Genomic DNA, 72,089 nt, shown 5'->3' on the forward strand with positions numbered 1-72,089 from the left:
TAGGTACTGTAATTGTGATGGGGGGGGTGCTGTGGTTACTGATTAGTGATTACTGATGAGTGCTAGATGAGGACTGCAGGGATGGACTACGAAGTGTTGAAAAGCGGATAGATGGCCAAGCCTAGCAGAGCAATCGTTGCTTGGGGCGAGGTTCCTGAGTTAGGTAAGGTTAGATTAGTAGTATTAGGCTGTATGATGGCCCCTGCTTAGTCTACTTGTGTGTGTGCTTTGTCAGTACCTGTGTCTATCCATGTTGTCTTTTGAGGTGCCAGAGAGCTGATTGCAGTATCCAACCAGTTCTGGAGCACCTGGGCCCAGTGCTCTACAGGAAATAAAAGTCCCAGCTTCCAGCATGGCTCGCTCTCTTCCCTGTCAGTGCCTGCACCCTATTGCTTTGCTTGGGATTTTGTTTTACTCCACAACACCTTATCCTACACTATCCACATGAACACTACTGATTTCACTGACTAACACACCGCATATCTAAAGTTACAGTTCAGTTTATTTTCGTTATTACAATAAATAACTTGTATTTATTGGCATTCTGTGTCTTTTCCCCTTTTTGTCGTGCCCTATGGGCCGGGTTATGACATACGCTTGAGGAAAGTTACGCCTAGGCCAGTGTGATGTGTACTCCACGGTAAATCATCACTTGTTTCACAAAACATTAAGATTTTGCCAAATTATGACGCTGGGTTATTATCCATAGGTTCTATGATTTTAAATACTGTTACACATCTTTTCATTTATTTCAAGTGTACTTAAGTCATACAAAACAACTTGTAAATTTGCATCCTTTAATATTGATGTTGTCATTCATGCAAGATATAATTTTATAATTAGTTAAACTGTTGCGTGTGTACATTTATGTTATATAAAATGGATCCGATCAAAATATACTTCACAGTAAAAGCACATTCTTAAAAGCTGTCATTCATCAGTTTCCTATGTTAATTGGAAATATAGTGGTGATCTAAACTTTTAACAAAATAATAGGTAATAATTATAAATAAAAATATTAAGATGGTATTTATAGGTTAACATTTTGCGTAGCTCTTAGCAGAAAGTAAAAACACAAAAAGGTGGGCAATATAAAAAACTGTAAATGTAAAAGTAAACACATTTATTCAAATGAAATCAACTGACTGGGCCTGTGCAAGAGGTAACAGCTATGCCCAGAGAGCTGCAGAGTCCATGGGGTGGTAGGAGGAAAAGGGGATAAAGGGTCGGATTGTAGGGATGAGGAAGAGCAGAGGTGGTGACAGTGTTATGGCTACAGATGTTATTTTTTAACAACCATAAAGAACATAAACAATAAACTCAACATTAGCCATGACGGTCAGGGCTACGTTTAGGTGTAACAAAATGGGTCCTAAAGGCCAAATTCAAAAGCAGTGACACTGCCAACTGTAAGCAGTTCACTGTGTTTGGAGGTGGTCTTTAAGGCAATTAGCTACTGTACTTAAAAACATATCTTTTCCTCGAGGTGTGAAATGAACTCCATCGTTCAAAAATAGCCCAGGACTGTCATATCTAATGTGAGGGTGCTCAATCCTAACACCATTTAAGCTACGAACAAATGTAGCTGTAACACTGTTGACAGATTTCCTGGCCTTGTCGAGCTTCATCGGATTGGCACCAGCCTTCCACCGGCACCTTTTGGGTCACAGAAGAAAACATGATCTTCATGCCAGGGTGCTGGAGGTGAAGCTGGTGCAGGTCCTCCATCATGTTGACCAGCTTGACGCTGTTGACCTCCCCATGTCATTCCATCTGGTTCTGCTCTTCCTTGCAGGACTGGGAAAAGAAGGGGAGAAGGCCTTTCCTCCGCAGTCCACCCCAGCCAAACCAAGAGACACGGACGCTCAACATGCTGAGGTTGCTTCCCAAGGTCTCTGCAGCTCTCACCAATGTTCCACACTGTGATTATGGGAGGAAAATAAACGAGTGTAAGAAATGTTTTAGATAATGAAAATATGAAGTTAACTATAAAGGTTGGCTCAGTTTCTCATGTTTACAATACTGTTTTGTCACATCTGTAGGAGAAAATGGAGTAAGGGAGCAACACTTAAAAAAACATGAGAGTCTTTAACATTTTTTGAAGACAGACCATGTAAAATCAGCTGTCTAAAGTCAAGTAGCCAAGACTGGTACTTACAGTTTATGTTGTGTGTAGCAGACATGGTAGAGGCATCACAGGTGGCCATGACCTCAACAAGGACTGAAAGAAAAAAACATCTTGTAACTAATAGTCATATCTCACACAGTGTTGTTGGTAGCAGTACACAAATCGTGTGGGGAATTACAATATGCCTGTAAGCCGTTATGCAGCAACGCAGCAACACTGAGAATCAAACTGCAGATTTTTGAATTTCTTGTTTGGTATAATTGCTTAATAGGCTAAAAAAAGTGGCAATAATAATTATGATTATGCAATCACATGTAGGTAACTTAATGTTAGCTTATTAACGTTAACTTAACTTATTAAAAGTAACGTTATAATCTAGTGACGTTCAAATATAACACTTGCAACTAAAGTTATGTGAAAATCTAAATTCAGGTTAATTGATTTGCTTCAAATTGTTCATTAGACATGTATTAAGTAAACATTACGCTAATTCACGGTAACAAGTCGATAAGTCTTGACAAAATCTAGTGTTGCAAATTACCGTAATTATATATTTAAAAAACATTGAGGCTTATTAAATCTTGTGTAGCATAATATCAAAAACAGAACAATCATTATTTCAAGTTTTGTTGTATAGTTTCAGGTTAACTTACCTCAACAGTAAGCTGGGATGATGACTGGGTACCATCCATAGACTGCTAACCGCATACCACAGGGTTAGCAGGCTAGCAATGCAGAGTAGCATATAGCCTAGCTTCTCAGCCTAGGTTCTTCAGCTAGATTGGTAACTTCGAGCTAGGTGGGTGTGTCTCAGCAACCAGGCACGTCAGCTCCACCCACACTCCACCTTTTTGCCCGTTTTTAGTTATCTGGGAGTTGGGCCGAGTGACACGCTGCCAAGATGGCGACTTTGAGCTTCAAAACAGCTTTTCAGAAACCTATGGGTGACATCACGGAAACTATGTCCATGTTTTATATCTATGGGGGAAACTCTACAGATGTCATTTACACCTGGCTGAGATCTGATCACAATATGAGCCTGACCACCTGCAGATGTGGTCTGGCTGATCCAATCACATTTTGATTGCAATGCATTCTGTGTGCATTTACACCTAAATTAACATGCTTTTACAGCCATTAGATTGGCTGTATTATGTTAGAGGGAACTAAACTCTACCGTAACACAATTTTGATCAAGAATCTGATTTATATTTGTTGATTTTATTATGTTTGATTTTTTTCATTGTAACATTAAATGGAGATCAATGCGATCTCACTTTGGCTAAAAAACATTTAAGGTATGGTCTCTTCTTGCCATAACCAAGGAGTGGTCCTGCACCATTCATGATAAGACATGACTTCAACTCCACTACTGACTTCAAGGTTTGAAGTCTTTACCTATCAGCCCTTATCATCCATACAGATGAATAAAGCCCTGATCAGCCTGAGATTTTTATTGAGGAGGTGTGGTCAGATGAGCAATCTGGAATCTGTCAACACCTCGGCTCCCTCGGCCGGGAATTCCTTCTGTAGCCTGGCCACTCTGGAGCCACTCCACATGGAAAGTACTGTGCAGTGGAAACTGGCAGCCAAAAAAAAAAAACTCAGACTTTGCAGTCCGCATCTCGTCCAGATTAGCATTCCTTCCCCCTGACACATAGGCTGAGGAGCGCATCATCATCTGACCAAAAGGGGACGCACATCAGGCCAGGGTGTTGGGGGTCGGAAATGAGGTTACACTGAAGAAGAGGGCAATTAAGGGAAGATGTGGAGTTAGGCAGCATTGCGTGGCCAGTGTGCACTTTACACACCATTGTGTTCAAACTGTATAACACCAAAAACCTAACCTGTAAATGGACAAGAAGTGCTGAGACATTTCATGACCAAACCTCATCAAAGCTGAGATTCTTAATGAAAAACAAGAAAAGATGTTTTCATATCTTTCAAAGAAAGCTTGTTTTGCTCACCTGATTTCACAGAAGAAGGAGTAGACCATGAGGAGGCATTCTTCATTAGCTCCATCCATTCCCATCATTAAATCAACGCCTGGACGGCTATACAGCCCAGGGTCCACACAACCAGTGAGGGGAATGGACAGGAGTGAGGGAAGGGAGAGGAGTGAAGTGAGGGTTGAAGGATGAAGAGGAGGTTGCCAGTTCATCAGAGGGGGTGTCGGGTGGGAGGGTTACTGCTGGCTGCTCAACAGTAGCATACTTTCACACATAGCTGGAAGTAATCAGCAACTAAGGCTAGAACGAAACTCTAAGCTCCTTCTGTTTGCTTTGGCTGCACCTTCCTTCTCTTCCCCCTGCCTCCACCTCATGCAAAGGCCCCGTTTGAGCCCACCCCCTTATCCAGCCTCTGTATAACCCCCCCATCCATCCGTCCACACCAATCCACTCCAAATGATCTCAACACTGTTGCCTAATCAGAGTGCAACTGATCCTCACGTTTCCATCCTCCCTACAGGAGAGGACAGCCAGACAGAGAGAACAAAAGAAGGTGAGAAGAAAGAAGAGAATGTACGGTAGAGTTTATGGGGTAGAAGACAGAGCAAAAAGACTTTGCAGATGATTTGTCAGGTGATTATCTTTTCTCGGATGACTGCATCCACCATTTGAAAGAAGAAAGACATTTCTCCCCCGCATTGGAACACACCATATTTCTCAGAACCTGTTGAGCACAGACAGAACTCATCAGTTCGGAGTCAGGCACACACTGCAGGGATAAAACAGATGCTGTAGGTTAATGCCTCCTTGCTGATGTTCAGAACAGGATGTTGCATAAGTCTCAAATCCCAATTGAATTCAAATGGCCTCATTGGCACTATAAAAGCAGCTGCAGAGCTGCCAGAGCTTTTTGGACCTTCAGTTTATATGTTGGAATGAGGACAGCTGTGGATGTAGTAATAACTGTTTCATTGCAGCAAGATACATTGTTTGTCCTTGTGCACTGCCTCAGCCATGTTAACTTTTTCTTGACGCTTTGTATGAGTCCTACTCAGATCTCATGGCAACTCCTTTTTGCAGTCAAACTGAATTTTCACATTTGTTATTAATATTTCAATATTACTGAAAGGAAGAACAAAGGTTCTTTGAAGATGCATCAGAAATGCTTTCCTGAGTGGCTGGGGGTGTACATATTTGATTGACAGCTGGCACAGCATTGGCACAGAGAAACAATGTAAACAAACATGTATAAACTAACTGTAGCTTACAAGCTAAGGACAGACAGTGTTCTGTTAGCAGTAGTATTAAAGCATAATGGTACATTCACAATACACGATACAAAGTAGCAGCAGTCTCTTGTCTCTTGAGTCTAAAGCTTGTTTGCACTGAGCATGCAAATTATATACTCTACATGCTGCGATTGCTGCTGTAGTGGTGCACAACAAAGTAGTTCATGTAGTGTGTTAGGGGTGTAATGGTAGACAGAGGTCACGGTTTGGTTCATACCTCAGTCACGGCTTGGTGTGAGTTCGGTATAGCGGAAAAACCCATCAAATTTACAAGGATACATTTCTTTTCAGTTATTCTGAACAGACAGTAGTGCAAGTGTCAAAGACAGACAAAATCCTCTTGCTGGGGACTGAGGTAGCATTTTTGCCCATTGGCAACTTTAGTATACTACTTTCAATATAAAAAGGAGGAACATTTCAAACATTTCTGTATTACACTGTACAAACACTTTCCGAAAAGGCAATAGGAAACTGGAAAGCATCTCTTATCTATGAAATTGAAAATACAAAATAGATAGAAAAATATAACTTGGTCAATAAGAGGAGTGTTTCAGTTAATTTCATCTTGGGTACATTTAAACCTTCAAAGCACCCAAACAATTATGTATTGCACTGTACTAAGCAGTAAAATGTACTCAGAACAGGCAGGTTGTTGCTCCCGTATTAAGTTGATCCTTTGTAGTGCCTTTGGAGTCATGAGTCTCAAGGTTCCTTTCACAATGAATGGCATCCTGTCCTGTCTCCAGTGTTTGACTCTGCATGTGTGAACAGGACATATTGGACCACGCCATTTAGCATCTAAACTGACTGACTTTAGTAGGAATGTTTTTGGCTTTAAGTTTAGTGTGCTACAACAGACTAGCTAATCTGCTCTGTGGCCTACAAACTGACATAGTTAATTTCCCCCCCAGTGGGTGTTTGTTTGGTGGCTGATTCAATAAGCCAAAGTGCAACAAAAGACATGTGTCCATGTTTGCAGATGATGTAAAATGAGATTTAGTTTTGTGAAGATTTATTTTGGAGATTACCTTGATGTATCACATTTGGTTGTTAGTGTTCAGTTGTCCTACTGTTGAGGCAGACATTAAAGTGGACCAAGTTGCACAGATGAAACTGTCCCCGTTCTCCAGCTTTACCCACGCCCTGAAAGTAGTTTTAATTTAGTAACTATCAAGTTTATAGTTAATATTAAGAGTAACCAGCATTACAATGAGAATGGGTGGGTTGCACTTCAAAGCCTGAGGCTCTGTTTGTGCTGTGATGTGGCTGCTGCCTGGCAGTAACCATCAGCCTATGATAGAACATGATGGTTACTGCCAGGGCCATAGCTACCATTGAGAATTGAAAATTAAGTCATTACCTTGGTGGGGCTCTTACACTGGTGGCAGCATGTTTGTGGACTGCTAATTGTTGCAGAGGTGTGAGTTTTGCTGGGGATTTCAACCCGTTCTCATTCCCAGGTTGTCAAATACGAGGTACCCTTCAGCGTTTGTATGAGACGCACCAGGCTTTCAATTAACTCCAATGTCAAACTATCCGCAGCAGTATTAGACGCTCAGAGGAACTGCTCCAGCCGTCCATTCACTCCAGTATTAACCTGACTGCGGCCCTGTAAGACGATGTGACCATTGGAGATAAATTAATGATACGGCCATCAGTTTGAATGATTTCTCCATCAATTCTGAGAAATAAAGGGTTTTTGTCCTATTTTTTCCTCTTGGCCTGCATCCACGTCACGCGATTGCCAAGTTTCTTTTGTGAAAACCAAAATGGTGGACATTTATTTTATTCTCAGTGGAGAATGCAGTATTTTATGCAGATTGTTTCTGCATTAAAATGCGTTTTGATAACATTTCTAGCAAGAAATGTACATTCATAATCTTCGTTCAGTGAATGTATATGATCCTTAGTTATTACGAAGATTCTCTCAGGTCTCAGATCGTTGCTATGGTGGCACATAATGTTGTGAGTGGACTTGACGTGTTTGACTCCTGTTTTGGGCTGTCTGCCGTCAGTGGGCTTCTTTCCATTTGGAATTTCTGCCGGTTGGCCGTAACCTGAATCCAAACACCACTATTTCTGTTAAAAAAAGGCGTTTTATAGCCTGTGATTGTAAAATGTGAAGTTGCTCATTTAAATACATAAAAAAACAAAACTTAAGTCTTAAAGATACAAAAATCTCCAGGGTTGTGTAAATAGTAGCCTATGCATGCCTCAGTATTTGATGACCTGTGAATCAGAATCAGAATCGGAAATACTTTATTGATCCCCGAGCGGAAACTCTTTCGTTACAGCTGCTCACTATCACGGCGATGCACACAGGAATAGAAGCACTAAGCAAAACAAAATATAATACACAATAATACAGGTAAGATAAATTAAGTACAAAGTGGGTACCAAATGAGAACAAGTTGGTCTTTTCAGCCATAAGCTGAGCACCATCCCGCCATGAGCAAGCACTTGGTGACAGTGGCAAGGAAAAACTTCCTTTAAGAGGCAGAAACCTTGGACAGAACCAGACTGAATGGTGGGCCGCCACTGCTGTGTTAGGTTTTGAGAGAGGGGTGGTTCAGGGCACACCCAAGCCAGCCCTAACAATAAGCTTTATCGAAGAGGAAAGTCTTAAGCCTACTCTTAAATGTGAAGATGGTGTCTGCCTCCCGAACCCAAATTGGGATGTGATTCCAGAGGAGAGGAGCTTGATAACTGAAGGCTCTGGCTCCCATTCTACTTTTGGAGACTCTAGGAACCACAAGTAACCCTGCATTGCAATTGCTATGATTCAACCTAGAAGTAACAAATACATGCACTAGTTTTTCGGCATGATTTTGAGACAGGATGTGCCTGATTTTTGCGATGTTGCATAGGTGAAAGAAGGCAGTCCTTGAAGTTTGTTTCATGTGGGAGTTAAAGGATAAATCCTGATCAAAGATAACTCTGAGGTTCCTTACGGTGGTGCTGGAGGCCAGGGCAATGCCATCTAGAGTAACTATTGCTTTAGATAATGTGTCTCGAAGGTGTTTGGAGCCAAGTACAATAACTTCAGTTTTGAGTTTAACATCAGAAAATTGCAGGTCATCTAGGTCTTTATGTCCTTAAGGCATGCTTGAAGTTCAGCTAACTGGTTAGCTTCATCTGGCTTGATCGATAGATATAATTGGGTATCATCCGCATAAAAACGAAAGTTTAGGGAGTGTTTCCTAATAATATTGCCTAGAGGAAGCATATATAAGGTGAACAGAATCGGTCCAGGCACAGAACCTTGTGGAACTCCATGTCTAACTTTGGTGTGCACGGACTCACCATTAACATGTACAAACTGAGACCGATCTGATAGGTGGAACTCAGTGGTCTCCATGATCACCAACTCTACCTCCTCTCATTACTACGCTGATAATTGGAGATTCCATAGTAAGGAATATCCGCTTTGTTAATGCGGTCACACACTTCTTTCCTGGAGCTACGACCCCCGACATCCTCGAAAAGCTCCCCGGACTTCTGGCTACACTCCTGACGACTATCACAAAAATCATAGTCCATGTCAGTACCAATCAGCAATCGGAGCTGACGAAAGCAGACTTCATCCACCTCTTTGACCTGCTCAACAGCACCGGAAAGAATGCTTTCATTTCGGGTCCAATTCCTACACTGGTTCGTGGAATTGGCTGTTTTAGCAGGATCCTCAGCCTTCATACCTGGCTCCAGTCTGTCTGCAGCATCCATGACGTTGGTTTTATTCACAGTTTTAACTTATTCTGGGATCGTTGTTCCTTGTTTGCGCGAGATGGTCTTCACCCAAACAAGTCAGGTAGTGGCATGCTAGTGGCTAACCTGCAGCACACTGTGCTGTACTCCTCACCTAGTTGACAATTTACATCACCTGTTTCCCCTTGCTCTTCTTTCTCTTCTCTGCCCACCAAAAACAGCTACGCACCCTCTGCTGTCACTACCTCCCCCCTTGTAGACTAATCATAGTGTTGCTATATGGAGCCTGGATCCCTCTAGTGCTACTTTAAAAATTCCTGTGGTAATTTCAGATAGGTCCTTAATACGAAAAACAGACACAGCCGAAACAGCAATAATAATAATTTTATAAAGATCCAGGCCAGAACCCTACCTCCACTCTCAACCTCAAATCTGAACCAGCTTAGACTTTTTGAGATGGCTCTTCTCAATGTAAGATCCCTCTCTAACAAAACGTTTATTTTAAATGATTTTATCTCTTCTACTGATTTTATGTTCTTAACAGAATCCTGGTTAGGTCCTGGTGATCACAGTTGATCCTCCAGATTATGACTGCTTTAGCTGCCCTAGGGTTTGTGGTCGAGGTGGGGGCCTTGTTACTATCTATAAGCATTTAAAGTGTGACCTCATAGCGTGCAATGATTTTTCCTCCTTTGAAGTGCTCATGTTTAAACTTGGTGGCCCCCTCCTGGTCATATTTGCTATTATTTATCGCCCCCCTAAACCAGCTGGCTCCTTCTTGTTGGAGCTCCCTAAGTTTTTACCCAGTCTTGTTTTAAATTATGATAGAATTGTTCTTTGTGGTGATCTTAATATTCATGTTGATGACTCCACTAATGCCCTTGCTGCTGATTTTTTAAATATCACTAACTCTTTTAACTTTTAACAATATGTGTCTGGCCAAACTCATTCCTGTGGCCACAACTCCATCTGTGGAAATCAGGGACATGTTTGTATCTGATCACCTCTGCATTGTTTTTAACTGTGAAATACAGGCTGCTAGCATAGTGCCTCAAAATTCTATACACTGTTCAATTCTCCTGGCAATGTGTTTCCTGATTCCTCCAACACCAACGATTTGGTTGATTATTTTAACTACCTGTGTTCTTCAATCTCATAGCTCCTCTGAAATTTTTTTTTACCAAACCCAAAGACTAGAAAACAGCCATGGTTAAATGACAGTATTCAAAGCTGTAAAAGGAAATGCAGAAGAGCAGAACGCAGATGGAAGAAATCAGGTCTCCAGGTCCACTTTGTGGCCATGAAAGAGTTATTGTTCCTTTATAATAGGATGGTGAAGGGTGTCACGGAGAGTCAGAAGGAGTTCCGTGAGTGTAGTTTGATGTGCTTCTCAGAGACATAGCTACACCAGGATATCCCGGATCATAACGTTTCAATTGACGGCTTTCAGACTGTTCAGGCCGACAGGGATCACACCGAGAGTGGTAAGCGGAAAGGCGGTGGGCTTGCTGTTCTGGTCAACAACAGATGGTGTAACCCTTGGTCAAGTTACTATCAAGCAGCTGTTAGCTGTGGGACTCCGGCCATATTATTTGCCACGTGGATTTTCACATGCCATTGTTGTGGCTGTTTACACCCCCCTCTCTGCTAACCCGGCATCATCGTGCAACGGCATTCTCACCGCCACAGCACAACTCCAGACTCAGCACCCAAGTGCACTCATATTAATCTCAGGTGACTTCAACCATGTCAGTGTTTCAACAACACTGACTAATTTCACCCGGTATGCGAGTTGTCCTAATAGAGAAGAGAGGACCATGGACCTGCTGTATGCTAACATTAAGGACGCATATAGCTCTGTGGGCAACAAAGGCCATCATAGACATCCTGAATGTAAGAGGAGGGCCTTTACTGATGGTAATAGGGAGGAAGTGAGGGCAAGCCAGGCTGACCTGAAGGTGAAGATCAGGGAGGCCAAGGAGAGGTACAAGAGGAAGCTGGAGTGGACACTACAGCAGAACAACATGAGAGAGGTCTGGAGTGGCATGAAGAGCATCACTGCTTTCAGAGCGACTGGCAGCAGAGGAGTTGAAGGCAGCTTGGACAGGGCCAACAAACTTAATCTGTTCTTTAACAGATTCGACACACCGGCTCCTGCTCATCCCCCCTCCAACTCAGCTGCTGTCGGCCCTCAGACTCCTCTGAGTCCACTGCCCCCCCCTTTCAGAAGTTTTCTGATGACTCTGCTGTGGTGGGATGTATCAGCAGTGGTGATGAGGCTGAGTACAGGGCTCTGGTGGGGAACTTTGTCTCATGGTGTGAGCAGAACCATCTACAGCTCAATGCGACAAAGTCTGAGGAGCTGGTTGTAGACCTATGAAGGGCCAAGACACCAGTGACCCTGGTTTCCATCCAGGGGGTCAGTGTGGACATTGTAGAGGATTACAAGTACCTGGGAGTACACACGAAAAATAAACTGGACTTGGCTAAGAACACTCAAGCTCTTTACAGGAAGGGCCAGAGCCACCTCTATTTTCTGAGGAGGCTGAGGTCCTTCAACATCTGCCGGACAATGCTGAGGATGTTTTATGAGTCTGTGGTGGCCAGTGCTATCCTGTATGCTGTTGCATGCTGGGGCAGCAGGTTGAGGGTAGCGGATGCTAACAGACTCAACAAACTGATCCGTAAGGCCAGTGACATTGTGGGGGTAGAGCTGGACTCTCTGTCGGTGGTGTCACAGAGGAGGATGCTGGCCAAACTACATAACATCTTGGACAGTATCTCCCACCCAATCCATGACGTGCTGGTCAAACAAAGGAGTACCTTCAGCGAAAGACTCATTCCCCCAAAATGCACCACAGAGTGCCAAAGGAAGTCATTCCTGCCTGTGGCCATCAAACTCTTTAACTCCTCCCTCTAAGTGTCGGTCTATACCTTAAGTCGATAAATTGGACATTGGATCATTAACATCACTACAATGCTTGAAATAATTGTGCAATATTCTCTGTTTAATACTGCTGTGCAATATACTCTGTTTTCATTTAAATTTATTGATATTTATTCATACTTCTATTACTGCTGTGCAATATCCACCGTCTCATAATAATCTTAATAAGCTACACTTAACTTGACAGTACATGCACTACTACTTATTACTTATATTATTACATTGTATTATTATACCGTACATACTTATCATCAACCGGTAATCCACTTTGTACTTCACATTTATTTTAATTTTATACTTATACCCACTTGGCACTTAATTTTAGCATTTAATTGCTGAGTAATTCATTAATTATACATTTGAAATAATCATAGTTATGATTATAAAACGGCAAACCATTGTCCATTATAGTTGGTTCAGATACCATGGTTGATCGAGATGCCCTGTGATCAGTAGATTTAGAATCCAGTACACTACAGAAGGGATGGGAAAAAAGAAGAGGGAGGGAAGGAGTGGTTCTGCCAGTGGGCTTAGTGGCCTGCAATATAGGTGAAACTGAATAAGTATAAATATGTTGTCCCAAACATACAAAGTATCTTTGATGTAAAGGCTTTCATCTTTGTGTAATTTGGTGTCAGGCATTGATAAAATGATTCTAAACCAACAGACATGAATTTATCCTTCAACGGTACGCTACACTGCAGTTTGATCAGTTCCATTTGGAGTTCCTATTGCACATCTGATGCATTGATGGTGTACAGAATGTGAAAGAGTGCAAAGTTCTTTTCCAGCTGAGTGAAGACAGTGAATCGACCTGACAACATGTTCTGTATGTGTCCATTCTCTTGTGATCTACAGGTAGAGATTTTAGACAGGGGAAGCGGACTGGGTTGTGTTGGGATAGCTGCATCTCCCACAGAGCTATTTTCATTTGGAGAGCATGAATGCTATCATAGTACTCTGTGACCCTGCATGTAAACATGCAACACATTCAAGTATTCTGTAATGTCCACTAAAAAGTCAATATCCGTACGCCAGTCTGACTCATCCAACTCTGCCATTGGGCAATCTCTGTGCATAATTCGAAGAAGCGTTTGAGCACTGCTCCTCGGCTCAATCAGTGGACCTCAGTGTGATAGGGCAGGCCGTGCCTAATGTGTTCAGATAAAAGAGCCTCAAATTGCCGATGGTTAAATACCTTGGCTCTGATAAAATTTGAGTTTGGATAACAACACGCATGACGTGGTCCATTTTCAGGCTCTTGCTGCAAAAGGCTTCTTGATGTACAGTAAAAGTTCCAGAACACTTACTCTGGGTTAACAGCCTAAACTTTCTTTTTTGCCTTTATTCGGAGAGAGACAGCAGCAAAGACAGGAAAGGGTGGAGAGACAGGGGGGATGACCAGGCGCAGATTATTGCACAGACTGGCCTGGGCTGCAGCAAGGGCAGACTATTTTTAATTATTTAAATTTACTTAGAGAATTGGCCCATAAGAAACATAAAACAAATTAAGCGGATGATCAATCCAATCAGCTGGCCCAATGAACCTAAATCCCTAAAATGACAGGATATTTCAAAGATCCACAGCAGGAGGGCTGCCAACTAAGGGCTAACATTGGCGCAGTTGAAACAACTGCAACGGGATCCTTAGCTATAGCCGCAGCTAGCTATAGCCATGGCAAAGACACCAGGAAAGCTCACCGCAACCATGCCTCACAACCATCTCATTCAGATAAGGAGTCTGAGACAGAGGGACCAACACTGCAACCGCCTGAAACACCAATATGTTGTACCACCAACACCCAGGGAATTAGCCATGTCCCAGCTGCCACGAATCCCTCCACAACGGCCTCAACTGTTGCTGTAGAAAATGGGAGTGTTCGTTTTCGAGCTTCGATCCACAATGGGCCAAAACAGACTGAATCACCTGTCTCTGATGTCCATTAAGAGTGATAATTGCACAAATTGGATTTTACCACCCTCAAAGAGTAGCCTAGGGACCACCTTTATCCGCCACTGGGGATGACACGCGGGCCGATGCGGCCTTAATGGTACGCACTCTACCACGTGAACTACCACAACAGTGTGATCTTTTTTTCTGAGTTTTACAAGCACACCTGCCTTTTTGCCGACCATTGATGGTGCGCCAACCTTTGCCACACTGACCATCCAACTCCAATCCACCTCCAGTCTGTCCAGGGCCCTGACGAGGCTAGTGAACACGTCACTACTTTTGGTAGTGTCTGTCATTGGCACCAGCGCTACAAACTCCTCAGTGACAGTCAAAGATGCATCCACACTGCAAATAAATATTCCTAATCAGTCACGTAGGTGCTTTCATCAGTAGCAATAGAGAAGGCAATAAAGGACTTAACTTTTAGTTGACAGTTCAAATCTCCAGCAAGTTCCCCAGTTCTCTCTGCCACAGTATTTCTCAACAAGCTAATGTTAGCTAAAGCTTCTCACGGCACACCAGCTCTGCTGCATTTAGCAGGTCTAGACAAATTCCCCTGCCGAGAATGTCTTGGACACTGCAGGAATTTCACTGGCAATGATGAAGCTGGCCTTAACTTCTCCAACACAAATTGTTTTTTGTTTTTTTTGGAGATGATGCTAGCTCATTCACTTTTTCAATTCTGAGTTGTCTTGTGTACTTGTCATATTTTTCTGTGTGAGTCTCAGTGTTGTTTGATGTTATATTCTTTTGCCACAGTCACTTGTTGTGAGCAAATGAGGCATATAGGATTGCCATGTACCTCCAAGAATAAATATCGCTCTTTCCATCATTCTTGAAATACCCTACATTCTGTGTCAACCTCTCTCTTTTAGGACAGCATTTTTGCTAAGCGAACGTAACGCGACAGGCAACAACAGTCAGCCTGGTTTTTCCTACTTCTTGCTGAGGAGATGGTTCACAGTGAAATCTTAAGGATTACAACATTAAGAAGCTTATTATGTTTTGTATGAAAAATCTATCTGCAAAATAACTAGTAACTACAGCTGTCAGATTAATGTTGAGGTTAAAAAATACAGTATTTCCTTTCCTTTCCTAAAATGTATACTCTTTTCCCTGGACCTCTGTTTGTTCCAAAGTAAAAACATAAATGTACCCCGTAGTTATTTAGGAACTATGTTTTGCCTATCCTCATTTTGTTATCATGTGTACCCTTCAAGTGTAGGTAAGTAGTACATGATCACTTTGAAATTAATCACAGCAGATTTATAAAATGCAACAGAACTCATTACCCAATCTTCTCCCAAAAATGGTGCTTTGTTGCTCCGTAATGGAAATACTGTACCCCATAATAATAGAATAGGTATCCCGTAGTTAAAAAAATACTTACAGTATAAATTCTTAGAAGTTCCAATATTGTTACCCCTTTATTCCCTAACTTCACATCTTGTTCCCTTGTACCTGTATGTATGTATGTATGTATGTATGTATGTACTGTACTAGTACACTGTTAGTACAAAAAATTACACTGTGAAATGGAAAGCATTATGCTGTATGCTGCAAGCCATAATCTAAAGCGTTACTGTTACTTCTACCACTGAACATGACTCCTGTCAACTTTGTGTAATGTGTAAGGCATTCGCTACCATCATGCTTAACATTTGCATGTTAGGTTGCATGTCCTGTACACTCCTGTACAACAGGAACTCTGAAAGAAGAATGTGAGCATACACACATGTACGCAAGAGGAAGCACACGTCTGCGACTGGCTCACATACAGTGGTGTGAAAAAGTCTTTGCCCCCTTCCTGATTTCTTTTTTTTTTGCATGTGTGTCACATTTAAATGTTTCAGATCATCAAACAAATTGAAATAATAGTCAAAGATAACACAAGTAAACACAAAATGCAGTTTTTAAATGAAGGTTTGTTATTATTAAGGGAAAATAAAATACAAACCTATATGGCCCTGTGTGAAAAAGTGATTGCCCCCTAAACCTAATAACTGGTTGGGCCACCCATAGCAGCAACAACTGCAATCAAGCGTTTGCGATAACTTGCAATGAGTCTTTTACAGCGCTGTGGAGGAAATTTGGCCCACTCATCTTTGCAGAATTGTTGTAATTCAGCCACATTGGAAGGTTTTCGAGCATGAACTGCCTTTTAAGGTCATGCCACAGCATCTCAATAGGATTCAGGTCAGGACTTTGACTAGGCCACTCCAAAGTCTTCATTTTGTTCTTCTTTAGCCATTCAGAGGTGGACTTGCTGGTGTGTTTTGGATCACTGCAGAACCCAAGCTTCAGCTTGAGGTCACGAACAGATGGCCGGACATTCTCCTTTAGGAGTTTTTGGTAGACAGCAGAATTCATGGTTACAGCAAGTCTTCCAGGTCCTGAAGCAGCAAAACAGACCCAGACCATCACACTACCACCACTATATTTTACTGTTGGTATGATGTTCTATTTCTGAAATGCGGTGTTACTTTTATGCCAGATGTAATGGGACACACACCTTCCAAAAAGTTCAACTTTTGTCTTGTCAGTCCACAGAGTATTTTCCCAAAAGTCTTGTGGATCATCAAGACTTTGAAAGACTGTGAAAGTTCATTCTTGATCCTAGAACTAGACTGACAAAATAATCTTAACTCAAGGTTGACTAACTAGCTTTTTCCAGGGCTTTCATTTGCTCAAAATATTGGCTGAGAAGAGGTCAAAGGTCAAAGACCAGAAGTCAGTGGATGCTTGGAGAAAGATCAAGGAGGAAATTTACATCTGACACCAGAGACCATTTTTGAACAGAGACAAAGATGAATCAAGTTTCACACTTAGGTCACATGATAACAATTGAACCATTTCAATGACAACTGAGCAAACTCCATCTGCTGATGAATACAGTGACATGCCGTTAAAAGCTTGGAAAAAAAAAAAATCAAACACAAGTATATGGTGTTAGAAATAAAATTTAGACCGGCTGTATTTTAGCTGCACAGTCAAATACATTTTGGTTTCAGTGTACGCAGCCTTCAAAACCACCATTCTGACTAGAATGGAATATTTAGCTATGATCCAAAACCCCCTTCACAACAAACACTTGAAAGCATGTCTAAAAACTTGTCTTGGGTTAGGGAGCTGCATATCGATGGCAAAATGACAATGGGCCTCAGCCAATCAGGAAGTGTCATGCTGATGGATGTGGAGTGGTTAAAAATAGAAAAGTTTATCCAACCCAGCACAGACACAACATTTCCTTCATCAAACAATGGGTTCTCTCTGTAGTTCTCTGCCCTACACTGGAAGATGAGCATGCTAAATATAGGAAAGATATTTTATAGTGATAGATGAATGGCTTGAATTATTATGTGGTTGAAACACTTGTGTTAAAGTAGTGAGATGCCTTCTCCAGGGGTTTTAAACAGAGCGTTTACACATGTGGATAAAATAGACTTGTAGTGTTGTGTAAAAATGCATTTGAAACTGTTGTGCATAAAGCGGGGGTAAAGTGAGGACAATTTTTCTCAGGCAGTTTGGTGAATTGTGGACTCAGTAAATGTTTTGGAGTTACCTTAGTTTATTACTGAGTATTCCTGTGCAGCAGCATCACTACATCATTAGATCTCAGACAAAGCACACTGAACTCCCATTCACTTACATTAAGTGTTGTGAAGACTACATGCATGGAAACTGAATGAGCTTTCATGTGCAGAAAGCTGGCCCTTAGTCTTCAACCTTTCATGCTGTAAGAGCCAACAAATGAAAACACACACACACACACACACACACACACACACACACACACACACACACACACAATACATATCATCTTTGAAAATGCTCATATCTCGTCTACAGCCTAAAATTAGCTCATTTGCAGTAATTAGTTTCTAAAGAAAATATTTATTATTTAGGCAACACTTTATGTTAGGGGTACCATACTCCACCTTCACATCGGGACCTCCCGCTGACCAACAGGTTTGACATCCTGGATAAGCAGGACTTTCCTCCACTGGAGGGACGCTCCCAATTTCTAGTGGTCAAGTTATTGAAAGAGGCGTGATCAGGAGAAGCTCTGGAGGTCTCATTCGTCCTGAGACAGCAGAGAACCCCTCTGGTAAGAAGCACGCCGCCCCCTTGCCGCAGCAGTCCCCGGCCACAACTATCCCACAGACAGCTGCTGGAACTCCATGATCATCAACTCTGCCTCCTCTCATCCCCCCAACTATGCTGATAGTTGAAGATTCCATAGTAAGGAATATCCGCTTTGTTAATGCGGTCACACGCTGCTTTCCCGGAGCTACGACCCCCGACATCTTTGAAAAGCTCCCCGGACTTCTGGCTGCACTCCCGACGACTATCACAAAATCATAGTCCACGTTGGCCGCCCATCAGCAATCTGATCTGATAAAAGCAGACTTCATCCACCTCTTTGACATGCTCAACAGCACCAGAAAGCATGCTTTCATTTTGGGTCCAATTCCTACACTGGGTCATGGAATTGGCCATTTTAGCAGGATCCTCAACCTTCATACCTGGCTCCAGTCTGTCTGCAGCATCCATGACGTTGGTTTTATTCACAATTTTAACTTATTTTGGGATAGTTCTTCCTTGTTTGCACAAGACAGTCTTCATCCAAACAAGTCAGGTAGTCACATGCTGGCGGCTAACCTGCAGCACGCTGTGCTGTCCTCCTCACGTAGTTGACTATTTACATCACCTGTTTCATCTCGCTCTTCTTCTTTCTCTTCTCTGCCCACCAAAAACAGCCACACACCCTCTGCTGTCACTACCTCCCCCTTATGGACTGATCATAGTGCTGCTATTTGGAGCCCGGATCCCTCTAGTGCTACTTTTAAAATTCCTGTGGTAATTTCGGATAGGTCCTTAATACGAAACAGATACAGCTGACACAGCAATAATAACTTAATAAAGGGCCAGAACCCTACCTCCAGTCTCAACCTCAAATCTGAAGCAGCACAGACTTTTTAAGATGGCTCTTTTCAATGTAAGATCCCTCTCTAACAAAACGTTTATTTTAAATGATTTTATCTCTTCTACTGATTTAGATTTTATGTTTTTAACTGAATCCTGGTTACGTCCTGGTGATCACAGTCAGCTGGCTGAATTGTGCCCTCCAGATTATGATTTATTATTATTTAGCTTTAGCCGCCCTAGGGTTTGTGGTTGAGGTGGGGGCCTTGATACTGTCTAAGGAAGTATTTAAAGTGTAACCTCATAGCTTGCAATGATTTTTTCCTCCTTTGAAGTGCTCATTTTTAAATTTGGTAAATTATTTATCACCCCCCTAAACCAGCTGCTCCTTCATGTTAGAACTCCCTGATTTTTTATCTAGTCTTGTTTTAAATTATGATAGAATTATTCTTTGTGGTGATTTTAATATTCATGTTGATGACTCCTCTAATACCCTTGCTGCTGATTTTTTAAATATCACTAACTCTTTAAACTTTCAACATTTCTGGCCAAACTCATTCCCGTGGCCACACCTTAGACCTAGTCTTTAGTCTGGGCCTGAAAACTCCATCTGTGGAAATTCGATTCCTCCAACACCAACGATTTGGTTGATTCTTTTAACTACCTGTGTTCTTCAACCTTAGATCTCATAGCTCCTCTGAAAAATAGACCAAACCCAAAGACTAGAAAACAGCCATGGTTGAATGACAGTATTCAAAGCTGTAAAAGGAAATGCAGAAGAGCAGAACTAAGATGGAAGAAATCAGGTCTCCAGGTCCACTTTGTGGCTATGAAAGACTTATTACTCCTTTATAATAGGATGGTGAAGGATGCAAGAACATGCCATTTCTCTGCACTTATTTCTGCCCATCAGCACAACCCCAGATTCCTATTTAAGACTATGGATCAGTTAGTTAACCCAGCCTCTCCTTGTGCCCCTGCTGATTGTGATGCTGATTGTGAAAAGTTTGTTTTTCACTTTGCTGGAAAGGTGGAGTTAATAAGATCTGATATCACCCCCAATCCTGCCTTTTTAGATGTGGATCACCCACACAGGGATTTTTTGAGCAATTTTTCTGCTGTTACTATGCCTGAATTCACAGACATGTCTCTTATGAGAGTATCCTCCAGCCCTCTGGACAAAATCCCAACTACGTTGTTATTAGAAGTTATAGATTGTATTGCATCCCTTTTGCTAATTATTTTGAACACTTTTGAATTACTGGCTATGTTCCAGATTACTTTTAAACTGCTTGTGTCCAACCAGTCCTAAAAAAAACCTGGGCTAGATCCCACCCTCCTGGATAACTATCGTCCAATCTCCAAACTGCCTTTTATTTCCAAGATTCTCGAGCAGCTTCTCGCTACTGTGGAAAACAATAATACCTTTTGAAAAGTTCTAATCTGGCTTTCGTCAACACCACGAATAAAATAAAAAATAATAAAACTGAAATCCTTGTTATTGGGCCCCAACACATCACTAAACAAATACTGCTGTCTACTGGCTACCTGTCACAAGAAATCTTGGTGTCCTGTTTGATAGCAATTTATGTTTTGAGCAACATATCACTAAGCTTGTCCAATCATGTTTTTATCACCTCAGAAACATTGCAAAAATCTGATCTAAATCTTAGTGATGCAGAAACTGTTGTACATGCTTCAGGCCTCGATTATTGTAACCGCCTGTTCACTTGTCTTAATCAAAAAACTTTGACACGACTGCAGACTGTACAGAACTCAGCTGCCAGGCTGTTAACCAGGACCAAGAAGTATGATCACATCACAACTGTTTTAGTCTCTTTATATTGGCTCCCTGTTTGTTTTAGGATTTTTTTTAAAGTTCTGATTTATTACTTTTAAGGCTCTTCATGGCCTGGCTCCAGATTAATGTATATTTTAGATCTTTCAAAATAAGGGGGACAGAGCTTTTGCTATCAGGGCTCCGAGGCTCTGGAACAACTTGCCCGAAAAAATTAGGTTGTCTGAGTCAGTGTCTTCTTTTAAGTCTCTTCTCAAAACACATTTTGATCAGAAAGCATATCCTGATTTTACCTGAGCTGGCGGATTTATTTTATTTTTATGTATTTTATTTCTGTCTGTAAAGCACTTTGTACTTCATTTGGATAAGTACTCTATAAATAAAGTTTTATTATTATTGTTATTATTATAAAAGCTTACAGCTTCTTGACCTCTCCCGTCACATCTGTTCTCTGTTTCGGTGCTGCTTCTATAAGTAAATGGGGCAGGTATGCACATCATCAGCAATCTGAGAAGAATATGCTCAATATACTGACAATAATTCACTGACCTTTTCCTCAACTGATGGACCAACCATGAAGAGACCCTATATCCAGTAAATAAACATTTGGGTCCTGCTGTGGGGCTAGTTTAAACATGACTCGTTGGCGTTAAAGGTCTAGTTATACATGAATGAAAACTACAAACACAGCAAACATAAAACAATTATTTTTATTGACAAAATCACAAATACAAATTCTGTGAGAAAAAGGAGGTAGAGTGTGTCAGGAGGAGCTGGTGGGAGGAAGCATGTTGAGGATCCAATTTCTCAGCAGCTCCATCTCAGGCTGGGAGACCTGGTGGTGCAGGCCTGGGAACGAGTGGAAGGTAGTGGTCATGCCAGCCTTCCTCAGCAGCACTGATGTGTCCTCTCCCCACTGATGAAGTACCAGGTCATCACTGGTCCCATGGCACTGGAACAACTCAGAAATGGAGAGTCCTGCTCCGAGCCGCTCCTCCACTGCCTTCAGCACACACAGGCAGAAGATAAAAATTACATTACACAAAAGTGGTAATGTCGCAAAGCTTTATCAATACTGTTTGATCTGCTCATTTCATCAACCCCATGCCTGCTCAGTCTTAAAGGTTCATGACCATTTTTAGTATCTTATCATTGTATTAAGCAATTGCACATTTGTTCAATTACTGTAAATAACAAAATCATTCCCAGTTCAACAAAATCATTAGCATGACAACTGGTCACCAGTACAGACCTTTACACTGGCTTGTGTACAGCTGAGTCAGATTTGAGAGGCAACAACAAATCTTTGTTCATTATGCCAAAGAGAACACTTAAGATTTCAAAAGCAACTTCATTTGAGTTATTATTCAGTAAACTTGTTATTGGGACAACAGGAGTGTTCATTGGAAATTCGTTTATTAGAAAAGGAATAGTACTAGAGATGTCCCAAGCCGATCCTAAGAATCGGTATCCGGGCCACTCTTCAAAAAAATTCCAGGAGAGAGGGAACAAGTGCAGCTAGCACTGTTTTGCAACAGGAAGTAACAGGGTGTAAAGGAAATTTGATCTATAGGAACTTTATTGTACTGTGTTTCAAAACCATACCAGAGTTATTTAGATACAATTTTTGGGGTGTTTTTCCTGCCCTACAGACAGTCATTGTATTCAATTACTTGAAATTACAGCATGAAAATCAGATTGCAGAAACTTGCTCCAGTTGGGTATCATGTCAGCTTTTATCACAGTTTAAATTACAGTATTGTTCTGTGCAGCTGTTAGTACAGAATCATTTGATGATCACCATGCAATAACCTAATTCTGACTACTATAAAAACAGACGAAAATTTCACTGTGATGGATTACTTAAAGCTGCATTAACTGACTTTTTTGGCCACTTGGGGGCAGAAGAACAAATAAACAAGCTGAAAACACAACATTTGACATATTAGCACCTTATAAAATTATGGTGAATGTTTTAGCAAACACTTGCCTATTTACACATCCAAAAGACAAGCGCAACATTCATTTGTAGTCGTGTTTGTGTCACCTGATGGACGTCAGTCCAGTATTCTCTCTGTTAGCTCTGTGTTTGGTCTCCAGCAGCTCCTGAGAGAAACATCTGGCTCTTTAGCTGCTAAATGCTCCACTATGTTCAGCAGCTGCTCTCTGACTGTGTCTGTCTGCTGCTGAGCAGGTATTAAACACATCAACCAGGTTGATGAGAGTGCTGAGAATGAACCAAAACAATGAGCTGAAAGAGGCTAAAAAGCTCTATAGAGCTGTAGAGTTGTTGATAATTCTCTGTGGGTTCATCACTACGAGCAGCATTTAATCTATCTTGTCAATATAAAAATATTGATTACTGCCGTTTTAAAGTACCATTCCAGTGTTTTTGCATTTACTAGCCCATTGAGCAAACATCATATATACCGTAGATTACTGCTGACCATTTTTTAAACCATATCATAGTATTGAGATTTTTCAAGGTGTTTTTACCTCCAAAATACAAAAAATGTCAGCAATAAAATATGTGCTTTGCAGTGAATTAGCTTCAACATACAAAAAAACTGGTATGATCCTTTAAATGTATTCTCAAGTTAATTCATTTCAATTCAATTTTATTTATATAGCGCCAATTCATAACAGAAGTTATCTCATTGCACTTTTCCTATAGAGCAGGTCTAGACCGAACTCTTTATAATATTATTCACAGTAACAATCCATTTCTTTGATCTGACAGAAATTGATGGCTGCTGATGTACCTGAAAAGTGACAGAGTCCTTGTTGAGAAAGCTGGACAGTGCAAAAACTCCTGCAACGTCAGGGTGGTACCGACACACCAGGTGGAGAGCCATAGCTCCGCCCATTGAGAATCCCCCTTTGATTAGGGAGAAAAAGATAAGAAAAGATCAACTGCTGCATCAGTTGGAAGCATCGACTGAAATTCTGAAAATATTTTTTTCTATGTAACAAGTATTAGTACAATCAGTATAAAAAGTCATAAACATATTTATCTCCATATGAGTAACTGGACCTTGCTAAGGACACTTTATGCAGTCAAAGGTGGAAAATACTTCACTAAAAAACATTAAGATGGGTAGGATTCCTCAGTTCCACATCATCAGCTTTTTTTTTGCCTTGGAATAAGCAGCCCTTCATGAGTCTGTCCTTAATCTCACACATCTGGGTACATCTGGGCACACTGTGTACATCTGGGAAAGTGTGCAAGTACCCATCATCCTGTCAGAGAGCTGAGGAACGAGGGAGAGTGAAAAAAGAGGGGGTTAAAGAAATGAAGAGAGGAGAGGTGGAATTCACGTCTGGCAAGTCCAAATAAAAAAACTGACATGCAGTGATCTGAATGTGAGCATTTAAACTCAAACTGTGCAGTTTAGTGAAGTCACCAGTGTGTGTGTGCATGAGTGTTTGTACATACAAGCTTTTCAAGTAAAGGGAGATAAAGTCTGAATGAAATGATGAGCCTCGGTCGTTGCATCAGCAAATTACAGACACAGTGAAAAAAAAACAAAGCAGCGATGTTGCTAGGTACGTGTCCTGCGTCTCAGACGCATTAAAATCCAAAAGGACGCAGTAAACTCATTATTGACGCGTCCAGGGGACGCACACTATTTTTCCCTGACAATGCTACAATGTGAACAACAAATCCGTGTTGAAATCATAGAAATAAACAAATCAAACCTCGCTGTCAAAAGAATTGGTGTAATTCAGGGGTGATTCTAGGATCAGACCTTTAGGGGGGTTCAGCCCCTAATGATAATGTGACTGTTGGGCTTCACCACGTGTGAACAAAAAGAAATAGTGCCAAACCCCCTCAGGACTGTTAAGTCACACCTGTGTGCAAGATTTAAGCTTAAATCCAAACCCTGGATTCCTACCAGACGAGCCATCACCGGAGCGCAGGAAGCCCTGCGCACCAGTGAAACCCCGTCTTTCCACTGTAACTCTGGTTAATACAGGAGGTGCTCAACGCTGAACTTTAATTTAGGAAGGTCTTAACTCGCTGGACGAGCAACAGACTGTTTTTTGTTTTTCACTTTTGGATCCTGATTTTTATCTTCCATATAACTTTGCCTGCAGAAGGAAGATTCAGGTTTTACTGTTTTCTTCACGGAGAGGAGGATAACCGCTGAGCCCCGCTCTCTCCCCACTAAAAGCCAACTGCTGCTTCCCTCCGCTGCCACCTGAAGGAACAGTTTCGCTGTTGAAGCCGCTACCAAACGGTACCCGGCCACGTCACTATCCAAGCCTGAGAGGAGTCCGCCGGATAATCCAAATGGACTGACGCGCACCTTTACACGTACGTATATACACCTACACACACCCACCTCAAACAACCCAGATAGCGTGGTAGCATAACTAGCTATGCTCCACACCATCTTAAGGACAAATAAAGTGTGTCCTCCATTTTGGCTCTCCCCTTTGTTTGAATTTTGCGGGCCTGCCCGCCATTTTGAATCTGTGTATGACGACCACCCACGTGGTCATGTCCACCATGTTCCTCACACGGCCCCTCTCTATTGTCCCACACACGCACCCACACCTCTACACATACACACACACATCTTTTGTTCTGTAGTTTAGAGTTAGACTTCATATTGTGTGTTTTTGCTTTGTTTATCTTTTTAAATAAATGCTGGCTTATTTCATGTTGCACAAGAGTGAGTAATTTGCCAACCTCGACTATGTTGAACTCCAAATCCTTCAACCTATTAATGGTAATTCTGGTTATAGTTATTTATTATTAATCTGAGTTCCAAACTGATAGTTTAGTGTATTTTATGAGACTAAATTCATTAATTGGCTATCATTTCTCTTCTTTAAGAAGAGTGGTGCCCCCGAGGACTTTATTCATTAAAGTTATTTATAATTATCTTTGATAACACAAGTGGGTGTCCCCTTTAAACATTGTAAATCCCCAACAACAATGTTATATAACTTTAACAGTACCCACACAAGGAAGTGTAGGAAGTGTAGAAGGGTCCTGATTTTCAATTTACAAGCATTTAAGCCCTTAGGCAAGTTCGTAAAATCTAACATACATATTTTCAGTTTAGTGCTTAACCTGTAAATCAGGAGGACCCGGAACATGGAGAGGGTGCTGTTCCGGCAGGTCAGGGGGAGAGAAAATGTCACATCCACAGTGCCTGGAGCACATTGGACGCCTAGGTGCTAGCTGTTAAAACTAAACTGTCATCACAAACAAAGCATTATTTATTTACATTTATTAATCAGAGCATTGACAATAATCACTCAAAATCAGCAGTGGCAGGCGCATAAAAACAGCTGTGCACCAGTGCAATAAAACCTCCGTGAGTAAAAAACAATACTTTATCAATACACCTGTTCAACAAGCATAAACATGTCAACATGTAGAAAGCGATATTTTAATCCGCTGTGTCTGCAGTCTCTCATATGTTTTACACAAGCACAGCGAGCTAGCTCGGCTAATAGTGAATTGCTACGAACAAGCTAAAACGAAGCTGTCTGTATGTAGTTGGCCTGTTTCTTAGTTTGACACAAATCTTAAAATTTGGCAAATTCTTGTAAACTTCCTGCTGGCTAAGACAAAGCAGCCCCTACCCCCTCTGCCAGGTAACTGCCCTGCAGTGAACTTCACTCCATGCTTTGATGTCAGGAATATGATTTATTTTACTAACATTTTAGATTTGTTTCCAGAGAGATAATATTGAGTTTATATAGTGACTTTGCTGCTGTAAACACTGTTGCTGCTCTAGAAACAACATTTAGTTAGATTTAAAATAGTCAATTCTAATCCTGTTCTGATTTATGAAAAAGAACCGATAAGAGTATCAATAATAGTAGTTTTGATAAAATCCTAATGATATAACTAACAACAATTATAATACTAATAACTGACCATGTCTGTGCTGATATAAAAAAATGTATAGTATGATTACTTCAGCCAGTTATATCATACGATATTAATTTGCTAATTATTGAAATAGGACAAAATCTCAACAGCATCAAAACATCAAAAGAAGAATTCACTGTGCAGTGCATGGTGGCATCACTAAAATGTCTTGGTGTGAATGCTTTATCTTTATTATTCTTCCGCCGTCTTTTTGGCACTAGTTCCACATTTTCCAACGTAGAAACTTCATTCAAACATCAAAATGCTCAGCTCAATTAGGACATGTGTGCTATTATTTTATAATTCATGCCTTTCATACTTTCCGAAATATTCAATGTTTTCTCCATTCAAATGAATGGATGGAATGTTCAAAATTTCCACCACACTTTTTAATGCATTTTTCAACTCTATCTACTCATTCATACTTTCACCTAGAAATTCCATACAAACTATCAAATGTTCCACATATTTCATACATTCTGGGTATTATTCAACTGTATTTGAAGTTTAGTTATAATTGAAGTGAATGAGAAAAACCTTCAAACCCACTTATCTTCAACTTCTTCCCACTCATTCATACATTCATGTAGAAACTCCATTCAAACTTTAAAACAGTCATGCTTTCATATTTTTTAACACAAAATTTACATCTGAGATTTTTACATAGTATGTGTGGGATGGAATGTTCAGAGTCAGAGTGGGTGACATCACACACAGAGTGGAGAGGAGCTGGAAACTCTTAAACTCAACTTGCTCTTATTCCCCACAATTTTCACTCTTCACACATGACTTTTACTTCAAATCTAGGGAAATATGTGCTGGTTCAGACATGTAACTATGGAAGCAAACAGGACTTACACATTTGGCGTTATGAGCCTCCAAGTGACAGGAGTGCCAAGCAACTGCCGCCTAGACTCCAAGTTACAGTCTTTGAGCTTTAAGCAGGTGTTTGAGAGGTGCTCAGCTTAATCTCTGTATGAAATGAACTCTGAGTCAGGAGTCACACTTTTCACACTTCAAGCATTTTTCAAGTTTTTCTACTTATTCATACTTTCAACTACAAACTCCATTCAAACCTTAAAATGTTCCACATATTTCATACATTGAGTGTTTTATTCAATTAACAATAACCAAAGTACGGACATAATTTAAACTGTTCTGTTAATGTAGGGAAAAAAATCCATTCTTTCATTTTCTGTGTCTGCCAGTGAAACGTGCAATTCTCAGCATGCTTTTCTGGGCAGTGTGAGGTATAGGAGGGGTGCCCTAATGTGTCTATAATCACTCACCATACTAACAGTAATAACTAAACAAGGAAACAAGGCTGATGAGAGCAGTGAGACTGAACCAAAAGGGTAAATCTAGAGGCAAACCATCCAATAGTTATTTCATTCTGTACCAAAATGGTTGACTGACCGACATTGTCATCCCCAGAGCCATGCTGCTAGCCATGCCGTATACTAATGAATGCAGCTTCACATAATGTATATACTGTGGTGTGAAAAGTGTTTGCCCCCTTCCTGATTACTTTTTTTTTTTTTGCACGTTTGTCACACTTAAATGTTTCAGATCATCAAACAAATTTAAATATTAGTCAAAGATAACACAAGTAAACACAAAATGCAGTTTTTAAATGAAGGTTGTTATTATTAAGGGAAAACAAAATTCACAACATCTCAATAGGATTCAGGTCAGGACTTTGACTAGGCCACTCCAAAGTCTTCATTTAGTTCTTCTTCAGCCATTCAGAGACCCCGCAATCAACATCCAAAGGCTTCACTTGCCTCAATTAAGGTCAGTGTTCATGACTCCACCATAGAAAGAGACTGGGCAAAAATGAGTTCCAAGACGAAAACCACTGCTGAGCAAAAAGAACATTATGGCTTGTCTCATTTTTGCCAGAAAACATCTTGATGATCCACAAGACTTTTGGGAAAATACTCTGTGGACTGACGAGACAAAAGTTGAACTTTTTGGAAGGTGTGTGTCCCGTTACATCTGGCGTAAAAGTAACACCGCATTTCAGAAAAAGATCATCATACCAACAGTAAAATATGGTGGTGGTAGTGTGATGGTCTGGGGCTGTTTTGCTGCTTCAGGACATGGAAGACTTGCTGTGATAAATGGAACCATGAATTCTGCTGTCTACCAAAAACTGCTGAAGGAGAACGTCTGGCCATCTGTTCGTGACTTCAAGCTGAAGCTTGGGTTCTGCAGCAGGACAATGATCCAAAACACACCAGCAAGTCCACCTCTGAATGGCTGAAGAAAAACAAAATGAAGACTTTGAAGTGGCCTAGTCAAAGTCCTGTCCTGAATCCTATTGAGATGCTGTGGCATGACCTTAAGAAGGCAGTTCATGCTCGAAAACCCTCCAATGTGGCTGAATTACAACAATTCTGCAAAGATGAGTGGGCCAAAGTTCCTCCACAGCGCTGTAAAAGACTCATTGCAAGTTATCACAAACGCTTGATTGCAGTTGTTGCTGCTAAGGGTGGCCCTACCAGTTATTAGGTTTAGGGGGCAATCACTATTTCACACAGGGCCATGTAGGTTTGGATTTGTTTTCCCTTAATAATAACAAACCTTCATTTAAAAACTGCATTTTGTGTTTACTTGTGTTATCTTTGACTATTATTTCAATTTGTTTGATGATCCGAAACATTTAAGTGTGACAAACAAAAAAAAAAAAAAAAAAAGAAATCAGGAAGGGGGCAAACACTTTTTTACACCACTGTACATATATTTATGGATTATTTTTCCATCTCTGCAATTTACAATAGCAAGAACAGATTAGCCAAGAACATATTAAAAGATAATTCTATTTTATTGTCTGTTTTTTGACCCATCTGACTTGTCTGTGTTCCCAGATCTGGGTGATTACAAAGTTAGCATAATTAAAAGGAATGAGGGTCAAAACTACAAAAATAAGACCCAAGTTACAATAAATGAGAATTGTCCTTAAGTAGAAATAAACAGCATGAATGAAAAGTCTGACAAAGTCACATTACAGCAAAATATTTTGAGAACATACTCAAGACAATGTAAAAATGTCTGTCACGATAACTGCTTTTGTTGGACGATATATTGTCCCAGCAATAACTGCGATAAACGATATTGTCATTTTAAGGGCATTTGCATCGCATTCCATTGCATTCATTTACATAAAGCATAGGGTTGTGTGAGTTGTAGCAAGGGAGAGATACAGAAATTGTTTAGCCAAATAATCACAAACTCAGTACAAGGACATTGTATATTTGAAGTAAAAAAAGTTTTTTAAAAATCTACAAAGGGAGGGAGAAGATCAAACGAACAATTTAAATATTTACACGATCAAACAAACTATTTACATATTAACAAGCTATAGGACCAAATCTTATAATGGCAGGGAAAACCCTGCTGTTTATTCTGGCATCATGTTGGCCAAAATGTTGGTGACACTCATGTGACACACATGTAAACACAACGGCAATCTTGAGGTCAGCAAAAAATATCAAGGTCATGTCCATATATCGTACAATAAGTCGATAATGTAATTATCGACACAGGCCTACTCTCAAATATCAATATCTGTCTGGCTTCAACGTAAAAACTAAAAAGTATAATGTACCAAATGATGAATGAATGTACAATTTGCAATGTAAAATAGGAGAATAATTATACTATGAATTTGAAAAGAAAGGAATTTCTATGTATGTATCAACATGAAGTAGAGAATTTGTCATATTGACCTGAACAAGTCTGCAGTGTGTGTAAGAGGTTCCCCTTCCTCTGCACACTGAAACACATCAACACATCAGCCTGCGGCCGGCCTCCTCAAAAACCTTTTCCATGGAAACTTCTGGCGCTTCTCAGTCCGTCAGCCGGGTAAGTGGACTCTGGGTACACGGCGCTGCATTCCTGCAGCACTGCCGAGTGACTCCAGTGAGTATTTATAGTTAATGACAAAATGTTATGATTTAGTAAGATAATATTTCAGCAGTTTCCCAGGAGCATATGTTTTTTCATTCACTTTCTCTGGAGTTGAGTCATTCACACAATCTCCCCTCCCAAACTGTTCCTATATAGTTATACAAGGGTTAACCCTTTTCCCACTGCTCTCAGTGGTTTCCCCTTTCATGTGCAGCCATCGCTCACTGACATTCAAACACTGGATGTCCTCCCATATGTTTCCTGTGGGAACTCTTACCTTGCCTCAGCCATAATGTTTATAGTACTTGATCCGAGTGGTTTCATTTCATTGTTATTTATATGTGATAAGCAGAATATTTGAGGAAAAAGCTTTTCGGGACCTGAGAATCCCCTCTGAAAACCCTTTTTTATTCTCTGTTGGCAGCATATCAAAGGACATGGTAACCTGATGAGATGCATTCTTCATTTTATATCACGACAGAGGAAGTTAGGAACAGCCAGGCTAAGATGGACTGAGGTGTATGTGTGTGTGTGTGTGTGTAGGGGAGAAGGAGAATACAAAGGAAAAAGGATCCAGTGAGAGAGAAAAAGAGAGTGTAGTCTGTTAGTATTTTGCATTTATTGTGTTATTATTGTATTGCACTATACTTTGGCCTGTCCCAATAATTACGTTATCGACTTATTGTGCGATACATGGACATGACATCCATCATTTTTGCTGACCTCAATATTGCCTGTTGTGTTTACATGCGTGTTTGTTTACATAAGAATGTCACCAACATTTTCGAACTGCTTCTGGCTTCTCATCGTCTACATCTACGTCTCTGTGTGGTGGTTCAGACCCTCTTACTGACTTTATTTCTAAAAAGCGACTAGTGACAAATTTAGCGACCTATTCAGAGCATCATTAAGGTGAGAAATATTTTCAAATATATTGTAATGCATCCCCATGCATGCTGCTCAGAGTAATCGCAGTCCTCGGCTCTTCTGCCAACAGCACCAGGGTCTCGTCTCTCCCTCTCCTCTAGCACCGTGTGCAGTCAGTCAGTAGGTGTGGTGTGTGGGGCAGGCAGGTTTGAGCTTCTCTCATTCTTTATATAATATAAACTTTATCCTTCACCCTCCGCGGGTGGTCTCATCCTTCGAGCTTGGGTGCTCTACCAGAGGCCTGGGAGCTTGAGGGTTCTGCGCAGTATCTTTGCTGTTCCTAGTACTGCACTTCTCTGGACTGAGATGTCTGGTGTTCTTCCAGGGGTCTGCTGTAGCCACTCCTCCAGTTTGGGGGTCACTGCCCCGAGTGCTCCGATGACCACGGGCACCACTGTCGCCTTCATCTTCCAAGCCTTCTCCAGCTCTTCTCTGAGCCCTTGGTATTTCTCTTGTTTCTCATGTTCCTTTTTCCTGATGTTGCCATCACTTGGTATTGCCACGTCAACCACAACGGCTTTCCTCTGCGGTTTGTTCACCACCACGATGTCAGGCTGGTTCGCCATTACCATTCTGTCAGTCTGAATCTGGAAGTCCCACAGGATCTTGGCTCGGTCGTTCTCTACCACCTTTGGAGGTGTTTCCCACTTTGACCTCAGGGTTTCCAGTCCATACTCAGTGCAGATGTTCCTGTACACTATGCCAGCTACTTGGTTATGGCGCTCCATGTATGGTTTCCCTGCCAGCATCTTACACCCTGCAGTTATGTGCTTGATTGTCTCAGGGGCCTCTTTGCACAGCCTACACCTTGAGTCTTGTCTGGTGTGGTAGATCTGGGCCTCTATTGCTCTGGTGCTCAGGGCCTACTCCTGTGCAGCCATGATGAGTGCCTCTGTGCTGTCATTCAGTCCGGCCTGCTCTAGCCATTGGTAGGATTTCTTGATATCAGCCACTTCAGTTATGTTCCGGTGGTACATCCCATGTAGGGGTTTGTCCTCCCATGATGGTCCCTCCTCCAGCAGCTCTTCCTCTGTTCCCCATTGCCTGAGACATTCACTGAGCATGTCATCTGTTGGGGCCTTATCTTTGATGTACTTGTGGATCTTGGATGTTTCATCCTGCATAGTGGCTCTCACACTGACTAGTCCACGGCCGCCTTCCTTACGGCTAGCGTACAGTCTCAGGGTGCTGGATTTGGGATGGAACCCTCCATGTATGGTGAGGAGCTTTCGCGTTTTAACGTCTGTGGTCTGTATCTCTTCCTTTGGCCACCTTATTATTCCCGCAGGGTATCTGATCACTGGCAGGGCGTAGCTGTTTATTGCCTGGGCCTTGTTCTTGCCATTGAGCTGACTTCTTAGGACTTGCCTTACTCATTGAAGGTATTTGGCAGTTGCTGTTTTCCTTGTTACCTCTTCGAGGTTGCCATTTGCTTGTGGTATTCCAAGGTATTTGTACCCATCCTCAATGTCTGCTATTGTTCCTTCTGGGAGTGAGACCCCTTCTGTGTGGACTACCTTCCCTCTCTTCGTCACCATTCGACTGCACTTCTCAAGCCCGAATGACATCCCACTGTCAGAGCTGTATATCCTGGTGGTGTGAAACAGTGAGTCGATGTCCCGCTCGCTCTTAGCGTATAGCTTGATGTCATCCATGTTGAGGAGGTGACTGATGGTGGCCCCATTCCTGAGTCGGTATCCATAGCCAGTCTTGTTGATTATTTGGCTGAGGGGGTTCAGACCTATGCAGAACAGCAGTGGGGACAGAGCATCTCCTTGGTATATGCCACATTTGATGGATACTTGTGCAAGTGGCTTGCCATTTGCCTCAAGGGTGGTTTTCCACAGCCTCATCGAGTTTGCAATGAAGTCTCTTAGAGTCCTGTTGATGTTGTACATCATTGAGTCATATGCTTTCTTGTAATCAATCCAGGCAGTGCACAGGTTGGTGTGTCGGGTCCAGGAGTTGGTGTTTGGCTCCTCTGGTTCCTTTGCCGATGCCCTTCTGTGCTTTGCTCATATATCGATCCATGTGTCCACTTATCTTAGCTGCGATGATGCCTGACATGAGCTTCCATGTTGTGGAGAGACAGGTTATTGGCCGATATTTGGATGGGACTGTACCCTTTGCGGGATCCTTCAGGATCGGGATTGTACGCCCTTTGGTAAGCCATTCAGGGTGTGTCCCATCCCTTAGCAGCTGGTTCATTTGTGCTGCTAGGCGCTCGTGGAGCGCAGTGAGCTTCTTTAGCCAGTAGGTGTGGATCCTGTCAGGGCCCGGTGCTGTCCAGTTTTTCATATCTGAGACTCTTTCTTGGATGTCTGCCGCTGTGATGGTGACTGGATTCTGTTCAGGGAGGTTGCTGTGGTCCTCTCTCAGAGCCACCAGCCACTGTGCATCGCTGTGGTGTGATGCCTCCCTCTCCCATATACTTTTCCAGTACTGTCCAGTTTCCAGCCTTCCAGCTCTGCTGTTATTACCCTGCCATTGAGCGTACACTTTTGCAGGTTGAGTTGCGAACAGCCGGTTTATTCTTCTGGCTTCATTATCTCTCGTGTACCTCTTTAGGCGGCTGGCCAAGACTTGGAGCCTTTGTTTAGCATGTTTCGAGTGCTTCAGGTATGTGGTCTGGTTGTACTTCTTGGGTACTTGCTTTCTCATTGCACCTCTCTCGGCCTCTGTCAGTTGGCTCACTTCTCTCTGTGCCTCCTTGATTTTTGCCTCCAGCCTTCGTTTCCATGGTGGGTACTGTTTCTCATGGCTCCCATGGTTGCTCTTATAGCCAAGCATCTCGAGGATGAGAGTGAATATGATAAAACTGCTGTTTTTCTTAAGAGTGTACAGGAATTAACGCTTTGAAATACGACAATTATGTATTTCAAGATGCTGCCAGTGTGCAGGCTTACATAGAAAACAATGGCTGTGGCTGTTTTAACACACACCATATGCCACTGGTGAGTGTTGCCTTAAAGAGTCTACAGTCATGCTAGCGGCTCTGGCTGTATGTAGACACAGCATGCTTAGAGCTAAATACTAATGTCCTCAGGCTAACATGCTCAAAATGACAATGCTAACATGTCATATTCACCATCTTAGTTTAGCATGTTAGCATTTGTTAATTATCACTAAACACAAAGTACAGCTGAGGCTGATGGGAATGTAATTAGTTTTGCAGGTATTTGGTCATAATTACCCCTATTATAATAACACTGGTAGCATTAACACATCGTCTCTTACAGTGCAGATGCTTGTTTTCTGCTTTGCTTACATTCTTTTGCTGATATCCTTGTTTTTTCTGCCAAAAGCTACGGAAAGATGGGTCTTGGATACTTATAAATCACTGGGACTGTAATTTATTTATTACTTCTTGAACACTGTGTGAGCACAACCTACAAACAGCACAAGCCTTGTGTTGTGTATGTGATTAGAAATCTGGGATTAGTACAAGGACAAGACGGCAAAATCTGTGAGCTGCACGGAGTGTGAGCGACTGACTGAGAGGATAACACAGCTTTTAAAGAAGATTTTAATGCTGTATCAAATATATGAGAGTGAGCAATTCATTGCCTCTGTAGCAGCTACTGTACAAGGTGCGGAGCCACCACATGCTAAAGGATAGATTTTTATAAACAGGATTACATCTGTAGAACAATCAATCCAGCAATAAATCAAATAAGAGGCCACAACACTCACTCCACCACCAGAACTCTCATTGCAAAATAGGTACGATCACTGACTGAACGAAGTGTGTGAAAATACTAACTATGTTGAACCCAGGGAAGCTAATCACACCACTAGCATTAGGCTAACCAAAACCTAAAAAATGGCCCCAAAACCACTGCTAGGCCAAGGGCCAGAAGAAATATTGGGAACTCCACACCTGATAAGCCAGATACTATTCTGATAGGGACTGATTATAACCAGGCATGTAAGAATGGCTAAGACTGAAAATCTAACTATGGCTGACACATCTGTCAGGGAGCTAACAGAGTGGTTGCCAGTTATCCTCTCTACACATCCAAATAACATGAGTATTATTATCCACACTGGGTCTTTTGACATTCTGCGAAGGAAGACTGGCTCTGAGATCCTAAAAAAAGACTTTTGCCTGCTACTGGAGAAACTGAGTGACTGTCAATCGCAAAATGTATTAATTTCAGGCCCCATTCCAACCCTGGGGTAAAGGAATCGAATCCTTTAGCATACTCCTTGCTCTGAACACATGGCTAACATTGGCGTGCCTCAACCATGGGATAAAGTTTATTGACAATTTCAATATTTTTTAGAACTGTAAAGGCCGCTTTAAACTTGATGGGGTTCATCCAAGCATCACTGGCTCCAGACTACTCGGTGCCAACATATGTCGTGCTCTTGGTATGCCATACCGAAACAAAAATGTATGGATAAGCGCGTAGGACAAGGACAGCACACACCGGCAGACTGTCTGTATCTCTCCCCCCTCGCCTGACCCTCTGCTCCACATCACCCAAGGCATTCAGAAGATGTCTCTGTCGCAGTCAGGGATCCAACACCCCCCCCTCCACCACACTCACCAATCAAGGAGTTAGTTAAAGCTGTCAAGCTGAAGCTCAGTCAAACTGATGAACTATTAATCAACGATAGCCACAGACATCATCATTCAGGTGTCTATCAGAAATGATTCAGACACCATGCAGCTTCCTTCAACATACCGGTGAACGTAAACAGCTGGTGGCATGGTCAAACTCACTGTAGAAATCACAGACCATCTGGTAACCTGTCTCAGTAGTCTTAAATGTGTCAATTTTCAGCCACAACCAGTCTCCTTTACTGTCACAGAATCCCTACAGCTGAAATTAGCTCTTTTTAACGTCATATCATTGGCTAACAAATCCTTCTTCATCAACAATCTGATAATTGAAAGGAATTTGCATTTAATGTTTTAGTTGAGATCTGGCTAAACTACTGGTGCACTACTGGTGTAGCAACACTGATAGAGGCTTGTCCTCCAAACTATAATTTTTATCAGTCAATCAGACAAAACAGGAAAGGAGGAGGGATCGCAGCCATTTTCTCGACACAGTTTGTGTGTAATGACATTGACCTGGGGGAATTTACATCCATTGAATCTCTTGCTGTTGAGCTCAAAGCAGAACAATCAGTGCTCATCATTACATCATATCAGCCACCAAGATATTGATTGCTGTTTCTGCAGGAATTCTCAGAACTGATCGCACTTGGTATTACTAGATATGATAGATTAATTCTGACAAAAAGAATGACTCCAAAGCTGAGCTTGTGAATTTATTGGACAGCTTTGATCTTACCCAACATGTAAATAAAGCCACTCATCAGCATGGTAGCATTCTAGACTTGGTAATAACAACACTGATAATGTTTCAGTATTAGGATTACCTATTTTTGACCATCACTGTGTGTTTTGATGCCAAACTAATCTTAAAGACTAAAAGGGAATTTCTGGTTCAAAAGAGATTCCTGGATGACAAGGCTAGGGCAAAGTTCTCTAATATTGTGAGATCATTTGAGTCATACAGCTATGACTGCTCTTTAAATGACGTGGTTATATCTTGTCATCTGCTTTGACTCTCTTTCTCCTGGAATCCTTCACTTCGGCGGACAGCTGTGGCTGTCTCCCCCTCAGTGCTGACCAGCATAAACCCACTTGAACTCTATCCTCCTGGCTTCGTTGTGTGATTTACCTGTTAATACCTGGTTAATTTAGTAGCCACATGCTAAGTTGATGTTAGTTTTGTTATGCTCCAAACAGACAGTTCTCGCATGCTAACAAACTCCTTTTAACTTGGCACCGTTATCCTAAACAGAACACACACATACACCTCTAGTTTGTCCCTTAAATACAACCGCACATGGCGGAGAGAACTTTAATGCCGCTTCACGTGATCCTTTGTTTCTGACCACGTGGGTTCATGCTCGTGCACATGAGACACAATCCTTTTGGCACGCACCCAGACCTGCGCACACACACACACCCTTTGTTCTGTAGTTTAGTGTATTTAGAGTTTGACTTCATATTGTGTGTTTTTGCTTTGTTTATCTTTTTAAATAAATGCTTATGTATAATTATGCTGGTTTCTTTACTGTTGCACAAGAGTGAGTAATTTGCCAACCTCTGCTATTTTGAACTCCAAATCCTTCAACCTACTAGCTATTAATGATAATTATGGTTATAGTTATTAATTGAATTATTAATCTGAGTTCCAAAGTGATAGTTTAGTGTATTTTATGAGACTCTGTCAATTAACTGGCTATCAATTCTCTTCTTTAAGCAGAGTGTTGCCCTCAAGGACTTAATTATAAATAATTTATAATTATTGAATAATCTTTGATAATTCACAAGTCGGTGCCCCCCTTTAACTGTTGTAAGTCACAATACCAATAAAGGTTAAAAAGAGGTGGACTGAGAGAATCGCCCATGGTTAAACAATAGCTGGGCTAATGAGATGAAGAGAATCTGTTGAGGAAAACTAGGCTCACAGTTCACTGTAATATATACAAAGAAGCCATGACTGTCTATAACAAAGCAATATGCCTGGCAAGAAAGGATTACTTTTCCAACATTATTACAGAGAATGCTGGAAACCCTAGAATATTATTCTCCACTATTGACCAGCCTCTTATCCAGGCCTATAGAGGTCTTGTGGAGAGCTTCCTTATCAGAGGTATCACTGTGTGGTATGGTAACACCAAACTAAGGGAGAGGAAGGCCCTACAGAGGACTATCAGAACTGCAGAGAGGATCATAGGAACACAGCTCCCCTCCATGGACACTTGTCACTTGAGACACTTGAGACCCACATCACCTTGGACACTCTGTTTCGGTGGAGAAGCTCCAGGAAGCGGTTTCACAACAGTTTCTTACCAATGGCTATTAGACTATTGCGAAAGACATTCAAGCTGGTACCTGCTGAAATACCCTCTGAAACTGTGATAACAGACTGATAGCAGCAGCCCCCCCCAGCATAAACCACAAACTGTCATTTTTACATTTCTGTTTGTGTAAACTGATGTTGGTAGGTGTATTTTTGAATAGAGCAGCAGAGAATCAAGAATCTATGGTAAGTGTTGAGATTTTAACATGTAGTAGACATGAAGTCAAAACCAGATTCATACCGATGACCATCCTGTGTTTGGGGATCCCGGCGTTGACCTCGTCCTGAATAATGGACCCTAAGGTGCTGCACATGGCGTCTATGGACTCTAGGTGCTCTGGGCAGTCTCGTGAGATCTTGTAACGGTCAAACCAGACAGTAGACAGAGCCCCTCGCATGGGTGTGTATGGCCTGATGGCATCAAGATGAGAGTCAGTGGTCAGCTACATGGATGCAGCTACATTACAGACAAACCTATTTCATTAATCCATTAAAAGTAAGTGCTATGTGGCATGTTTTCACTCTACAAAAATGGGAAAAACCAACACAATGAACACTTGTATACCCTGGATAGAAGTGTTCCTACTTCTTAGACTTTCACCAGTAAATATTAGAGGAACATCGGACATCACTGCTGTTTGCTTTCTCAGTCACAGCAGAGAGCATTGAAGAGAATGCAGTTTAAAAAACTGGCTACTGTGGCAGTGTGGGTGTAATCTAGCATCAGCTGCAGGTAGAGAGATCCTCGATATGTTGGTGGTCTGGGTGACTACCCAGACCACCAACATGCAGCCGGCCCACCTGCCTCCTCTCCTGATCCGGTGGGGAGATATAGCATACCGGTACATATTCAAGGGGGTATGTAAATATGTGTGTGTGTATATATGGTGCCAGTTGTGTATATATATGGTGCCTTGCGCTATCAACCAATCAGAGCAGCAAAACATGTGACTTCAAATCTGGACCGGTAACACTCCTGTGTCAGTGATCATATCAAACCCGCCCCACCCACTTTGTATTTGTTACAAAACACTTTTGTTTGCATTGAAACCTTCCAGTCTGTGTCCATGGCGAAATCTGAGCCCCCATTGACACTCTCCTGTCACAGCTACATGAAGAATGAATGCTGAGTAAATGAAGAAGTACCTCAACCTGTTCAGTCAACTCATCCACATTACTGGAGATTGTTTAAAAAAATATTGTCACATTATCATTATGGATTATTTGGTAAAGTAAAACAAAACAGATGGATATTTGATTTAGTCAAATGGGACCCAATCATAGACCTACCTAGCTGGAGCTGTGGGGTAAATAACTCTGATGTGGCTGAATGCCAGATCTGGCACCATAACATCTCTAACCCAGGCTCTCAGTCCCTGCCCAGTGTCACCTAGATGTGGAAATTGAAAAAAATCAGAGTTAGATTACAAACAGTAGTAATGATGGGCAGTTAATTAGACCATATGGCTTGCAAGATGATAATGAAGATGAACCCTGGATAATGACATAATGTGTCAGCTTCAGTTATTATTATACTCTAAATGATGGCAGCATGTAAAACAAGCATGTTTGACACTGATGACTCTGAAACGTGTCCATATTTAACTGTCATGGTTCATTCAATATACTGCCAAGGCAGCTTAAGACCGGTATCTCCATTAGAGTAGAGGGTATTTAATATACAAATACACAACAAATATGACTGCAGCTCTGATTGGTTGGTATAAAGCTGTGTGAACACAGCTAACCACTAATTAAAATAATAAAGATATTTAGATGCCAGTTAGGTGTTGCTACTGTTAATCATTTTTGTTTAGGTGCAGTTAAATGTTTACATTTCCTGGTGGAAGAGTAGAATAAAACAATAACAGAACAAAAATGAATAACAGCAGAATAATGAGAGGAATGACATAACAATAAAAATATTGTTCTGTCCACTTTCAACACATTTTACTATTAAATGCAACCTCACGCTATGAAATTAACAATATTCCAAATACAACAGAGCTTTTTCATCGCAGACATTTTGACATGTCATAGCAAGAAAATCACAGGTGTGATTAATCCATCTAAAAAGGAAAGGGATTCTGTCCTCAAATAAGTCACTATTTAACAGTCTGGTCAAGTGCAACATTTTCAGGCAATACTTCCTTGTCTGGTCCAGTAAAATAATGCATTTTGAGTGTAGGACTACCTATTCCTGGTTAAATGCTCTACCTGTGGAATGGTTGTGTTTCTTGTACATACTGTAATTCTCAAATGCTCCTCAGTGTAGGACCTTCCTTTGATCATACACTTTTTACCACCTTCAGCACACAATGTCAGTTCATCACATTCTTTCTGTATGTCTAGTCAATAAATGCATAGTTCAAGAGATCGTCACGTATGTAGAATGCATATCAAGCCGATGTTTGACCGTATGCAGAAACTCTGCCAGTTTTTTCACTAGAGCATGTAGGCCTACTGATAGAGCCCAGCCTCTAATGAACAAGTCAAGCCCTCGGACCAAAAGCTTTTACCCAAGACATGTTGAGATGAAGGAAGCTTAAGACATTCTCCTTTTCACCATAAAATTGGCATCATAGTAGATACAGGAGCTAAAATATCTGGTAGTCTAATAAAGTATTTGGCTCATATGTCAGTTTATTCCTGAATTTGGCAAAGCTGTTATTAAGCATTAAACCCAGGTGACAGTCTTCATTTGAAAACATTGGGTATTAACACAGCACATCCAAACGTGCTTAATGAGGAACACACTTGTTTTAAATATACAAGGCTGTGGTTTGTCACATCTGTCGGGTTTTACTTTAATTCTATTCAGGTCTTATATGTGGCTGTTGCATTTTTACTGTGTTTATTTCTATGTTGACTATTTTATTCTGCCATTTTGCACATTACACATGACAGCTAAGCATTTCGTGATCGAATCAGGGTTTCCACTGAAACTGATGACTGACACTCAAGCATACTTAGGATGGGGGCACATACGTATCAGTGGATTTTCTGTAACGTCAATACAGTTCTGCTGCAATGAGGGTTTCCATAACGAGCACAGAAATCCCATCCTGTGCGGATTAAGAACTACGGATCAGCATCTCAAGGAAACACGTGCAAGGGGATGATTAGAGGGGAGGTTAGTGTTTCAAATCACTTTAAAATTAGCTTCTCAGCAAACAGCTTAGTTATTCAAACTAGAGGTCATTATCACTGCTTTATGGTCATTCCTGTGCTAACGTATCGCACCTACAATAGCCAGGAGAACACACAACTGACAAACAGCAGTTAGCAACGTTTATGTAAATGAACTAAATCACCAGAGACCCGCTGAAGTGTAAAAGAGACTGCTGAGCACCTGAACCATGCAAGAAGATAATCGAGGCGGAGTGTTTGCCTGTTGGAGAAACGGCACACATTTGAAGCTTCCTCGCGGCAGCCATGGCAGCATGAAGGAAATCACGCGAGAGTGTCGGACAGCGCCTCGCCTGGAGAGTGGACGAGATCAGGCGGCAGCAGCAGGAGGCGGTGGCAAAAGTTGCAGTCATATCGTTTCCAGCAGCCTTCAGATAATATACAGGAAGTCACCGGAACATTTACATCCTGTTAGATCCATCTGGAGGCTACCTGTAGTTTGCAGAATGTATTTCTTGCTTTAATGCAATTATCCAATAAATAACCAATACATTTATCAGAACTGAACTTTGACTCAGTGTAAATAAGTTTTCTTTAGCAGTTACTGTTATGTGATATGTAGCCAGAGAATAATTCCTACTTTGCACATAAATTCCACTGTATCAATCACCTTATTGGGCATATGAGTTGTGGTTTGTGATATTTAATATTTAATCATACAAATGTAAGAAATAGAAAAACAAACTTTGTACCAATGAATTGATGATACTTTTTAGGTCTAAGTTTGCCTATCATATCCAGGCATTGTATTCCATCCTTTGTTCTTTTTATGTCTGCCTTGTAAAGCACTTTGTAATTGCTTGTTTTAATAACCTTTATTATTATTATCAACCGCACAAGATATGTTTGTTAACAGATTAAACCTTCATTGCACAACATGGGGCTAATGATAGCAGTCAACTTTTTAAATCTGACCGCGTTCACCCCAATTACCGGCCCCATTGATCTTGCCGTACAATCAAAGTAAAATCTCCTGACTCTCAGTGTCCTGTCTGAAAAATGTCAACGTTTTTCATTCAGTGTTTCACTCTGTTTCGGAAACTACTGATAATTTTAGATTCTATCACATTCAATTCAATTTAGTTTTATTTATATAGCGCCAATTCATAACAGAAGTTATCTCATTGCACTTTTCCTACAGACCGTACTCTTTATAATATTATTTACAGAGACCCAACAAATCCCACCATGAGCAAGCACTTGGAGACAGTGGCAAGGAAAAATGTCCTTTAAGAGGCAGAAACCTTGGACAGAACCAGACTCAATGGTGGGCGGCCATCTGCCGCTGCCGTGTTGGGTTTTGAGAGAGAGAGAGAGAGAGAGAGAGAGAGAGAGAGAGAGAAGGGGGAGGGGAGAGAGAAGAATTTGGAAATAGTAATAATGTAATGGTAGTGGTAATATTAATATTAATAAATTAATAATAATAGGAATGACAGTCATAGGAATAATAATGAGAATGATAATAACAGAGCCAATAACAACAATTGTAGTAGCAGTTGTCGAGCAGGAACAAGGGGGCAGCAGGTGGCCCACAACCACAGATCCAGTCTCTGCAGCTCCAGAGGTAGAAATACCTGCTGAAAGCGACAGAAGGAGAGAGGAGAGAAACGAGAAAGCACAAAACTACGGGAGAGAGAAGATGTCGATTTAGTAACATGCAGTAATGGGATAAAAATGCATACAGATAGAGAGGGAGAGGAGGAGAGAGAAAATCATGGGAAGTCTCCTGGCAGTCTAGGCCTATAGCAGCATAACTAAGGGGTGGTTCAGGACTCACACAAGCCAGCCCTAACTATAGGAAAAGGAAAGGAAAGTACCAATGAAAACAGTAGAGAGGCAATTACAGAATGTAAATACACTGAATAGTTGTTGCTGAAAAAAACAGACCATAAATAGTATAAAAAATGAGGTTCTGAACTAATGGCAGTGGAATTTGCCTTTGCTTTTTCCCTGTATCGTGACACCATCTGTTCTGTCTTCCCTGACTGCAGGGCCGAGATGGACAACCAGCTATCCACCATCTTGGAAATAGCCCTGTGGTTCGGTGGCACTGGTTTCTATACATACCACGTCCTTTTCGCATCCTAGGCCACAGGCCGCCTCCAGCAGTTCAACCAGGGCGACTACTGGGGTGCACTTGATTCAGAGCTCTACTGCCGCATTTTCATAGCACGCTCTTCCCTTCACACCCATCCACCAAATGTGTTATCCTGCCCTTTGACCCCATCTGCACCTACCAGGGAGGACAGCCATCTGCCTCAGACACCTGAATATTGCCATCCGCATCATCCTCCAAGGTCGATCCTTCCTCTCCCACTTACTCCCGACCAATCAGTGGTGTTCAGCTCTGCAAACTTCAGCCCAATAGCTCCTGAACCATCACAATGTACTGCCCCCACAGCAGGGACTGCTTTTACACCTGGAACAATCCAACAGGAAAAGATTTGGTTCCTCCAGTCAAAACTCCTCAAAAGGTTCTTGGTCCCCTAGGAAGGTTCCTGCGCTGTAAATGCCCTATATGACAAGTAGCACTGAAGCTTTTCTGGAGGCTCCTGGTGGAACAACTCCCTAAGACACTTAATGTCTTGTCTGATCATTTGTCACCCATTTGTATGTTGCTAATGAAAATTAGAATTACTCTCAAATTCAAGGCTTTTTGATTAGTGACAGTTTGATTTCAAAATAGTGATATTATTATAAAGCTTTTTCAAAGTCCAGGCTGATTGTCCTGTATCTGTGTAATCTGCAGGTGTTTAATACTGAAGCTGATTTCAGCTCTCCGGGGCTCAGCAGTAAAGTGGACAGAGAACAACAGCCTCAGTATTCTGTAGTTTGAACTTCACATCTGACTCACTGAGTATTATCAAAAAAACATGACATTGTTGGCCTTCTCTTGATTATTGCATAGGTTTGGCGCAAGCCAAATTGCAGTAATGCAGAAAGTATTTCTGCGTGAAATTTGCCTTCAATGAGATGATTGCATCATTATGCAGATAAATGGCTGCTGCCAGAGCGGATGGAATATTTGTGAAATTGGGAGGATGTGTATCTTCTTCAGTGAACCCAGTGTGGCTGCTGTTTATTGTTTTAGGATCCTGATATTCATCTAAATGAGACAGATGAAAACTCAGATCATGCTCACATATGATATCTTTGTAGCTCAACCAACTTCTATTTTACTTTATCTTGATCTGAGTGTAATTTGCGTGCATCAGTTCTGTATGCCCCTGTATGAAAGTGTATGTTACTCTCTCCCCCTCTCTTTTTCTGTGTGTGTGTGTTGTTCAGGCAGGGCCATGTGAGAGGCAGCAGTGGACTGAATAACTCCCAGCTCTCCCCTGTGGAATGGACCCCCTTATTGAATGGAGTGTTGTCTCTCAGGCCGAGCGCTGGCCTTGATTTGGAGCCAGGAAACCCAACTGTCCCTGTCCATCAGTATGACAAGCCGAGCCGACGATAAACCCAACGACCTGGCAGAGGGGGGCACAGGAGTGCTGGGTTAGGGCTGGGGTAGTTAGGGATTCTGCAGAGGGTACTGATGATTGGCAGGCAGAAGGACAGGTGAGTTTTGGGGTACTGTAGACATACACTATGTGTGGTAGCAAGGTAAGATTAAGATCTAACTACTGATCCATGTGAGTCATTACAGCAGCAAATATTTCACAAAGACAAAAAAGAATGTATAAGACTGTTTAAAAGGTCAACATAATGCAACTAGTAATTTTACCATTTCAAGAACTTTCAAGAAATTAAAAGAAGATGAAAGTAAGAGCGAAATGATGGACAAAACAATGGGAAAAAAGTCATAACAAGAATACATGTGAACAACTGAAATAAAACAAATGTGTTGGATAGTAAAGATGTACTGCGACAAATTGTGGTTTTAGGGAGAGTTATGTGCTGAAACTATTGCCAGATAGCAATGTAGCATAGGCATGTTTACGAATATTCAGGTTAATTATCAAAAAGGAAAGGTTGGAGTTTATCAATATCTGACAAAAAAGTAATAGGGGGCTCTTAAGATGTAAAAAGCATCCCTTTATTCCATGTAAAAAATATGACACAATGTGTAAAAGTGTGACAAAAAGTCATTATTTTGGTCAAAGGACCATCATCAGCACAATTTACAGACTAACAGCAATGACCAAGCAGGAGAAGGGAAGTAAGAGGCAAAAAGTGTTTCACATGAACTCATCATCTACCTGGGTATTGACTGCTATCCCTTTCACAACTCTTTCACTGCAGTTTTTAACAAACAGTACAGCTCACATGTCGAAGTGTCCTTGGGCAAGACACTGAACCCCAGATTGCTCCCGAGGGCTGTGCCTTCGGTGTGTGAGTGTGTGTGAATGATTAGTTAGTTTCTTTGGACTGATGAGTAGTTAGCATCTGCCATCAGTGTATGAATGGGGCGAATGTGATATGAAATGTGAAGAGCTTTGAGTGGTCAGAAGACTAGAAACTGTTATACATGTACAGTCCATTTACCATTTACATTTGGTGCTCTAGTGAGTGTTTCTGGCAGCAGGATAGTGTATGTGGGATTGAGTCAAAATAAACTACAGTGTGTGTGTGTTCATGGTAATGAAGGAACATGTCACCCAGTGCAACAGTGTGGTTCACTGATGTGTTTTTGATAGTTTTTGGACAACAATAGGGCTCTACGGCACAGAGGAAGAAGATACATCAGGCTTTGGTTACACACACACACAATACTTGTTAGTAGATACATTAATTCTTGGTTTGGCTCTGCACATGGGATTTGTTGACTGTAATAAAAATATAAAATATCACCAGACTTTACATACATACTTTAATTATACACTATGTTGAGTATTCCTCCATTACATATCACATAAGCAAACAGGTTGATTAACTACTAAGAATTATATTTGTTGGGTAGAAAAATAACATTTAACTAAAACAGATGATTTCTTCAATATTTGCATTATGTTTTTACCATCATTACAACCATCTGTATGCTTAAACAACATTCACTTCAGGTTGCAATATGCAAAATCTAGTTGTAAAATCACTGTAAATCCCACGTTTTTGTTTAAATATAAAGAGGAGCCAGGAGGGTTTCACTATGCGTTTCAACTTGGGTGGGGATGAAGTATTTAGCTCAAAAGACTGATTTACTCTCCAATCACTGTTTCATCTCAAAGAACAGACCTCTTGAATGAAAAAATATACACATTTGTTCCACTACCCCCGTGGGGACAGTCATTGACATAATGCATTCCCTAGCCCCTTACCCTAACCTTAACCATCACAACTACATGCCTAACCTTAACCCTTACTATAACCCTTAACCTAATTGTAACCTGAACCCTAAAATCAAGTTTTAACCCTCAAAAGCAGTCTCTTCCTTTAGGTTATATTATTAGGAAACAATCCATAGCCTTTCATTGTTATGCAGATGATACCCAATTATATTTATCGATCAAGCCAGATGAAACTAACCAGTTAGTGTCATAGTTAGCCACATCCCTCCTCCACTCTAGTGTTGCTCTCCCCTCCCTGTGTTCCTTGTCAGTCCTCTGTTCATCTCTTGGTGTGTGTGTGTGTGTGTGTGTGCTGGCCTGGGCGGGGCGCTCTGGTTTTCCCTCCTGCTGCTGATCACTGGCACACCTGACATTCATTACCCAATCAAGCCCCACAGTATATCTACCCGGCTCTACCATGTAACAGTGCCAGATTGTTTCAGTGCACAATTGCAGTACTGTTGCTATGGCCTAAACGCTCAATTCAGTTAAGTTTTCTTGTTACTTGTTTTTGCTCCTGTGTGACTTGTCTGTCTCTGCTGCAGATTTACTTTCCTGCCGATGATCATAGCCATCGTGGTTCACCTGATCTCTGCAGTATCCTGTCCAGCTGCCTTGCCTGCTCTGCCTACCACGCCAACTGAGCCAACTCCAGAACACTTTCACCGCCTCTATCCTCAGAGCCTTGCCGATTCTAAATGAACAACACTGGAAGGTTTCCTCATTGGCTTTGCCACGGACTACAGCTGCCTCGTCCGCTCTGGAGGAGCATTCTACCCACCAGTGATCTTTGTCACATTTAGAATAAAGAATGTTGAACTAACTATCCAGTCCTCTCCCTCGCTGTGTTCTGCTTTTGGGTCTTTTTAGATCGTGTAACCTAACAGTTAGCTAAACTTCAAGCATGCCTTAAGGACATAAAAACCTGGATGACCTGCAATTTTCTGATGTTAAACTCTGACATAACAAAGTTGTTGTACTCTAGAACAACTTTGTAACTCGATATAGTTACTCTAGATGGCATTGCCCTGGCCTCCAGCACCACCGTAAGGAATCTTGGCGTTATCTTTGATCAGGATTGGTCCTTTAACTCCCACATGAAACAAACTTCAAGGACTGCCTTCTTTCACCTATGTAACATTGCAACAATTAGGCACATCCTGTGTCAAAGTGATGCCGAAAAACTAGTCCATGCATTTTTATTTAATTAATTTATTTTTTTACTTCTAGGCTGTATAATTGCAATTTTTATTAGGCTGCCTGAATATGTCCCTTAAGACTCTCCAGTAGATCCAGAATGCTGCGACATGTGTACCGTCAAGAACTAAGAAAAGAGATCATATTTCGCCAATATTTGCTTCTCTGCAGTGGCTTCCTGTAACATCCAGAATAGAACTTTAAAATCCTACAAAGCTCTTACTGGTCTGGCAACATCATATCTTAAAGAACTTAGAATGCAGGGTTACTTGTGGTTCCTAGAGTCTCCAAAAGTAGAATGGGAGCCAGAGCCTTCAGTTATCAAGCTCCTCTCCTGTGGAATCAGGTCCCAGTTTAGGTTCGGGAGGCAGACACCATCTCCACATTTAATAATAGGCTTAAGACTTTAAGGCTGTTAGGGCTGGCTTGGGTGAGTCCTGAACCATCCTATCCTATCTCCTTCTGTCATTTTCAGCAGGGAATTCTGCCTCCAGAGCGGCAGAGTCTGGATCTATGATTGCGGGCTTCCTACTGCTCCCATGTTCCTGCTCAGCAACTGCTACTACTTATTACTACTTATTACTATTATTTTATTGCTATTAATATTACCACTACCATTATATTATTTAAAAATTAGTATGTGGCATTGTGCTACTGTATTTTCTCTCTCTCTCTCTCTCTGTCTCTCGTGCGCATGCGTGAGTGTTTGCTGAGTGAGTGAGCCAGAGAGTGCGTGTGGTGAGCTCGAGCTTCGTTAAGCGTGAGTGATTTTTTTGTGTGGTTGCTGTCTAGAACAACCTTTCTGTCTTTTTCTATCAACTTTTTTTCTTTCTTTCTTTTCTGTTATTGATCTATTGTTGTCTGTGTGTTGATCCGGACCCGGATTCATGGGTTTTGAGTACACTCACGCGGCGTCATGCAGTGAAGGTGGCGTCTGCGGTGAGCGTGGAGGATTGTTGTATGGCAATAGGAGAGGTTGTGGGCCATGAATGTATTTTGTCAGCATCAAAAATGAATAATGCAACTGTAATTTTTCTAAACACTGTTGACAAAGCAAATGAGCTAGTTGAACAGGGGATTACTATTAATGGTTTATTTACGCCTGTTCTCCCTCTATCAATGCCATCTAAGAAGGTAACGCTGTCTAATGTTCCTCCGTTTATCAGTGATGAGTTATTAATTCGGTCTCTTTCCCGTCATGGTAAGGTGGTTTCTCCAATTAAAAAGATCCCGATTGGATGTGATTCCCCATTATTAAAACATGTTGTTTCGTTTAGACGCTTTGTCTATATGATTGTAAAAGATGACGCTGAACTGGATCTTACGTTAAAATTCCGTATAGATGATTTTGATTATGTTGTATTTGCAACAACTGGAAAAATGAAGTGTTTTGGTTGCGGAAAAGTGGGACATTTAGTCCGTGATTGCCTTGAGAAAAAAGAAACGCCTGTAACTGAGCAAAATTTGAATGCCGTTACTGATTTACCCGCGACAGATCAACCTCCGGTAGTCCGTGGGGAGCCAGACGCGATCGCGGTAGAAGAGGCTGCAGAGGATCGGACTGAGATTGAGCAGACTGCTGCCGGGCGTGCTGAACCAGAGCTGGTAGCGGCTGAGCTGCAAGGGGTCATTCAGCCCCAATCTGAAATAACCGAAACGGAGACATTTAATAAAATGACGGATGATGTTAGACCCGCGGGTTCTGGTGATGTATATGAGAATGATGGCATTTTCATGGATGCAGAACAGACAATGTTTAAAGTACCTTTAAAGCGAAAGAAGAGTGATAATACTGGTGATTCGAGACTTGCGAAGAAAACAGACTTAGCTGAATGTGAAGAAGAGCAGGGTGACTCAGAAAGCGACAGTGAATCAGATTCCAGCGTCTCTCTTTCACAGAGTGATTGTGTGAGTCGTAGTTATGATGTGGATAATATTAAATTATTTCTTAAGTCAACAAAGAATAGAAGAGGGGTACGAGTAAATGAATATTTTCCTGACAAACAATTTACTGAAAAGACAAGGGGTTTGATGGCTGAAGGCTTCTTTACTAATAAGGAAGTATATAGGTTAAAGAAGTTGGTGAGAAAACTCAATACTGAAATAAACAATGATGGTGGTGAAAAGAGTTAATTTGATTTTATTCAGTGGCTTGCTTGTACTGTACTTTCTCTTACCTCTTATGGGTGAAGTTAGCGTTGCTTCTGTGAATGTGAATGGAGCTAGAGATGTGAAAAAAAGAGTTATGCTATATGAATGTTTTAAGCAGAAAAAACTAGATGTTTTTCTTCATAAACTCAGTGATTTAAAGAATGCTGCAGATTGGTCAAGGGAATGGGACGGTATCTCTATTTTAAGTCACAATACTGCTGTTAGTGGAGGTGTTGCTGTCTTATTTTCGAAAAGTTTTAAGCCGTTCCTATGATGTTGAAGAGATTATAAAGGGCAGGCTTTTAAAGGTTAAAGCTCTTTTTGAAAATCATGTTTTAGTTTTTATTTGCATTTATGTTCCTACCTCAGGAGTTGAAAGAATGTTGTTTTTAAGTACCCTTAATTCAACTTTACAGAATTGTAATGAGGAGTATTTGTTTCTGGGGGGTGATTTTAATTGTACAGAGAAAAACCTTAATCGGAATCACATTGAACCCCATGAACCCTCCCGCAAAAGACTTATACAAGTTATTAAAACACACGAGTTGTGTGACATATGGAGACATTTTAATGGTAATTTAAGACAATATACTTGGTCTCATGTTCGTGACAATGCTCTATCTTTGGCTAGGTTGGATAGGTTTCATGGTTTTAAACATCATTGTGGTGTTTTTAGCAAGTGTTTTATTGTCCCTGTTAGTTTTTCTGATCACAGTATGGTGTGCTGTTCTGTTATTTTAAATTCAATTAAAACAGGTAGTGCTTACTGGCATTTTAATAGTACTCTGCTTAATGATAAAAATTTTAAGGAAACTTTTAAGTATTTTTGGGAAACTTTTAGAGCTACAAAGGACTCCTTCCAAAATTTAAGACAGTGGTGGGATTTTGGCAAGGTGCAAATTAAACAATTCTGTCAACAGTACACTCGAAACATCACAACACAGTTATCAAGATCAATGAAAACTTTGGAGACATCAATAGTTAAACTTCAAGAGTTAGCTGATTCAGCTGGGGGGAATAATGTTTTGGAGGATCTGTCTTTGAAAAAATCCCAGCTTAGTGATCTTTCAGGGGTAAAGGTGCAAGGAGCTCTGGTTCGGTCCTGGTTTCAGAATATTGACCAAATGGATGCTCCAACTAAATTTTTCTTTAATTTGGAAATAAAGAATGGTCAAAAACGTTTTATTCACGGGCTGTGTTCCGAATCCGGCACATTATTATATGATCCTATTGACATTAGACAGAGAGCAGTTTGTTTTTACGAAAAGCTGTACAGATGTGAATGTGTTGCAGAACCTGACATTGAGAATGTCTTTTTTGAAAGCTTGACACAGGTGTCTGAAGAAGCCAATGAGAAACTCAGTAAGGCTTTGAGCCTGGATGAGTTGTTCAGGGCATGGAGGCTGGGAAAGCTCCTGGCATTGACGGTCTCCCAGTAGACTTTTATAAGTCTTTCTGGACAGTGTTGGGGGAGGATTTGCTCATGGTGCTCGGTGAAAGCTTGGCTGAAGGTCGGCTGCCATTGAGCTGCCGCAGAGCTGTCCTTACACTCCTCCCGAAAAAAGGAGACCTGACTGATATTAAGAATTGGCGCCCTGTGTCGCTTCTCTGCACAGATTACAAACTGCTCTCTAAAACTCTGGCAAACAGACTAGCGGAAGTAATGGAGCAAGTTATTCATCCAGACCAGAGCTATTGCATACCTGGTAGGTCTATTTTCGATAACATTTCTTTAGTACGGGATATTTTGGATGTTTCCAAGCTGTTTAATTTAGATTGTGCCTTGATGTCTTTGGATCAAGAAAAAGCATTTGATCGAGTTGAACATAATTACCTGTGGGGCGGTGTAATCCCTCATTCGTCCAGGAGTGTTCTATCGTAGAACACTTATTAGTGGACTTTTTTTGGGATAAATTACACTGGATTAGTCAAAGCATCTTGTTCCTGCCTAAAGAAGAAGGTGGACAGGGGCTGATGAACTTGCAAAGTCGAACAGCAACTTTCCGTTTGCAGTTTATACAAAGACTTCTTTCGGGACCAAGTGACCATGGTCACTTGGCTGCATGTGCGATTTTACGGACTCTTGGAGGCTTACAGATGGATAAATCTTTGTTCTCTTTGGATCCCCTGAGACTGGATACTCTCAGATTGCCAGTCTTTTATCGCAATCTTTTTAAAGTATGGAGTCTTTTCAATCTTCAAAGGTCACCATGTTTGGAATCACTCTTCTGGTTGTTAAATGAACCCATAGTACATGGAGCCCGTTTGGATATTTCAACTGTTGACCGTATTGTTCCTGGTCTTAATAATTTGCTGTGTAACTCAAGGATCACCACTTTGGGTATTCTGTTGAATGTGGCTGTGTGGTGGTTTTGGTGTTATCACTTCCTGTTTTATTTTGTAGTAGTCTCCTTCCCTTGTGTGTCTTGTGTTTTTACTTCCTGTCTGTGTTTTCCCTCCAGTTTTGATTGTTGGTCCTCCCTTGATTGTTTGCACCTGTGTCTCGTTGTCTCACCTCCCCTTGGGTATTTAGTCTGGGTCTTTTCTTTGTTCTGTGTTGGATCATTGTTGTACATATGGTGTTGTTCCTTGCCGAGCCCTTGTCGGTGAGTTGTGTTGGATTCTTTGTTCTCCCGTGAACCTTGTTTGGATTTTTGGATTCTTGGATTTTGGATTTTTGGATTTTGGCTGCTCCTTTGTGAACTGTGTTTTCCACCTTGGACTCACTCCCCTGCTTTCACCTCTGCCTGTACATGCCTGCATTCCACCCCACAATAAACTCATCCGGCTACTTCACCCTGAGACTGCTTCCTTGTCATCTGCTTTTGGGTCCACATACCTCCATATAGCACCTCGCCTTACGACAGGCTGGTCCTGACTTCTCGAACACTGAACAAGTAGCTTCTCATCTGGGCGTTTTTTCAACCCGCACAATTGCTCATCTGATGGTAAAGTGGCAATCTGTTCTTACAAACGAGGAGAGACAATTATTGATTGACTACTGCACAGGACTAAAGGCTCCTAATGCTAAAGACCCTTTTCCAACCATTTGCTTGTCCCCCAAATTGGATGATTGTGTGGGGTTGTTTTTAAAATCTGGAAAATCTTTGAGTGTAGATTTCTTCTCAGTTACGGGGAAATTGTTGTACAAACTGTGTTTTGATTTTTAATAAGGCTTTGGACAACAAAGTAGATACACCATGGTGGTCTTATTTTAAACTGCTGAATGGAGAGTTTTGTATAAGCCACCGTTAACAAAGCGAGTAGGGGATATACAGTGGAGGGTTCTCCATGGAGCAATTGCTGTTAATGCTTTTATTTCTGTTTTAAATCCTGAGGTAAGCCCTGAATGTCATTTTTGTTTTAATAGAGAAACTGTTTTTCATGCTTTTATGGAGTGTCCAAGACTAAAGCCCTTATTGTTTTAAGTAATCTTTTTGACTGTTTTTAATGAAATATTTTCTCTGGAAACTTTTATTTTGGGTATCATATGTGCAGAAAAAACGTGTTATGTGTCAGTTACTGAATTTTATTTTGGGGCAAGCTAATTTAGCTATTTACTCAAGTAGAAAAAACAGGATTGAACAGAAGCCTGGACAAAATGTTACTGTCTTTTCTTCTCTTGTAAAGTCTAGAATGTAGATTGATTTTAATTTCTACAAGGCTATGGATGATCTTATGTCTTTTGAACTGAAATGGTGTAGTAAAGGAGCATTGTGCTCCTTGTTTGAAGAATTGTTTTTTGTTATGATTCACTAGGCAGACTCACATGCAGACTCAGACAGGAGAGAGATTACGAGGTAGGACTCATCTTTTGGAATAATGACTGTTTTAAAATAATTAGAAAGGGCTGAAATTAGAGTGAGGAACAATGAAAGTGACAAGTGTGGAATGGGTTAGGAGTAACAGGACTGGGAGGCAATGGGAAGAAATAAACTAGGATCAGACAGAAGAAGAAAAATTAATTGGGTGAGATGGCAAGACATAAATCTAAAGCATGCTGGATGAAAAGAAAATGTCATTCCTATGTCACCCTTTAACAGCAATATCTAGTCATGATTGCATGACTCCACTGTCCCATCAGACAGCATCAGTGGCTGATATACGCAGCAGTCACAGCCAGCTGGTCAATTTTGAATTTAATTTAAATCTGATTTGAAAATAAAGTTCTTTATCAATAATAAACAACCCAAAAACCAATGGTGGACAGTAATTAAGTTAATTTAAGTACTTTAGTATTACAATTTTATGCTACTTCTATTGGGATATATATAACAAATGGTCTATAGGTACAATATGTCTTAACAAATAATTATTTATGATTTATTGAAAGTTAAGGTAATGAACTGACACTCTGATCACTACAATAAAAAAACCTAATTGTTACAAACAACAAGGTGGACCCAAACACGGAACACAGACCCAGGAATGTAGTTGGTAAGAAAATGTTTATTGCTGGTTTTAAGGTGAATGAAAGTGGGGGTAGAGGTAGGAATTAAGTGATCCTAGGACACAAGGAAACACAATGAGCATAAGCAAAAAAAGCTTGAGAGAAGTACTACTCAAAATACAATTCTTAGTGGCCTTGACCATACACATACTACCATAGCTAAAACAACCATCTGGTGAAGAGCCAGGGTTGATATACTGCAGAGGTGATGAGCAGATCGATGGCAGGTGTGTAGGTTGATCAGGGAGCCATGAGTGCCACGCCCACACCACACACACACAGACACAAAGAGACAGACAAGGGAGCACAGAAGACACAGGGGAAATGGAAAACACAGGGAAACATAAGGGGAACATTGACACTAATGGTCAATGTTGATATGGGAGATAAAGGTGTGCCTGTACTAGCTCTTATTTGTATCCAAACACACACACAGCTGTCATACAGTCTGTATATGAGCCTGTTTTGTAAAAATAATCACTATTTCTCAATAACACTCTTTCTCTGTATTGTCAGTATGAACTAACCAGTAGCTACATGTTGGATGTTCAGTGAAACAGAACACAGGACATGGAGTGATGAGGACCATGTGCCACAGACACCATATGTGCCACCCGCGAGAATGTACGCATTTTGACCAACAACACAATGATAACCTGATTGGTTCACAGCAACACAGTTTAGTGTCAAATCAACAAATCAACAAATCTTATCAGATGATGTTATACTGACAAACACCAGTCCAGATGTAATGAACAGCAGAAATAACATGCTGGTTGATATCTAACATAGGTATAAGTGATTTCTTTGATTTAAACAGGCTATGTTTTAGACATGCAAGTGATCAGCTTGTGTGAGATCTGTGTATGGAGAAAACAGAACAGAACGTTGGCACACACTTCTGAGATGCATGCACTGTTGTGTTCACTGTTGCTGGGTGACATGAACACCCACATGAAGCAGGAGGTCTTCAGTGAGCGCTACACATACAGTATGTTCTGTCGGTTTGGGAACCACTGGACTAAACTAGCTGTATATAAAGTTGTTAAAAGTTGTTGGTAAAATGCTGCTAACACATTGATCTGATGCATCAGTGTGTTAGCAGTAATATAATAATGTCATATATAATAATATTTGAGTCACAGGGGACATTTCTCTGTACTTTTACTTTGCTGATAATGCTTCTGTTCGTTTACTTAAGTAGGATTTTAAATGCAGGACTTTTACTAGAAATTAAGTATGTTTACATTGTTGTATTGGTACTTTTACTTAAGTAATGGATCTTCCACCCCTGCCAAAAAGTAATTCAGTCAGTTTGATGACGTTAGAAATCCTATTTCTTAAAAGGTCTTCAAGTCCAGACCAGAGCCAGTGTCAAGATCAACAGTCTCTGTGACTGGAACAGAACGTGAGGGGCCCCCCTCACTTTAACAGAAAATGAGGGGTCAGAGTTTACCTTCATGCACTGAAGCAGACGATGCACAGATCCCTCAAACACAGACTAAGACCACATATCACAGCAACACTAATAGGAGACCAGCACACACACACACACACACACACACACACACACACACACACAGCCCAATGCTCTCATATACAAATTTACATACAGTGATGTTACAGGCTCGCCAGGTTCCCCCATCAGTCAACCTCCACGAGATCCCTCGCCGGAATACTAATTACACACACCTGCTCAACAAAATGAAACCACTGACAACCATTGTGAGACTTACTGCACCCAATCTCTTTCTGCCAGCTCATGTTCTCCTCGACTCTGGGTCAGCCGGCAACTTTATCTCAGGTGCCCTCTGCTCACGGTCCAGTTCCGGTATCCCCTCATCCCAGCGGCTCTGGAACATCTACGTGGTGCCACTGTTTTTACAAAGTTGGACCTCCGCAGCACCTACAACCTCATCCAATTACGTGAGGGGGATGAGTGGAAGACAGCCTTTATCACAGGACATTACGAGTATCTCGTCATGCCTTACGGTCTTGTCAACGCCCCCTCCATATACCAAGACTTCATCCATGAGGTGCTCCGGGAGTTCCTCCACAGGCTCGTCCTGGTCTACATAGACGACATCTTGATTTACTCCCGGAGCATAGCAGAACATCGCCACCACATTGTGGAGGTCCTGAAATGCCTGAGGAAGTTCCAGCTCTTTCTAAAAGCAGAGAAATGCTCTTTCCACCAAACCTCAGTGCAGTTTCTTGGCTATACCATCAGCCACAGTGGCATCTGGATGGATGAGGGGAAGGTCAACGCCATCAGAACCTGGCCCACTCCATCAACCATAAAGGAACTCCAGAGATTCTTCGGGTTTGCTAACTTTTACCATAGATTCATCCAGTACTACAGTTCCATTGTCTACCCACTTACCAGTTTACTCTGCAAGAAAGCCAAGTCACTGTCCTGCTCTGCAGCTGCAAATTAGGCCTTCAGCACTTTAAAAGATGCCTTCACTAACGCACCACTCCTAGTCCACCCCGACCCGGACAAACCCTTCGTCGTAGAAGTTGACGCCTCCACTACAGGAGTAGGAGCGGTGCTTTCACAGCAGCAGGGGAATCCACCCATGTGCCTTCTTCTCTAAGAAACTCAGCCCGGCGGAGAGGAATTATGATATCGGTAACAGAAAACTCCTAGCCATCAAACTGCCCCTAGAGGAGTGGAGGCATTGGCTGGAGGGTGCCAAGCACCCATTCCTGGTACTCACTGATGACAAAAATCTAGAATGTCTACGAGACGCCAAGAGGTTGAACCCACGTCAGGCCAGATGGGCACTATTCTTCACCCGCTTCAGTTTCAAGATTTCCTATCGTCCAAGAATGGCAAAGCAGATGCCCTATCCCGACTACACACTACCGAGGAGACCACAGAGGAACCAGAATCCATCATTCCCCAAAAAATCATTGTTAATCCCTTTCAATGGGTGGACCACTCTGTGCCCTCCGCCACTGCTTCCTCCGATCCTCCACTGGGCTGTACCCCGGGTCTGCAATATGTACGCAGAGCACAGTGCAACCCGCTCATCCACTCCGCACACTCTTCTCTGGGCACTGGCCACACAGGGGCCAATGAAACCCTCTCACTGCTGAGAGAGCGCTTCTGGTGGCCAAACATGGCAAGGGAGGTGAGAAGGTACGTCCAGGGATGTCAGGATTGCGCCATCTCTAAAAGCCCTCGCCATCTTCCATCTGGCAAGCAACCTCCTCTGCCCGTTCCCAATAGGCCCTGGTCACACCTGGGAATGGATTTCATAACCGATTTACCAGCATCCAACAACAACACATGCATACTCATAGTGGTGGACAGGTTCTTGCAGACTACTACCCCTCAAAGGCCTACCCTCTGCTATGGAAACTGCCAAACTGCTATTTAACCATGTGTTTCGTTACTATGGCATCCCAGAAGATATCGTATCAGACCGTGCACCACAATTCAGAGTTTGTAGAGCCTTCTTCTCCCTCCCAGGTGTGACCGTAAGCCTATCATCTGGATACCATCCGCAGTCTAATGGGTAGACGGAAAGGAAGATCCAAGAGATCGGCAGGTTCCTGCGTACCTTCTGCCATGGCCGCCAGAACTCTTGGAACCAGTTCCTGGGTTCGGCTGAATACACCTCAAACTCCCTCTGACAGCCCATCACCAGACTCACTCCCTTCCAGTGCGTACTCGGTTACCAACCCCCTCTTTTCCCATGATCAGGAGAACTGTCAGAAGTACCGACTGTGGACTACTGGTTCCGAGAGAGTGAGAAGGTCTGGGACACTGCTCATCACCAGTTAGAGCGAGCACTCCGCAGGCGCAGAATGACAGCCGACATACGACGATCTACGGCCCCGGCCTATCAGCCTGGCCAGAAAGTCTGGCTGTCAACCAGGGACATCAGGATGCATCTGCCCTGCCGGAAGCTCAGTCCCAGATTCATTGGTCCCTTCACCATCGTAAAACAGATCAAGTCACATCAGATCCCAGTCACATACCAACTGCAACTACCACCTCAGTACAGAATTCATCCAACCTCACCACCCTTCTGTCTCTGTCTCCACAGAACCTGATGCAGCAACTGAACCCCCCCTTCCTCTCATCCTGGAGGACAAAGCCACATATCGAGTCAACGGGTCAACCGGCGCCGTGGTGGGCATTTGGAGTACCCGGTGGACTGGGAGGACTACGGTCCAGAGGAGTGTTTTTGGGTACCCAGGCATGACATTCTCTATCCCTATCTGCTCGACGACTTCCACACCACCCACCCAGACCGTCCGGCCCCCCGGGGAAGAGGAAGACCACCGCGGTGTCGGGGTCCTCAGCCCTCGGGAGCTGGCTGTGGAGGGGGGGGTACTGTTACAGACTTGCCAGTTCCCCCATGAATCAACCTCCACGAGATCCCTCGCCGGAATACTAATTACACACACCTGCTCCACATCAGCATCTAATCAGTACTGGATAAAGGATCACCACTCACCCCAGTCAGTTGTCCAGTCTCATGACAGAAAGGACTCCTCTCGACAACCCTCGACTTATTCACTCTACATCGTGCTTCATCCTCTTCGTGCTTCCACTCCAGCGTGTTCTCCATTCCTGTTCGTGCCAGCGAGTTACCTCTCCAGTGTGTGTCTCCCTACCCGCTCTCCACCATCCATGACAGATCCGTTAGATTAAGGACAGTATCTGGGCTCCATCTTCATCGTCTGTACTTCCATTACCTGTCATCTGTGTCTGCTCTGCTGTTGTTGCAATAAATCTCCATCTTGTCTCATATCGGTGTCTCCCAACTCTCTGTCCGTAACAAATGAACAATTATAGGCCTATATCAAACCTCCCGTTTTTAAATAAAATCAATGAAAAAGCAGTTTTTCAACAGCTGAACACCATGAGACACATTTGAGACAAAGGTCACTGACTCTATAAACTAATGTTATTTCCATTAGGGAGAGAAAAGACAGTTTTATTGGATAGGTGGAAAGAGGGGATGGTGGGGTGGTCTGATGTTGTTATTGATCACGTCTTCCAGTCAGATTTTCAAGCACACCACAGCACTGAGACTGCTCTTGTTAAAGTCTTCAGTGACTTCCACTTAAACACAGACAGTGGCAGAATTTCAGCCTTGGTATTATTGGATCTCAGTGCTGTATTCGACATGGTCGACCACAACATATTACTAGACCGACTGGAAAACTGGATGGGACTTCCTGGCACAGTATTAAACTGGTTTGAATCCTACTTAAAAGACAGCGACTACTTTGTGTCTATAGGTAATTACACATCTGAGCGGACAACAGTTTCATGTGGAGTTCCCCAAGGCTACATTCTGGGGCCTCTTCTGTTTAACATCTACATGCTCCCACTGGTTCAGATTACGGAAAACAACAAAATATCTTAACATAATTACGGAGACGACACACACATTTACATAACAATGTCACCAGGGGACTATGGTCCAATAAAAGCACTGAGTAAATGCACTGAACAATTCAACGATTGGATGTGCCAGAATTTTCTTCAATTAAACAAAGATAAAACTGAAGTCATTGTTTTTGGAGCCAAGGCGGAACAATTAAAAGTCAGCACTCAGCACCCCTCTAGCCATATCGCCAGAGGGGTTTCGCCTTTGCCGTTGGCCTCCAGCCTGACTTCCAGCCCGACCTCCACAGAGGTTCCGTCTTTGCCGTTGGCCTCCAGTCTGACCTCCAGAGGGGTTCCACCTTCGTTGCCGACTTCCAGAAAGTTTCTGTCTTCCCTGCTGGCCTCCAGTCTGACATCCAGAGGTTCTGCCTTTGTCGCTGGCCTCCCGAGGGGCTCTGTCTTCATCGCCAGCCTCCAAAGGGGTTCAGTCTTCGCCGCTGGCCTCCAGCCCGGCCTCCAAAGGGTTCCGCCTTCATCGCCGGGATCCAGCCTGACCTCCAGAGCGGTTCCGTCTATGTCGTCAGCCTCCTGGTCGTCGTCTTGAGTGGCTCCATCTACATCATCAGCATGCAGGCTATTGTCCGGACCTGCTCTGTCCTTTGGTCCTGTCTCCTGGTCGCCTTCCCGACCTGCTCAGACATCCCAGTCCTGCTCTGGTCATCTGTCTTGACCCCAGGTCGTCTGCTCCACGCCTGTCCACCCGCTTGAGGTCTTCTGCTCAGCCCCTGTCCAGCCTCCAGGCTATCTGCCTGAGGTCTCCCGTTCTGCCCAGCACTCCGTTCTACAGATCCCTGGTCACTTGCCCCTGAATTTATTTTGTTGGTGTGTTTCCCTTGTCTTGTTGCCAGTTTGTCTTTGTACCTTCGTACCTTTGTATTTTCTGCCTGCCCTGTTGGATTTGTTTGCCTTTTGGACTGCTTACCTAGTTTGACCTGCGCCTGCCTGATAAATCATATGCCTTTAATAATAAATCCTTTTGAACTTCTCCAGGTCTGCCTTCTAGTTTGCATTTGGGTTCTAATCCCTGTGTTACTGGGTACTGCTTGACACATTACAACACTAACAAGTATTGTGTGTATCAAAGTCTGATATCTCTTATTCCTCTGTGCCACAACCTGGCTCTGGGGCCATGACAAATATGGGAGACACACCATTTTAACAGTTTAACAAAAGTAATTTATTTAACAAAGCGAAAATGCTTAACTGAACATGAACAAGACACCAAGGGAAGAGCATGAGTAACAGGACCTCCTTTTAATAAGCTGGGAACACCGTGCCCATGTGTCACCAGGAGGCTCTAAATAACATCCTGCCCAACAATGAAATGCAATACATAGAAATACAAAGACACTTCTGAATAACAACAGCAGGGGTCATCACAATTGTTGTCCAAAAACTATTAAAAACACATCAATGAGCCAGGCTAGGCCAGCTAGGCTGCTTGTCCTAGACAGCTGTGCAAATGCAAATACCACCTAGAATTATTATTCTTATTTATTTTTAAATAGTGTAGTAAATGTAGTGCTAATATTAATAAATTAATTATAAAAGGAATGACAGCTATAGAAAAAATTATGTCAGTATTAGTAAAAGAGCCAATAACAACAACTGTAGTAGCAGTTGTCCAGCAGGAACATGGGGGCAGCAGGTGGCCCACAACCACAGATCCAGCCTCTAAGGCTACGGAGGCAGAAATACCTGCTGAAAGCGACAAAAGGAGAGAGGAGAGAAATGAGAAAGCACAAAACTACAGGAGAGCGATGTCGAGTTAGTAACATGCAGTAATGGGATAAAAATGCATCCAGATGGAGAGGGAGAGAAAGTGAGAGGAAAGAGGCGCACCATGGGAAGTCTTCCGGCAGTCTAGGCCTATAGCAGCATAACTAAGGGATGGTTCAGGACTCACCCAAGCCAGCCCTAACTATAATCTTTATCAAAGAGGAAAGTCTTAAGCCTAATCTTAAATGTGGAGATGGTGTATGCCTCCCGAACCCAAACTGGGATCTGATTCCACAGGAGAGGAGCTTGATAGCTGAAGGCTCTGGCTCCCATTCTACTTTGGGAGACTCTAGGAACCACAGGTTACCCTGCATTCTGGGAGTGCAGTGTTCTAGTCGGATAATAAGGTATTATGAGATATTTAAGATATGATGTTGCCAGACCATTAAAAGCTTTGTAGGTGAGGAGAAGGATTTTAAATTCTATTCTGGATTTTACAGGGAGCCAGTGCAGAGAAGCTAATATTGGAGAAATATGATCTCTTTTCCTAGTTCTTGTCAGTACACGTGCCGCAGTATTCTGGATCAACTGGAGAGTCTTAAGGGACTTATTTAGGCAGCCTAATAAGAATTGCAGTAGTCCAACCTAGAAGTAACAAATGCATGCACTAATTTTTTTGCATCATTTTGAGACAGGATGTGTGTCCTTGAAGTTTGTTTCATGTGGGAGTTAAAGGATAAATCCTGATCAAAGATAACTCAGAGGTTCCTTATGGTGGTGCTGGAGGCAAAGACAATACCATCTAGAGTAACTATATCTTTAGAAAATGTGTCTCAGAGGTGTTTGGGACCAAGTACAGTAACTTCAGTTTTGTCAGATTTGAACATCAGAAAATTGCAGGTCATCCAGATTTTTATGTTCTTAAGGCATGCTTGAAGTTTAGCTAACTGGTTATCGATCAAGCCAGATGAAACTATATATAATTGGATATCATACGCATAACAATGAAAGTTTATGGAGTGTTGCCTAATAATATTGCCTAAAGGAAGCTTATATAAGGTGAATAGAATCGGTCCAAGCACAGAACCTTGTGGTAGTCCGTGACTAATTTTGGCGTGCACGGAGGACTCACCGTTAACATGTACAAACTGAGATCAATCTGATAGATAAGATTTAAACCAGCTTAGTTTGGCCCCTTTAATGCCAATTGAATGTTCCAGTCTCTGTAATAGGATGTGATGGTCAATGGTGTCGAATGCAGCACTAAGATCTAACAAGACAAGTACAGAGACAAGCCCATTGTCTGATGCAATTAAAAGGTCATTTGTAATTTTCACCAGTGCTGTCTCTGTGCTATGATGCACTCTAAATCCTGACTGAAAATCCTCAAATAAACTATTGTTATTTAGAAAGTCACACAATTGATTGGTGACTGCTTTCTCAAGGTTCGTGAGAGAAAGGGAAGGTTAGATATAGGTCTATAGTTGACTAAAACCCCTGGATCAAGAGTGGGCTTTTTAAGAAGCGGTTTAATTACAGCTACTTTAAAGGATTGTGGTACATAGCCTGTTAATAAAAATAGATTGATCATACCCAGTAAAGAAGTGCTGGTAAAACGTCTTTAAGCAGTCTAGTTGTAATGAGGTGTAAGAGACAGGTTGATGGCTTTGATGAAGAAATCATTGAAGTTAGTTGAAGAAGGTCGATAGGAGAAAAGCAGTCTACATATAGAGTGGTGTGAAAAAGTGTTTGCCCCATTCCTGATTTCTTATTTTTTTGCACGTTTGTCACACTTAAATGTTTCAGATCATCAAACAAATTTAAATATTAGTCAAAGATAACACAAGTAAACACAAAATGCAGTTTTTAAATGAAGGTTGTTATTATTAAATAGGAAAACAAAATCCAAACCTACATGGCCCTGTGTGAAAATGTGATTGCCCCTACCTGTTAAAACATAACTTAACTGTGGTTTATCACACCTGAGTTCAATTTCTCTAGCCACACCCAGGCCTGATTACTGCCACACCTGTTCTCAATAAAGACATCACTTAAATAGGACCTGTCTGAAAAAGTGAAGTAGACCAAAAGATCTTCAAAAGCTAGACATCATGCAGAGATCCAAAGAAATTCAGGAACAAATGAGAAAGAAAGTAATTGAGATCTCTCAGTCTGGAAAAGGTTATAAAGCCATTTCTAAAGCTTTGGGACTCCTAGGAGTGGCCAGAGTTCCAAGACGAAAACCACTGCTGAGTAAAAAGAACATTATGGCTTGTCTCATTTTTGCCAGAAAACATCTTGATGATCCCCAAGACTTTTGGGAAAATACTCGGTGGACTGACAAGACAAAAGCTGAACATTTTGGAAGGTGTGTGTCCCGTTACATCTGGCGTAAAAGTAACACTGCATTTCAGAAAAATAACATGATCATACCAACAGTAACATCTGGTGGTGGTAGTGTGATGGTCTGGGGCTGTTTTGCTGCTTCAGGTTATAGAAGACTTGCTCTGATAAATGGAACCGTGAATTCTGCTGTCTACCAAAAACTCCTGAACTCCTGTTCATGACCTCAAGCTGAAGCGAACTTGGGTTCTGCAGCAGGACAATAATCCAAAACACACCAGCAAGTCCACCTCTGAATGGCTGAAGAAGAACAAAATGAAGACTTTGGAGTGGCCTAGTCAAAGTCCTGACCTGAATCCTATTGAGATGCTGTGGCATGACCTTAAAAAGGCAGTTCATGCTCCTCCAATGCCTCCAATGTGGCTGAATTCTAACAATTCTGCAAAGATGAGTGGGCCAAATTTCCTCCACAGCACTGTAAAAGACTCATCGCAAGTTATCGCAAACGTTTAAATGCAGTTGTTGCTGCTATGGGTGGCCCAACCAGTTATTAGGTTTAGGGGGCAATCACTATTTCACTAGGGAACAGCTGATCACGCTGAAGCCAAGTGGCATCGCGCCCAGGACAACCGATGTCCCCACTGAGATCTGGAGGAGGACACACCGAGGATTAATAGGTGAAACAAAGCGGCGAGTGAAGAGAGAGGGGTCCGGGCAAAAGAGACTTAAGAACAAGAGATTTAAGCCGTGTCTGCCTTCTGTCATCATGGACAGTAACCCCCAAACCAAATTTGCAAATTAAAGCAATTAGAGCATGGAGCTAACCTTCTTTGTTTTATTATCTTCTTTTTTAGAGGGGCGATAGATTCAAGTTTTGTTCGCAGTGAGCCTGCAGCACTATCAACAATATGGTCAATTTGGGAGTGGCTGAAATTAGCCTAGGAGTTGTCTGTTATATTGAGAAATAGCATTGAATTAAATGCAGATGGGATTGCTTCTTTACATTTTGCTACAGCACAATCAGATAAACATCTAGAGTAGGAGTTTTTGCCTAATGGCGTGTAGTCCAGTAATAGCAGTTCAAAAGTTATTAAATAATGGTCTGATAAAGAAGGATTCTGTGGAAAGACCATTAAATGTTCAATTTCAATGCCATATACCAGAACAAGGTCGAGGGTGTAGTTATAACAGTGAGTGGGTTTATGTACACTCTGACAAAAGTCAATCGAATCTAATAATAAGATAAATGCAGTACTAAGGATCATTTTCAACATCCACATGAATATTTAAATCACCCACAATAATTATTTTATTTTTTTAAGAACTAAACTTGATTAAAAACTCTGAGAATTCAAATAAAAACTCAGAATAAGGACCACGGTACACTATAACAAATATAACAGGTTGGGTGTGAAAGACTAAGAACAAGGCTTTCGATTGAGTTATAATTTAGTTTAGGTTTAGGGTTGATTAATAGGCTTGAGTCAAAGATGGCTGCAACTCCACCTCCTCGGCCAGTGCCTCGAGCAATGTGAGTATTAATATGTCTGGGCGGAGTGGATTCATTTAGGCTAACATATTCCTCATGACCCAGCCAGGTTTCAGTAAGACAAAATAAGTCAATATGATACTCGGATATTAAATCATTCACTAGTACTATTTTAGATGACAGAAATTGGAAATGTGAAATGGTTGGTGGTAAACCATGGGCTTCTGCTTAGGGCTATGCTTCCTTCGGACAGTCACCCATCCTCCCTGGTTTCCCTGGTTTGGGACAGCTAACAGGAGCTACCTCTCGTTGGTCTGCACTGGCTACTGGGGGCTGGCTAACTATAGCAGCTAATGATTGAGTTCTGTCGAGGTATGAAAACCTCTCTCCGAGTTGGTTGATGAGAAGGGATCCACACGAGACCTACAATTGTCTTTTAACTAGTATTTATATCCTCACAATTATTACAAACAATCTAACAATACAGACAAATACAGACAAATACAGATATATCTGGAGACACAGCACAGAGACCTCTCCAGGCGATCTCCCCGCTATGTCTGAAGCAGCAATACAAAAGTAGTTGGTTATATGTCCTGAGCTCCTCCTGGTACAATGCTATGTAAATGCCTAAGTTCACACTTCCCATTCCTCTTGATCTTCACCGGCCGCTGCATTCCATTCTCAGGTGTGATCAGAGCGGCTGGTCAGTGAGGATATGCGATTCCCCTATGCACTGATCAAACAACCCATATCAACAGGGTGCCGGCTCCGGCCTGCCAACACATGTGCATACATTTCTTCCCACTCTTTATCAACCCAAATCACCTCTGTATGTCACCATGGGATTATCATATATCACAGTACCTTCCCCCACTTTCTCTTATCTAACTGTTAATTAGTTGCAGTCTATGGTGCAGAACAGCTGCTGACCTGAGATGTTACATGAGTTAGACTTGTACAGAGACAGACATCTTACATACAGGGTGTACGTAGCACAAGCTATCAATCCTAATAACACAGCCCAAGTTTTCATATTGACAGTTCCCATGGTGCAGAACCGTGTTTCCAATTCACTAAGCCTCATCTCCAATGCTACAAAAAAGCTACATTTATTACATGTACCATTATCACTAAAGGAGGCAGAGGAATAGCTAAACATTTGACACACCAGAGTGTGTCAGTCTCTCACACAGAATCAGAGAGAGTGCAGGCAAATCTACAGGGTCATCAGGTGGGCACCCTTTTAGTAACTGGTGTTTGGTGGAGATGGGCCGACAACACCGAGAAGGCTCAACAGAACTACCCACACAAGCAACACAGCTCTTCAAAGCAAGTTATATTCACTTTGGTCTACAACATCACCAGCTACAATCAAATAAACTTAGCCAACATACAACCCGCTGCTGTATAACAGGTAAAAAGAATGATAGTTTTGCATAGGGTGCGCTATGTGACAGAATCACAAAGTGCTGATGTCACAAATGGGGCGAGTCAATAAAACAGTTATAAATCAAATGTCCATTCTTTTCCATACTTTTTGTCATAGTTTTTGTTTTGTAGGTACTTTTTATTCAGTTTTAGTCTTGTTGTGAAAAAAGGATTGTCAAAGATATATATAAATATATAAATTTTTTTTTGTTGTTGTTCATGAAAATTAACACTGACTGAATTCAAAGACAAACAGTGGCATCCTCCACCCCCTCCCCTCCTGAGCCCCAGCAGCTCCACTCCACTCTTGTTCTACATTACAGTATGGGCGCCTAGTTCACCAAAGCTGAAGTCAATGTAATGAGAGAATGGAAAAACTGACTTGTCTCTTTCTCTCTCATTCTTTCTTTCATTTGAACTGCAATGAATTTAACATGTTGAAGATCATGAAATCCAATCGAACATGAAAAGCCTGCCCACAACAGCCATATTTTCCAGGTTTGTTAATTCAGTTGAGTAACTTTCCCAAAGCGTTTGAAATGCGGCCATGTGCGATAAGTGCAGTTGCACTTCCTTCTGCAATCTGATGACCGTGGCTGCTCCGCCACGCTTCTGCAATTTCCATTTCCAGTCAAAGTCGGCCTACTTTCCCACCAATAATGAAAAGAAAACTTCCAGTCTGGATTGGTGAGGCACTTTCCCACACTGAGATGATTGTAACCATTCATTCTCAGTTATAGTTAATCAAGACACGCAACACGTGAGTTTGTCAAGTGTGTATGGTGCTCTAGATGTTGGCTCAGTTTGTCATCACTAATATGTTCCATTTCAATGCTCTGTCTTTTTCTATTTGAGGAAGAGCCTGCTGCTGTCTGACCAATATGGAGTTTTGAAGGCTGATATTCATATTCCAGGACTGATGCCAAAACTTGGTGTTTTTTTATAGATAGCAATAGCTTTGAATTTGACATTTTGACTATATAATGTTAGTTCACAAATGCAATGTTGTGCTGGAAATAGGAGTAAATTCTTTTCACAAGGTCAACTTACTTTTCTTTTGGAGCTTTCAGCCACATTTTGTGGCCTTCACTGGCAGATAGTGTTTGCTCAGTTGTCATGAAGATGATAAGATGATTTGTTATCATGTAACCTAAGTGTGGAACTTCTATCACGGGATAACTGGTGGTCGTGCTATATGGGGGGAGATGGTAACTCCTTTCTTGGTTCTGGTGATGGTCTCTGGTGTGAGATGTGAATGTCCTCGTTGGTATTTTTCTAGTTGTCCACTGGCTTCTGGTCCATGACCGTTGACCTCTTTCCAATCAATGCTCTGACTGGTTTCTGTTTCTTTTGTAAATGTTCAAACGTTCAAAATTCCACTTACAGCAAACCAGTTCATCAGTCAACCCAGTAGCCTCCTCAACCATATCCTGGCTTCTCACTGACTGCCTCTATTAGGGGGGAATCATAGCTAAAATGTCATAAGTCAGTCTCAACCTCAAATCTAAACCAGCGCAGACTTTTAAAGATGGCTCTTCTCAATGTAAGATCCCTTTCTAACAAAACGTTTATTTGAAATGATTTTATCTCTTCTACTGATTTAGACTTTGTTTTTAACTCAATCCTGGTTACGTCCTGGTGATCACAGTCAGCTGGCTGAATTGTGGCCTCCTGATTATGACTGTTTTAGTCACCCTAGAGTTTGTGGTTGAGGTGGGAGCCTTGTTACTGTCCATAGGAAGCATTTAAAGTGTAACCTCATAGCTTGCAATGATTTTTCCTCCTTGCTCATGTTTAAACTTGGCGGCCCCCTCCCGGTCATATTTGCTATTATTTATCGCCCCCCTAAACCAGCTGGCTCCTTCTTGTTGGAATTCCCTGAGTTTTTATCCAGTCTTGTTTTAAATTATGATAGAATTGTTCTTTGTGGTGATTTTAATATTCATGTTGATGACTCCTCTAATGATTTTTTAAATCACTTAACTTTTAACAACATGTGTCTGGCCAAACTCATTCCCGTGGCCACACCTTAGACCTAGTCTTTAGTCTGGGCCTGAAAACCCCATCTGTGGAAATCAGGGACATGTTTGTAGCTGACCACCCATGCACTGTTTTTAACTGTGAATTAGAAGCTGCTACTACTGTCTTATCCTCCTCTAAGTACGCATGTGTCATTAATGAGCATAGTGCCTCAAAATTCTGTACACTGTTCAATTCTCCTGGCAGTGTGTTTCCCGATTCCTCCAAATCCAACAATTTGGTTGATTCTTTTAACTATCTGTGTTCTTCAACCTTAGATCTCATAGCTGCTCTGAAAAATAGACCAAACTCAAAGACTAGAAAACAGCCATGGTTAGATGACAGTATTCGAAGCTGTAAAAGGAAATGTAGAAGAGCAGAACGCAGATGGAAGAAATCAGGTCTCCAGGTCCATTTTGTGGCCATCAAAGAGTTATTACTCCTTTTTAATAGGATGGTGAAGGATGCAAGCACATGTCATTTCTCTGCACTTATTTCGGCCCATCAGCACAACCCCAGATTCCTATTTAAGACTGTGGATCAGTTAGCTAACCCAGCCTCTCCTTGTGCCTCTGCTGATTGTGATGCTGATTGTGAAAAGTTTCTTTTGCACTTTGCTGGAAAGGTGGAGTTAATATGATCTGATATCACCCCCAATCCTGCCTTTTTAGATGTGGATCACCCGCTCAGGGATTCTTTGAGCAATTTTTCTGCTGTTACGCAGCCTGAACTCACAGATATCATGTCGCTTATGAGAGTGTCTTCCAGCCCTCTGGACAAAATCCCAACTAGGTTTTTATTGGAATTTATCGATTGTATTGCGCCACTTTAACAAATTATTTTTAACAGCTCGCTGTCTACTGGCTGTGTCCCTGTTTACTTCAAAACTGCTTGTGTCCAGCCAGTCCTAAAAAAACCTGGGCTTGACCCCACCCTCCTGGATAACTATCGCCCAATCTCCAAATTGCCTTTTATTTCCAAGATTCTCAAAAAACTTGTATCCAAGAAGCTTCTTGCTGCTGTGGAAAACAATAATACCTTTGAAAAGTTCCAATCTGGCTTTCGTCAACACCACAGCACTGAGACAGCCCTTCTCAAAGTCACTAATGACCTTTTAATGAATGCAGACGCAGGCATGTGTTCAATTCTTGTGCTGCTGGACTTAAGAGCTGCCTTTGACACAATTGATCATGGCATTCTTTTAGATAGACTGAGGCACTGGGTGGGCATATCTGGCATTGCACTAGACTGGTTCTCATCTGATCTGTCCAATAAGAAATTCTGTGTCAGCATTAATAACTTCATGTCATCCTTTTCCTATATCAAGTACGGTGTGCCTCAAGGTTCAATTCTGGGACCAATACTGTTCTCTTTATACATGCTTCCTTTGGGCGATGTGATCCGCAGACATGGGATTTCTTTTTATTGTTATGCGGATGACACAAAGTTGTACCTCCCTGTCAAGCCCATTGACCTTAGTACGCTGAGTTCTCTGCAGGAGAACTGTCTGCCTGTATACTGTCTGCCTGTCTGACAAAAAGAACTGGATGTCGATACATTTTCTTAAGCTCAACTCAAATAAAACTGAAATCCTTGTTATTGGGCCCCAACACATCGCTAAACAAATACTGCCGTCTACTGGTAACCTGTCAAAACATATCAAGCCTGTTGCAAGAAATCTTGGTGTCCTGTTTGATAGCAATTTATGTTTTGAGCAACATATCACTAAGCTTGTCCAATCATGTTTTTATCACCTCAGAAACATTGCAAAGATCCGATCTATTTTAAATCGTAGTGATGCAGGAACTGTTATACTTGCTTTTATCTCCTTACGCCTTGATTATTGTAACAGCCTGTTCACTTGTCTTAATCAAAAAACTGACACAACTGCACACTGTACAGAACTCAGCTGCTAGGCTGTTAACCAGGACCAAGAAGTACGACCACATAACACCTGTTCTAGCCTCTTTACATTGGCTCCCTGTTTGTTTTAGGATTGACATTAAGATCTTATTGATTACTTTTAAGGCTCTTCATGGCCTGGCTCCAGACTATATTTTAGACCTTGTAATCCCATATGAACCTTCACGTAGTTTGAGATCTTTGGGCAGGGGTCTCCTGTCTGTTCCTGAGTCCAGGTTGAAAACTAAGGGGGATAAAGCTTTCGCTATCATGGAGTGTCTTCGTTTTAGTCTCTTCTCAAAACACATTTTTATCTGAAAGCATATCCTGATTTTACCTGAACTGGCTGTTTATTTTATTGTTTATTTTATTGCTTTTGTGTATATTATGTGTTTTATTTCTTTTGGTATTGTATTTCTCTTGTTGTGAAGCACTTTGTACTTTATTTTGATAAGTGCTCTATAAGTAAAGTTTTATTATTATTTATTATTACCATTATATCGAGCAACATTACCTATTAACATCATGAATCACATGGCCCTCAGTTTCAGAAACAACCACTGAGAGTGGAGCAGGCAGGTGAGACAGGTACTGAGGACGGGAGACAAGGTGAGCTTATGAAGTGGCGACTAAAAGTTATTACAATCATTTGATATTGAGGTGTTGTGGACCTCACGGTAAAGACAGTTCAACTTTGGAGCAATATTTAGCCCCTTTCTAAGTAAGTAAGCATGACATGTTTGGTCTCAACGGATTCATTACTATCTCAAAACTCATATTTTACCACTGGCTAGCCTAAAAACTGCCTTCAAAAGACAGTAAAGTAAGCCAAGTAAACCAAGAACTGAGGAGGAGAATTATTCCAATTTTAAGATCAATGAGGCAGTCTTATTAAAATATGATGGTTCTCTTGTTCAATTTTAGATGGTTAGATTATGTTAGAAATAGACCTACCAGTAGACTGCAGTTTAATGTTTGGCCTATTCAAACAAGAAAATTTAATTTAAAGATCAGCATACCTTGTTTTGTTCAATGTGTTACTGTTACTGGTGCATTCTGGTCAGATTGAATTATTTTCTTTGTAAAAACAACATTTGATCTTTGAAAAAATGAATAAAACAATCTTCTCTTAAGCATGATACTCCAAGCAAACCTCATTTAACCACAGTGAAAGTATCACACAGTAACTGTAGTCTACAGT

General features: G+C 41.6%; 1 protein-coding gene and 1 long non-coding RNA gene across 3 annotated transcripts; one reads left to right on the top strand and one right to left on the bottom strand.

Moving 5' to 3' along the window:
- Nucleotides 1–21,392: 21,392 nt before the first annotated feature.
- Nucleotides 21,393–41,875, bottom strand: lyplal1 (lysophospholipase like 1). The gene is made up of 5 exons (XM_044206544.1): nt 41,671–41,875; nt 39,609–39,708; nt 38,560–38,729; nt 23,459–23,574; nt 21,393–21,699 (listed from the first exon to the last, which is right to left on the bottom strand). Exons 1-5 carry the CDS (start codon nt 41,858–41,860, stop codon nt 21,460–21,462), a joined length of 816 nt encoding a protein of 271 aa, XP_044062479.1. The 5' UTR covers nt 41,861–41,875; the 3' UTR covers nt 21,393–21,459.
- On the top strand, nt 40,332–47,598 carry LOC122880970. Of its 2 annotated transcripts, none has more exons than XR_006379074.1 (4): nt 40,332–41,451; nt 43,499–43,981; nt 44,796–45,068; nt 47,320–47,598. It is a non-coding gene; the product is annotated as an uncharacterized LOC122880970 (long non-coding RNA). The 2 variants fall into 2 exon arrangements; XR_006379073.1 differs by having other exon boundaries at nt 43,499–43,804.
- Nucleotides 47,599–72,089: the final 24,491 nt, after the last annotated feature.

Source organism: Siniperca chuatsi, linkage group LG9 (genome assembly GCF_020085105.1).
Source record: "Siniperca chuatsi isolate FFG_IHB_CAS linkage group LG9, ASM2008510v1, whole genome shotgun sequence".
NCBI lineage: Eukaryota > Metazoa > Chordata > Actinopteri > Centrarchiformes > Sinipercidae > Siniperca > Siniperca chuatsi.

What these genes read in the sequence shown, in the direction of transcription:
- lyplal1 (XM_044206544.1), bottom strand. Translation starts at nt 41,860, where the DNA reads ATGACTGCAACTTTTGCCACCGCCTCCTGCTGCTGCCGCCTGATCTCG. An exon ending in CAAACACAGGATGGTCATCG is followed by an intron (nt 23,575 to 38,559) that starts GTATGAATCTGG and finishes CCCTAATCAAAG; the next exon opens with GGGGATTCTCAATGGGCGGA. An exon ending in AGGACTCTGTCACTTTTCAG is followed by an intron (nt 21,700 to 23,458) that starts GTACATCAGCAG and finishes TGTGTGCTGAAG; the next exon opens with GCAGTGGAGGAGCGGCTCGG.